Raw genomic sequence first — 72,089 nt, 5'->3', positions numbered from 1 at the left:
ATTCTACAAAAAAATATTTATTTTATACAGTGACAGTAATGACGATATCAATCTTATGTTTCAGTTTTTTTTATACATGTTTTATCGAACAATTAAGATGTATTATTACTGTATTTTTGTTGTAAACTTTTTTAAATCATTTTTATGTTGCTGGGATTCAACTCGTCGATGCACTTAGTAGCTGCAAGACTATTTGTGATCTAAGCTTTCATATTATATCTAAATTAAACTTCAACTGTAAATGGGGTCTAGATTTTTAACCGCCCATGCGCTCTGTAGCTGTAGGACATATAATCTAGATTCTAATTGTAAACGACTATTCATTTTTTTGTGCTGTGTAAATAGGGGCTAGATTTCTAAATATCCGTGCGCTATATAGCTGCAAGACGTATTGTAATCTAGCTTTTATATAATAATTCAAATTTAATCTTAATGGAAACGGGTAACTAGAATCCCACCGCCTATGCGCCCTGTAGCTGCAAGGCGTGTTGGGATGGTTATTGTACAGCGCCCTTGAGTTAATTTTCACAAAAATGGCGCTTTATAAATTATCCTAAATAAATAAATTAGAGAAATACCCAATTGTTTAATGTAATACAAGTTATTGCACTGTGAATTTCAAATGTATATTTCCTTGTTAAAAATATCGTAAACTTTTACGTGTATTTCATCACATAGTCAGGTTTTTAAAATTTTTATTTAAAATATTTTTTTGTAAATACAAATACATTTTGTATTGGCACGCGGTACTTTTTCAATTATTTTTTTTAAAGGAATGACCCGCTAAGTTTCTACTTAAGAGGCTTGTCAGCAAGTGGGAAACAGGGTATGGAAGGAAGTTATGGAAAATACAACTCAATACCCAGACCAATTGAGAAAAAATACTTCTCGAATTTTTTCTAGCAACTGGCGGGAATCAAACCCGCAACCCCAGTTTCACAGTTAGCTGTCTAACTATATGCGCCACGGCGCCTGTAAAACACTTTTAAAAAATTAATCAGATTTTCAGTGTGCAAGTAGTAATTACAAAAAGGTTCTAAGTACTACACATTGTAATTTATAGATAGTAGAAAGGAAAATGTGATTTGAAACAGAGAACAGTAAATACGCATTAGAAAGCACAAAGTGTTTTGTATTTAAATCATACCTAATCCGGCATTGTTAATAAAGTTCATACGTTATTACTTTATTATGCCTATTTCAAATTCTATAACCTTTCATTGCTAATGGAATTGGTGGTATTTAAATTCATCTCAATCTTCGTCACAAAGGATTAGCCATGAAACCAATCATACAATTCAATACCCCGCGCTCAAATCCACCGTAAATCTTTTTAACGCGAATCACACAGACGTACTGAAAATACGAATCAAACTTGAACTAGAAATTCTACCTTTATAATAGTGGCAGATCTCCTGGACAATCACGGTCGTGGTTGACTATTTCTACCCTGAAGCACCGTCCACCCAAAAAAACCTGTTGACGCGTCCGATTTGGGAACGTTTCCGTCACCTCCCCATTCGTGCCTCCGCTTGCTGTTGCAGGATTATGTTTCCTTTATTTGGGTTCCTTTGTTGATTCTTTTTTTGTATAAGTCCAACTCCAAGTCCTTCTGAAGGTCATAAAATAATCCTCGCACCTTGTGCAACTGTTACAGAAGGAGGCTGGATTACGGTAGGTTTGGTAATGGACACTTTGTACAAAGCCAACACCATAAATCTTTTTTGTTGTTTCGAAACTACATTTACTAGCGATCCGTTCTTTCAAGCTACTTAATTAGTCTTAGGATCAATTCGATTCGAGGACACCTGACACCCCCGTATGGAAGTTCGGTTGTTAGTGAATTATTAGATGGTTCTGGAAGGGGAATCGTTTTTCGATCGGCGATCCATAATCGTCAATCCAAATAGTTTCCAAACGTGTGTTCCGAACATGCTTCCGATTAGCTCACAAAACGTGACCGGAAATCGTCATAACGTGTCGGCGCACCGAACCAATCTACGCGATGTGTAAAATGCACACCATTATACCATTTTCAAATTCAAATTTCAAACGTCCGTGACCGATACAATGAACGAATGGTGTCAACTCTTCGGATTATACAGCCGTTTCCGATCGGTAATATTTCTGTAAACTTTTTACACGTCGCGTCGGTCTTGTGTAAGGATCTCCATAAACGCGGTCCTCTTACGAATCTGCCCATTATAGCATTGTGCTCACCTTTATCATGTATCGTATTAACACATAAACTTCGTTTTATTTTGGATCAATACCATATAAACCAATTCCTGACAATAAGAAACCAATATACCCTTAATTTTGATATTTTTAAATGTAATAGTTAGACATTATAATTAGATAAACACGCACGCTGTTATTACTTTTTAAAGTTATGCTTCAAATGCTTTTATAAAAGCCTGGTGCGATATTTCGTGGGTAAAAATATATTTGAATCCGTTAGCCCGAAGTAAAATCATATTCACAATTCATGGGAAAAATAAATATAAACACTGTTAAAAATGCCATAAAATGATGCGGCGAAACTTTAGCCGGAAGCTGAATCAACCATATTCCTTAGAAATGGTGATTATAGCTCGGGAAGTATAATAGTACACATTATTGTAGTGAAAGGGCAGTTAGAAGGGGCCCGCTATTTAGCTTTATAAATTCATCAAGTCAAAGAGGAAGTTCCTGCTTAATATGAGAATATTGTGGTAATCTTTATTTCCTGCTCAACGCATTTAAATATATTTTTGTAACAAGTAACAATACATAAATGAAGGTTTTTACTGAATCATAACCGATGTAATTAATTTATTAGTTATCTGTAAAAATAAAAATAACTTTATATCGGATAATATTTAAATTAAACTCACTGAATAACGGCTCAAAGTTAAGTACATATCTCAAATATTTATATTACCCGTACGAATTTTTGTTTTATTTTGACAAGTAAAAAAATACGGAGAATGAAAACATTGTGTCATACACAGAAAAAATCTAAAGTGTTTGAAAATGTAGTTAGAAATAAAAATTATTGCGGAAAGAAAACGTAATATTTTGCCTACTTGAAAGTGATTCAGCTTAAGAATTTCACAAGCCCTTCTGACTTTTGACTAACATTACAATGAGACAGTCAACATTAAATCGAGTTAAATAGAATCCGTGTCACCTGACTTGCATGCGTAATTAATGAAATATAACACAAATGGCTGTTTTGGGCAAATATTTTGTCTTCGGCTTTTGTCATACCACGGAGCGGATGTTCCCAATAAAATAATAAGCCTTAGAGCATTAGTCTTGTCGTCCAACAGTCGATCAATCACGGGTCGTGTTATACAATCTGGGGATGCTTTAGTAGTGTATTCGTATTTAGTATTGAGTCTATATTCTACCTATTCCTAATGCCTATCCCACACTCCGGCCCAGTGCTGGCCAGATCTGTGCGGAGATAACGCGTTTGGGTTGTTTCCAGGCCGGAAGATGGCCGTGTAGAGATAAAATAATGGATATTGGACACAATTCCGATGATACGTAATCAATTATCATTTTTTACTTACTAAGATCTTTTCTTTATTTCTGTGTAGAAAAACAAACAGCACATTATCATTTTCTCGGTACAATGGGCTGATTGTCTTAGATTTCTGGAATGAACTGCGTTGTTTCAGCATCGTTATAAATATATTTTTTCTTCTTCTTCTTATCTTTCCTCGGCCCGATGGAGGTTGGAAATTATCTCAAAACCGGTAGACATATCAAAGTCGGTAAGTGGTTTTATACAAATATTTAATAACATTTAGTAAAATGTTTCGCCTCAAAGTTAATGCTTTAAATACGAATAATAAATACAAAAGACTTGATTATCAACGGCGAGGTATAAAACAGATTCAAATCATTGCTGTATTGATTTGCAGACAGATGTATCTTAGGATTATTTGTACTACGTATTAATTATTTAGTAATACGTATTGGAATCGGGTTGTGGTCCCGTGGCTATTGTTGCGGACTTACGGATCAGAGGTCCGAGGTTCGAATCCCACTCTCCCCAACTTGATTCCCATTTTCTAATAGTGAGTTATTTACAACTTGTTGAAAAATGACCCCAAATCTAAGTATTTTAGTAAATAAGAGAAAGGCAAATATTTACTTAAAAAAAAAAATGCAAATAAATACATACAGGGTGTTCAAACCCTGTCACATCCGAAACCACGATGATCAGTATGGGCAAGAAGACATATTAGCATATTTAAAACAATATTTATAACACAGAATTTTTAAAAAAATAAAATGGTTGCTTACTTCTGTAGGGAAAAAGCGAGGGGGGCGTGGCCATGTGGTTGACGGTGTATCAGACTCCCATCTCCATGCTTCTACCTTGCAGAAGTGAGCAACCATTTGCTTTTTTTGATATTTTATTTTTGTAAATTTTATTCGTTTTAAAATTTATTTTAATGTGCCAATATGTCTTTTTGGTCATACTGATCATCGTGGTTTCGGATTTGACAGGGTATAATGAACACCCTGTATATGCATTTTATATTTCCAGGAGTTACATAAACGCATGCCGCCATTTGTGTAGTTTTAAAGGAAAAAATATAAATAATTTAATGTAAATATTAAAAATTAATAAATATTCCATAATATTATCTAGGTACGGGTACAAAGAAGAATGAACACACGTAGGGTCACCCTTTATTTAAAAATTTGTAGAAATGTGGAAAGTATTGTACAATTAAAAAATGGTATAAATGTGGCAAGTATTGTATTATATGTATATACTCGCACGTATTTACAAATGTTGAATATTATGCTGCTTTATTTTATTTAAGTGATTGGTTTGTACAATGATCCCTGTTTTTTTAAATTTATTTATTTATTTTATTAGGTAAACAAACAGTATGTACACATATATTGCCAATTTCTTTGTATATTAGTGTAAGAAACTCATGCACACACCAAAAAAATTGTTTACACTTATATTAAATATAATAAATGTAAAAGAAACGAAATGAAAAAATATGGTTATAATAATAATAATCAAGTTTAATATCTGCTTCTCTCAAAATTTCTATAATTTTTGACCTAAATTTACATACATTGTCACAAAAAAAAAATATCAGCCTCGGTAAATATATTGTTATATTGGTCGCATATTCTAGGTATTGTAGATTGTTTAAAATAGTTTGTTGACGCGTTTTCAGTGTAAAATAAAAGATTTTGTCTTGTCGGTCTAGATGGCACACGGAATGGAAGTCTTTCAAGTAGTTTTGGAGAATCAATTTTATTATTCATTAATTTGATTAAAAATAACTGGTCTAACATTATTCTTCGATTTTTTTTAGACCGGTAACCGGTTTCATCGCTCTCGCGACATCGTAAAACTGCCTGTGACTTGTGATGTCAGCGATGAAATCGCTTATTGGTCTAAAAACTTATGGTAGATTTTATAAAATTACGATGTAATTTTCTTTACATTCATTTGTTATAAATATAACACCTACCTGATTAGTTCGGGAATGTTACACCGTGTGAAAAAATACCACTTTGACTGTCCAATGACAGACCATAAGCCCTGTAAGACTAAACGTCTATGTTATCTTAGGTTACTTTTTCTCTGTTGAGATTTTTGTCTATATACCCAATAATTTCTTCTGATTTAAAAAGAAGTAATACCCTAGAGAAAATCCTGTATCGTACCCAGTGGGCCGACTGTGGGTTTACACGAATTGTAATTGTAGGCGTCAGTCTCTCGGACCATTTCTACAGGTGTCCATTCACCTCCTTTCTTGACGAATTTAGCTTATCACAAATGCGGCCGCGTGGGTTTACTAATACTGATATTCTCGTAATAATTACACAGAATGCAGCGAGATGAGTGCTAATCCGAGATGTTATAAATCCAACGTGGACGCATAGGAAGCGTAGGCCATCTTATCCGTTACGCAGAAGAAACACCGACGCTGACCGATCACCGATTACAATGGTCCTCCAACATTAATGCTCTACTCGTTTATTCCAAACGCGACCACTGTTCTTCAAGTCACGCGTGTGTTTCATTTAACTTATACCCACCGGAGATGGGTCCGATTAGACCTCGGCCAAGAAAATTATGGAATATATTCAAAGTAAATTCCATGCGTCATATTCCCAAGCCATCCATCATGAAAAATCGCGAAGGCTTTACCAAACGTCTTTCTATTCGGAATATATTTTGATGAATAAATAATACTGAAAAACCCACAAAAAATGATTGAAAGGCAACTTTTAAAACTGACCCACCATTGTCAAAAGAACGTATTTTTGAGCCAACGGGCCTTATAAACAAAATGGTTTTCACGAAAAAAAGGCAGACAAAACTATTGCTTTTTTTTCCATTTGACGAAAACGCAATGATTATTTTATTAAACTTTTTGTGGTGTAACTGACTATAAATTATATTTAAACATACTTAGCCGAACTAATTGTTTTAACATCAATTCTATTAGAATCATTAATTCCTCAAATTGCAATTATAGTCCAATTTGATTTAATTTGACTATTTATATTGATGTATTCATTTCCAAAATACAATATTTTGATATTTTGTACGTAAATTACTTTGGAAACATAAGTTAATATCATTTCTAGTAAAAAATGGTTGGTTTCACTATAGTTTATAATATGTAGTAGTGTGTTAGGAACTTTACCATCATCTACCAATCATTAGTCTTTTGTTTTTATGCTCTAATATCCAGAATGTGTAGATTAGTCATTTATCACACAACTCCGAATTCTTTGGGATGGATCTTCCGGGTTTTCGTAGATCTCTTCGCCGTTAACACAAAGTGAGATGAAGATGGGTTGGCATGGGTTAGCTCGAAGTCTTATATGTTGATCGTGTCTATGAATTATTGTATACCATTATTTTATTGCCCTTGTTGATCTTTGCCACATAGTTTTATGTTAGTTTTCTTCAGTTTCTTGTACATATATTTCTTCATATGACTGATGTAATTGACTTAGGCCGTATATACAATAAATAAAATAACACTAATCACTATCAGTATAATACTGATTATAATATAATCACCACGGGTATTCATTCGTCAATTCTTCGATATTAGCCACCTCCGTTTTAGCTTGTCGGACTGAACATCATCTGAAAATTATTTTGTTTTTCACTTAAAATAAAACAATAAAATATGTACGTTTTAAATCTTCCGTATTTTTTGTGTGGTCTTATTGATTTGACAATTTCATTCTTTAATTAATTTAATTTCTTTTATTTTTCTAGTTTTTCACTTTATAATTAAAATTAAAGTAAAAACACTAATTGACATAAAGACTTTACTTATAACCTCCATATGTATTAGATTTAGTATTTAGTAGACACTGTTAAAATTTTTAAAAAGGGATAATATTCATTACTAAATTGTACCTTGATAAGGAAGCTTGTATAGATTCGAAACCGGTCGGTAATTAAATCAATATTTAGTGGTTAAAAGCGAAGTGTTTTTATTTTAATTATAATTCAATTTTGTTTTACTTCTGTTTAGTCAATATTTTCTGCACAAATAATATTAAATTAATTGAAAATGACATTTCAAATCAATTCATTAACCCCCTAATAGAGAAACCATAAACATAATTTGCGTACTGAGTCTCTAGTATCTAAATAACGGATTATCGCTACATACCAGCTCGATAAATAATTGGTACATTTACGTCGTCAAATAATAATTATATTTAGAAAATTTATGAACTCTGTAATATTACGTAGAAATGTGCATGGGAGGGAGTCCCACGTCTATAGCGGGAGAAAACTTTAAAAATGTATCAGGGTATCGGTAATGTTGAAGAGATGCGTGGTGTTCTGCCTGTCACAGCCAGGTTAGTAGGCGGCCCGGGGGCCTTATGCCGGAGACGTTCGTCTTCAATACCGCATTCATTCTTGAATCTCGCTTTGAAAATCCGGCGTCCAGTGATTCTAGGTACTAGTCGTGAGTTTTGTATACGAGATTTGGACAGAAATATATACAGGAATTTTAGGTTTTAAACATAAAATGTTTCATAACCAGCTAATATTTTGCACATGTGTTCTAGATGTGGTACTTAATTATTACTCAAAACTCCCCACCCCTCCACCGCTTGCGTCTTGAGACAATATACAGGATGTCCGGTGGTATATTATATACTTAAAACCGTTATAACTTTTAAACACAAGCAGCTAGAATAATTTTGAGTATGGTGTTTTAATGACAAAATTACGTTTTTATTTATTACGAAAAACATTGGTTGAAAAAGCGGCGTCGTTTCGCTATCGAGGCGTAATTAAAATACGATTTTAGCTCACGACGGCGGCGTTACGCAAATTCTGTAAAAGTTACAATATTTGCGGGATAAGTTACCTGTTCACCTTAACCCTGTTCGCACCCCTTTTTACTAAATGGTTTAGGAGGTCGCGCTGTTGCTATCGGAACTATAGTATGGCCACGCTTTGTCCAACCCCATTCGCAAGTTGTTTGGAGCTCGAGCGTTGTTCGTTATTATTTTAAATAATTACGAGTACCATCAATAGACTGATAAAAAAACAGTTTTTGTGGACAACTGTTATTGGTTGTATTTTATGATTCTCGTTTGTACATGTAGATATATTTGCTGTATTACTGTTGATATCCCAAATAAATAAAATAAAATAACAAAATTCACAAAATTAAATAAAACCCTCAAAATGCATTATTGCTCATACTAAAAAAATCAATTAGAATGTTTGACTCGACACTTTAATTTAGATATGCATATAATATAATAAATAATAATAATTATGGATAACTTATATAGCGCCATTTTCGTAATATAACACCTCAAGGACGCTTTACAAAGTGATAATATAAAGATTTAAATTTAATTTAAACTTTTTAATTTAAGAAAAATAATGTACTTTGTCATCACATGCTAAGAATTTATTAAAACGATAACAAGTGGGTTTTAAGTTTCTTCCGAAACATCACTTCACTCTCACAGTTTCGGACCTCTGCTGGGAGAGCATTCCATGCCATATGTTATATAATATGCTACATAATAGTTAATGTTAAAGTGTCGGAGCAATAACTCTTAATTAGTTGCAATATATAATGCGTAAGCAGAGTGGACACACAAAAAAGGAAGAAGACGATTTTAAGCGAAATTTGTTGTAAAAAAATATACAGTAGATCGATACTTCACAGTAATTACTTGTGGAAGAATTTTCAAGTATACCGATTTTACAAAGCGTTCGAAATAACCACTCGATCATATTATAAATAGGCGATAGAGCTACAAAACGTCGCATCTTTCCAGCATAAGGCCCCGGAGTCACCAGATAATGGCCGGCAGTGGGTGGGTGCTTCTCAAACATGGGCGGCTGACGGCAGTTTTATCGTACGCACTATTGATAATGATGTACAAATTAAACTTCAATAATCAGACCGGATTCGGCCCAATTTGGTCTGATTGCCCAGAAAGGTTGTTTACTCATTAACCATGCTGTTCATCACTTGGGGCGATGATGTTATTGATTGATTTGGTGATTATTTATAATTTTCAGGTACGCTGGACTTCAGCAGACGACGTTGTGTAATAGCGTCTGAATTTACAGATCTAATATATTTTAACTACCGATTAATTTAGACCTACTGCTTCTTCCTACCTTATTTTACACCTATAAGTATTTTCGTCACGTTGATGACTGTAAATTAGAAATTTTCTCGAAATCTTTCGTTGTCTATCTGGTATTGTTCAATTTCTTGTTTATTTATGTAAACTCTCCTCATTGTTTTTAGATAAGTTTTCACGCTGCTGGCTTTTATAATTTATTCTCACTAACACCGCATGCCGCACATTTCTAATGTTATCAATTTGTTTTTGTTCATCAAATTTATATTTAAATTATGTCGAGTATAATCATTTAATTAAAAAAATATAAGCAACGCATTGAAATCATTTTTAATTTGATCAGTCACCAGTGCTTGTGCGGTATTCTGCGTCGTTAAAGAAAAATCAAATCTGACATTCCGCGGCCCAAACTACAAATCGCCCGGTCATATTTTGATTAATTTTAATGTCAAATTTTACAGGAATGTTTCATATCCTGGATTTAGCACTTAATATAGATTATTTTTTGACATTTTAAACAAAAGCCTGCTGTCAATTTCGTCAAATTTATTGAATGGGTAATTTTTTGAACCGCCATAGGTTCCCTGGTATAAAATATCAAACCCTCATTAGTCATTGATTTGTCAATTGCATATTGATATTATGTGCCGGACGATATAATTACATAATTATTTTATTTTACGTTCCAAGGCTAGCGAAAATAGCTCTGCGACTATTGAAATACAGTTATAAGTAAAAAAGGCTAATGCTATTTAAATACAGTTCCACTTTTAAAGATCAAATTTACATGTGAAGTTTCAAAATCACGATGGTTATATTGCGTAGTACTATTTGACAAAATTACTTGGGTCGAATTACCGAAGTGAACAATAAATCTTGAATCTTTCCGTCCTGTTTTCCACGCGGAATGCAGTCTGTGCCTATAATAATAATAATTTACCTAGAATAAATTAGCCTCACCGAGTAAAGTTATTGTACAAATTATTGAAGTTACATGTTCCGTAATAGCTGATACAGATTGTACCTACACAACAATTTCGCACAATGGTGTACTCGTGTGAAATGTGAACAAAACAGAACAGAACATTCTAGAAACAGTTAGGCTCAAATAATGATCATTACAACTCACAACGCAAGAGTACTGATGCAAATTCGTATTGTTCGAAGTTCCCACAGTTCTCTTATTATATGTGTTTTTTCTTGCGTCTTTTATTTATACATTCTGTGTGCCATTTTTGTTCGTTCCCAATAGTTAGTGTTTACGCTGTGCATTGTGGGAGGTTTACAATACAATTGAAATATTTAAAATTAATTTGAAAAAATGTGCGGAAAAACAATGTATGATAGGTGCCCTAATGTCGAAATTAGAGCAGAATGCAAGGCATTATCGACAAAATTAAGAAAGGTCTTTTGCGATGGTTCGGTCATGTGGAGCGAATGAATGATGAAAGAACGGCTAAAAAGATTTATGATGCGAATGTGTCTGGTTGTAGAAGTCGAGGAAGGCCGAGAAAGACATGGCATGATCAAGTACAACAGATTCTTGAAAGTGGTCATGTGAAAAGTCGGAATAATCGACGTGCGTGCATGAGAAGATGTATGAATGTGAAGGAAGCAAAGGAAGTGTGCCAGGACAGAGTGGTGTGGCGTTCTATCCTCTCTGCCTACCCCTCCGGGGAAATGGCGTGATGGTTAGTTAGTTGGTTGCCATTATTTTTTGTTTTGTCAAAAACTTTAAAATGTCAATTTCTCATTTTATTTATTAAATCGATAATTGTGAGTGAAGCATTAGTTTTTTAAATAAATTTAAGTATTCTGATTGAATAAAAAACTTTAATATTAGAGTAAAAGAACACTTAAGATGCTTAAATAAGAATATTGTTTCTGAATTCGCAAATCATCTGATAGAAAATAATCATAACTTCAATAAAGACACTGGATTAAAAGTACTTCATGTTGAAAATAAAATATTAAAATTAGACAACTTAGAAATCTTAGAAATTAAAAAAGCGATTCATAATAAGAAAACAATAATTAATAACCAAATAAACAATATTTCTTTTAGTCCTCTCTTGTCTTACTTCGAAAATAATGATACAAATTACCACCCGTGTAAGGAAAAAACGACTTGATTTTTCGGGTCCACGTGTAGTATTTAGTGAACGTGATAAAAAAAAAATATTTAAAAAAAGGAATCAATTCATTAGTTACGTAAACCTTGACGAATAAGCTTGTTTGCTTTGAAACCGGTCGGTGAAAAATAAAAACTAGTGGTTAAAAACTAAATTGTTTTATTTAGAATAAAAAAAAGATTGCTTTCATAGGTTTACAGTCGGTAAATTTTAGACGCGCTAGAATATATATTATGATTCTATTTACCCATGGGTATTTATAATGTAGCTTATAATTTACAAACTAAATAATAATAATTTCTCGTGTACACAAGAAATAAACATATTCCACGAATGTAACGTGTGGGCATTATTAAATACCGAGACAATAATTATTTTTAACGTCGGGTGAATGTATCCAAGTATCAACGTAAGTGTTAAAGAACACGCAACCCACTGCCTTTATATACAAGTGTTTATTTCGGTATTTTGTGAAGGTAACAGCTAACAGCGCGTACTTTTTATATCTTTGTAATAGCTATGACACGACGTACAGGTAACCTCTTGAACTGCGCCGATGCCTTCTGCAACCTGTTCTCAACATGGTTATTACGAGCATTCTAAAAATCCCCGTACATCTGTGTGGGTACTAAGCTTCAGTCTTAACTACGATCATAAATTATCGTGTTTATCGCGAAAATAAGTTAAGGATCAATGGCAATCATGCAACCGTGTTCGTCATTATGACGCGTTTATGGCTCGAGAGTTCAGCGTTCAGTCTTGGTAATTCAGTTTGCTCGTTATCCTCAAAAGCGTCATTCGGCCAGCCTGCAGCTTGTCCCATTAGCTTCGCTAATTGGCAATAGTATCGCGGACAATCGGGACAATGTCCCGGAAACTGCTCGTTTGTCCATCTTCATTGTCACTTTATTCCGAACGTTGACAGTTTCTGCTCTCGGTTGTAATTTGATTAGCTGTTTACAGCTGGCTGCGGACTGCGGTGATAACCGACGATCCGTTAGGGAAATATTTTTGCGCAGACTCCTGATAAGGTCGCCGATATGCATAACTGGAAATCCTGTTTTACATTTCTCGTTCTTGCAGCCGAGACCCAACTAGCTGTTCAATTAATTACCGCTGTCAGGTTCTACGGGATATTAACATACTACCTACTCCGCGACTGAAATTTGGAGCTTTCAAAATAAAATTCCTCGCCTCTCCATCGAGTGGATGTTTCTGTCGCCCAGCGCGGCGCCCGTCGGCCGACATTATTCATCGCGTTTCTGCATTCTCCTCGCACTTAATTATGTGCGTATTATGGTCAGATGTAAATGCACTCGCGTCCGGAGCACCGTCAGTTGGCCGATTTGAGTGATATATGTTCCCCGTCAATGCATTTAACGAGCATCGGAAATCGAAACCCGCGTCAAACGGGTAAAAATACCTCGAAATATTGCGGCTCAGACCGTCGCAGTCTTTGGCCGGACGTTTGTACGCAAAAATGTAAATGATGTCACGTGATGAACATAAAAATGGGAAGAGTTTAAGCAGAACTAATATTTCAACAATGTTTTGAGTATGTCGAAATGCTTGCAGACTGGCTGGATTTTCGTCCTGGGGAGTTAGTCATATTTAAATTTGTTGCAACAGAGAGAGAAAACATTATTGAGAAGGGGAATACGGGAGTCTAGGCATTTACAGGGCTTGTGACCTGTCATTGGCTTGTTTAAGTAGACACTGTGTAAAATTCACCATTCTGCCTATGTTTAAACATCCCCATTTCCTCAACTCTTCCATCTGTTGACTTTTGTGAAGTAAAAGAGCTGAAACCTTTATCATGTGGGTGAGATTCATCCGGCTGAACCAATTCACCTACTATGCACTTTTACTTACTTTTACTTCACAAAAGTCAACAAATGTAAGAGTCGAGGAAACGTGGTGAATGTTACACAGTGTGTAATCATTATCTTCATCGTTACATGTCCGCTTCCTAGTTGGAGCATAAGGTGTCCACAAAGATCCTCCAGCAATTTGTCGGCTGCCAGCTCCTGCGCAGCGTGTTCGCGTCCCGTAGTTCTGACGCGAACTGCCGACGAACAGTCCAGGACGTCGAGAACCTGATGCCTTGTAAAGTAGGCAAGCGTGGTTAAGGCTCTCGGAAGGCATTCGCAGCACACGGCCAAGCCAACCGTATCGCCTCCGCTTGATGACAGTTGTCACCGGAGTTTGCTGCATCCATTCTCTTATTACTTCATTTCTCACAAAGTCAAACCACCCTACTCCCGAGATTCTTCCGAGACACCTATTCTCAAAACTTAGAATTTTGCGGGTTTGGGCCCTAGTGAGGTGCCACGATTCGCATCCGTAGAGGAGAATATGTGTTATGCAGGCATTAAATAGGCGGCATTTGGTTTTCACTGAGTAAATATCCGATCTCCAGACAGCCTTTATACTGTTGAATGTGGCGCCTGCTATTCCTAGCCGCACTCCCAGTTCTATTTGAACGCTGCCATTTTCCGTAACATATACTCCCAAGTATTTGAAACTCTCGACCCCTTCGACGACTTGGTTTGATAGAGTCAGGGTACCAAAGCATGAAGTGTCGCATAGTACATGGGTTTTTGCAATATTGATTTTTAAACCCACGCATGCAGAGTACCCATTTAGGCTATCTACAGTGGTCTGAAGACCCCTGACTGAATCGTCAATTGTAACCGGATCATCGGCATACTCTAGGTCGCAGAGTTTTCGGGAGGAGATGGATATTCCTCGATCTATTGGTAAAGTGGCCACTTAAACCAGCCAAAGACAGGTCATAAGCCCTGTACATATTCCCTTTTTAAAAATGGTTTCCCTCTCTGTTGCAACAAATTGAAATATTCGGTTAGTTTATCGCGGTGATTCAACTAACCGCGATATTGTTTGACAGATACCCGAGCGTTAGAACCATACCTCCGCAATGTGGTTAGTGTCGTAAGTGGTAAAAATGAACTCATTATCTCGGGTATCTTTTCATACTGGCCCAGTGTATCCGGCTTTAGGATTTACAAATGTAAACCGGAACCACAAACATTAACATTGGCGTTTCCGGACTGGGGATAATAGACCCTTGCCCTAAATAAACGAGATGCACAATAAAGTTCAGTGTCTTTTTTTTCTTTTTTTATTTGTTAATAGAATATTAAACTAAGCCAATTTTTTTTATTTTTAAATATCGTATTATAAGAGCTATGATTTCTTAAAGTTTCATATTTCTGAAATAACTCCGCGTGTGACGTCAGGGGTTATTCTATGACAGTTCTTTTGATTGGTTCGTTCACGGTGACCAAACCGGATATCCTTCAAAGCTCTCATATCATTGGATGGTTCATATGAACCAGTGACCTCATTCAAAGTAGTGCGTTTTTATTCAAATATATTTAAAAAAATCGTACATTTTTAAGAAATTTTACAATACAATTTAATGCTCTATTTTTTACCGCGCGCAAGAAAACATTTCTTGTGTCCCATTTTCCGTAGGGCTGAAGTTCCTCATTGAATCGATCCATGTAAAAGGGGCACAAGTCCATAGACTCAAAGTTTGTGAAAAACGATAAAAACTGTCTCTTTAAAAAAATTTTTTTTTTTTTAGGAACGTGACGTAGTTTTAATTTAAAAAAAATATATTTAATGAGACTTGTACAATGTTTGTATTCTTTTTTTATACTGAATAATGTTCCCTCACTGGGATGTCCCGTGCCGAGAGAAACATTTTACAATAAGTGAAACATGCCTTAAATTATTTATTTAACTAAGTTAACATAATAATAAAATAAAAACGTAATTAATCTAATAAATCCAAATTTCATAAACAGTGCACAAATTTTACCCATTTGGCTTGATCCACTCATTGATCCGTGCCCAACCCCCCTCCACTATATAAATAAGTAATCATCATAATTCCCTTTCCGCAACTAATGGTGCATAGGGCACTGCATTGGTACACCAATCGCAGCGTATCTTGATCATTTTTGTTACATGAAGATGATCAGTCTTACGTTTCAGTCTATGAAATATTATGTAGCTGAATCACAAATAACTATCGACATGCCAATAAACGACGTGATAACAATTTCTCACCACGGTTGTTTATCGTATTCGCGATCACAATGGAACATCCGTGAACACCTTATATTAAATGTCAAAATATTTACGTTTCGCGATGTATAATCCTGCTGTGCAATCACATATTTGAATTTCACCGGTGTAAATATGGAAAATATTCCAAAACTGCTATTTTTAATTATGTATCATGCTCTCTATTGCATTTAGCCGGCGGTTGGCAAGCCAAATCTCAAGGAAAGCAGTCGCCATAGTAATTGTAATTTAATTTTCACTTTTTTGTATTAGATACTCCTTACTATTTTGCGAATGCAATGTATTGTTTTTTTTTTATAGTAAACGCCGAATTTTCGCCAATGAACTTTATTTATTTACGAGGAAAACAAAAAACAAACCGACACGAGGGTTGACTGAGATTACACACGCGTTGACTTAAGACTGCGATAACTTAAGCATGTTCATTATTGTTCATTGTGATCGCTCAAATGCTTAGCATGTTTTTAAGTACGTCGATAGCTACTTGTGATTGAGCTACTGGTGTGAAAACAACCCTTTAAATAAATATTCCATATCAACCATCTCGGGAATCGAACCCAAGACCTCTCCCTTGGTAGGCAAATGCGCTGACCATTACACCACGAGAACGGCAAGAACAGAGAACTTAAATTTTATTTAATTAAATTAAATTTCTAAAAGTAATACTGATATAAAAGTTTATTTAAAATATTATTTTGTTGGTAAGTTTTTTATCACAATATTTTTTATCCACGAACTAGTTCCCTTTTTTGTATTTTTACTATTTTTTTATTTAAATTTCTCATTGATAAACCCTTAGGTTACGGGTTACATACATTTAACAAAATATTTTTACTTTTAAAATTCACATTCTACTGTTAACAGTAATATTTTAAACATCTTTCGTAAAGGTTGTCTGAGTCTTTTGTTTAGTTTTGTCTTGTACTTACCGACATTTTTATGTCTACCGGTTTCGAGACGTACCCGTCTCTTTATCAGGTCATAAATTAAACCAATTAAAATAATATACTGATAATTTTACGTTGCTAGAATTTCATTCGTCTGTGCACTTTGTAGCTGCAAGACGATTAGTAATCTAACTTCAATAGATAAATGTTATCATCTATCAAATATCTCAATTTAGTGTTTGGTGTCTTGAATTCCAACCGTCTATGCGCTCAGTAGCTGCAAGACTTGTTGTAATCTAACTTTGTTTTTTATTTCGTTTTTTTAAATATTGCTAAAACTCTTAACATCAATGTCAATTTAAAAAAATGTAAATAGAGGCTAGATTTATTACTTTCCATACGCTCTGTAGCTGCAAGACGTGCTGTAATCTAGCTCCTATATATCATAATTGGAGACGAGGAACTAGAATCCTAATCGTCTATGCGCTCTGTAGTTGCAAGACTTGTTGTAATCTAACTTCTATTTTTATAAATTTGTTTATTATTTCTTTTTTAAATATCACTTAAACTCCAAACTTCATTGTTAAATAAAATAAAATAAAAAAATAACTAAAATCGCTGCAACAATTTTCTACAGAAGACTCTCGAATCTCACAACTTGAGTCTCATTTATCCCCAAAATGGACATATTTTGTTAAATAATTAACACGCTGATATTTTCTACCGCAATGTTAACAATGCTCACAATATTGAAAACTATTTTTAACGGACTTAGGGGTTGCGTTTGGAAGCGGCCGTTACTTCCTGGGCGGGTGTGTAGCGAGTGTGCACAACTTCCTTCCGCTTCCGGCACGAGCCACTAAAGGGGAACCCGGATGTTTGTAACCGTTAGAGATTCGTTCCACTGCCTGGTTTTAGACATCTCTGAAGTTAGGGCAGACTCCTGGAAGATTTATCTGCCCTTTATATGAAGTTTGATGAAATTAGAACACATTCCTGACAAATATTGCAAAACTACTTCTTCTTGCGGGGTCTTATCAGGTTCTCCCGACGCTGGTGATCACTAAAGCGAAAGCATCTCGGCCCTGCGCTACTCCGAGGCCAGGACAACTGCTTGTTGGATGTACTCGCCATAGTGATTCCTGGGAAAAGTTGACCAGAATGGTTTCCCGTTGCCTTCTCCGGTGGATTTTTCTGTCGGGGTTACCTTCCCTTAGCTGGTTGGTTCTGGTTTTGAGGCGCCAGAAACTCGCCTTTCGTCCTCTCGTTATCTGCTGCGATCACACCGTTATGAGTGTGATTCCATTTCCCGGGGTTCGCGACATGGACACTAACGAGTTGGACTAGTCAGTGGTGTTGCCGGTGGAATGCAACGGGGCTTTCGCAGCATTTAATGGAATCACACCCTCCATCAAGATGTGACTCCCTGCGACCCTACTGACGGTTCGAACCCCTACGCAAAACTACTTAATTAAATAAAACTGTCACCTGTAATGTATACTGCGTAAATATTGCGAGCAGCTTCGGCAGCTTTATTCACTGGATTGAACGCGAATAAAAGATGTGACAAAAATGCTTACTTTCGTCTACTTTACATTCCATTAGGCTTGTTGTATAAAATAATATATTTAGCGTAAAAGCAAACACAATAACTTGTAGTGCATACAATTTTCTTTCGAATGACGGATAAACCTTTAATTTTTTTTTTCACTTTTGGTGCTAATTTTTAATTTGTAAAAAAACGGATAAAATAAGGGTTGGAAGCCAATATGTCTCTTTTTTGGGTGATACCGTGTGTGTTGGATTTCAGGGTGCCCAAGTTTACACGCTCTGACAAATCTCCAATAGCGGAACATTTAATAGACACCGGACATTTCTTCGCCTTCGAACCGTAAAGTTTTCATAAATCCAGTGAATACAGTGCACGAATAATAAAAGAGGCAATTGAAATACGCAGACACCCAAAAAACATAAACAAAGACGACTGACGGGCTTAAATTAAACTCGACATGGTTCCCAGCACTACACACTACAAAAACTAATAGAAATGTGTCTACTGCCGACTGCGACACGGTACAAATTACTAGTAAATTAACACTTTTTTTTTATACAAAACACTCAGTTTACCCTGAAGATGGCTCCTGCAATGGTAGCCGAAACGTCGGAATAAATCTAACACACACGGTATTACCCGAAAAAGAAACACATTGACCGTGAAAATCTAACTAAGGGTTGGAAGACGTTAAAAAAGATGCAGCACAGCTTCTGCAAATTGGAAAATGACTGCTGAAGACAGGTGGAGTTGGAGGTAGAAGGAGAATTTGGGCTGTAGCGCCATAGAAGAAGAAGAAAAAAATGGGTACAACGTATGTTAACACCTAATACTTCATAATATTTATAGCATTTCATAGATACATATTTTTATTTCTTATTTTTTCGTGATAATATATGCTTGCTTGTTTATTAATTTAACTTAAATATGTCTTTCTTGCTTACCATAACACTTTATTTATTTATTTTATTTTTTATTTTATTTTATTATTTTTTCACGCCCATAAGGCTTTTACATACATGAAAGTTTACACAAAATATAAGTATATAAACAACATTAAATTTAAAAAATACAACATAAAGCAACAAAAGATAAAACAGTGTTAAGAAGTGAAGTTGGTATAAAAAAAGATATTGTTTGCTTTACAGAATTTATTTCATAAGCTTATATCTTTGCATTTTTTGTTTTTATGTTTACTGTTTTTTCTTGCATACCTTTGTTATTATTGTTTTTTTTTTTTTTTTTACTTTGTAAAACTTTTTATCATATTCTTTTTAACTAATTTCACATTTTTTTCTGTATATTCTATGTTTATTATTTAGTATGTTAGCATGTATTTCATTTTTACTTTTTGTAAATGGGCGTTAACGAAAAAAAAAAAAAAAAAAAATATCATAAAACCTCACTGTAATGCAGTATCCTAACTAGAATAAATAATGTAGGTACGGGTAAAATAATTATAATTGCAACTGTCATGACGTAATTCATTCCATTTAATTTTCTGATTGCCTCCGATGTTTCCTTATTGCGAGATGCATAAATTAAACCAATTTGATCTTATATGCCAGCATTGACATTGATCTTGATCGCAAAATCTAAAAGGATCTTAGACTGAAGTACAACATGTTCGGAAAATATCTTTCGTACTTTTTTCAGTTCTAAAACACGTGGTTTTAAAATTTACGAATACTGAACGCTATGATTTCTAAGGAAAGCGGTGCCATTATCTGGCGGCCGTAATATACCGTGATGCGGTGGGCGTAATAAGACGGCCGTCTTAACGATTTCTAGAGATGTAAACTTAATAAAAGGGATGTCGTTAGCAAGGGTGGTATTCTGAATCTTATCTACTTCCTAGAGAGTGATTAATTTGAGGATTTTAACATTTTGCTTCATATATGGCCACACTGATGATTGAACGTCAAATAAATATGAACGCGTGAAATCAAACAGGATGATTTCCATTTAGAACATTATTGCGACCCAAAACATTTAATTAGCTCGAATTAACCGAACCGTATTCGATTTTTAAACTGTTTTATCCTTAATTCAACGTTTAATTATCAATATGGCCATTGTATGAAGCAAAAATTAGTAGCATGTAAAAAATAAATATCTGCAAATTGACCACTCTCAAGGGGGTGGAGAAGATTCAGAATACCACCCCTGGCGGCCGTAACAGCTTATCTGTCAAAAATTTGCGCTATAATAAGCGCTTATGCATGAAAAAGCAATAATATAATATATGATAAACTTTTTTCTTGTAGCAAATAAACTTTTTTTATTATTTTTATTATTTGTTTTTTATTTACATTATAGTACATTTTTCATACTTCAAGTGTTGTCCCGATATTTCTCGACAAATTTTGTTTTAACTTGACCTTTTTTATGGTATTTCCTCTTCACATTATACAGGTGTTCTTTAAACCCTGTCACATCTGAAACCACGATGATCAGTATGAGCAAGAAGACATATTGGCACATTAAAATAAATTTTTAGAACTAATAAAATATTTAAAAAAACAAATGGTTGCTTAGTTCTGCAGGGGAGAAACGAGGAGGGGAAGGGGGGAGTCTGATATACCGTCAACCGCGTGGCGGCGCCCCCCTCACATCTCCCCTGCAGAAGTACGCAACCATTTGTTTTTTTAAATATTTTCTTTAAAAAAAAAAATGTTCGTTCCAAATATTTTTTTAAATATGCTAATATGTCTTCTTGCCCATACTGAACATCGTGGTTTCGGATATGACAGGGTTTAAAGAACACCCTGTATAAAGCTCTGTAATTTTTTTTTTTTTTTAGAAAATGGGGAATAAATTTAGGTAGAGTGTGGTTCGAACCTCGTTATAATTTTAGTATGTCCCTTCGCATCTAGGATACATATTCTTTCTGGCATGGCTGTATTATAAATATCTATTATGAGTGCAATAAATTATGGGCGAGTCGGATGCGACCAGAGATTGGAATATTATTAATAGTTGGTGCCCCCGCCGCCACCGCCCGCCCACCCGGTGCGAGAGTGGAGCGCCTTCCTCTTTCCGCTCGCCCTGCTCCTGTCCCTGTCTCCTTCTTGCTCCTCTAACTATATCCTGCTGACAAACCGGAAGCTGACATCCTCGCGGCGGGATTGCAGTTCCTTTTTTAAATTCCTATCATTATTAAATATAGACAACCATGTGCATGTTGGCGGCAATTCTTCATCGTGCTTTTTTTCAGGTTAGGTCAAATTCACTTAACCCTTTAATGCACGATATACTCGGTCTGTTTTAGAGCAGTTTTTTAAAAATTTAATTATTATTATTTTATATTTTTTTACATATTCATTACAGAAATTTACATTGAATTATTTATACAATAGATTAATTGAGTAGTAGAAGTGTACGTACATATTTTTTATTTTTGCTGGTGAGTCGTCTAAACTGCCTAAGTAAGGATAGCTTCCCCGTTCTAAGGCAGTAAATAATGTATTTTATTTTTTATTACAATTTCATTATTATTAACAATATTTTGAGTTTGTCCAAATTTTTGTAGACAAGGACTTGATTCAACTCCCTGGGGAGCTGATAACATTAACATATTACAACAGAGATGAAGAACATTTCAGAAAAGGTAATATAGAAGTCTAGGCATCTACAGGGCTTATGACCTGTCATTGGCTGATTAAGTGGACATTTTACACACTGTGTAACATTCGATTCGATTCGATCGAATTGAAGGAATATAGTTGTTCAAATATGGGCAGAATGGTGAATTTCTATAGCTGTAAATTAAGAACAGTTTTTTTATTGAAATCGCGCAGGGGTTAAACAACATTTATTATTCCGTTTCCGTGACTTATGCTGCATATGGCACTGGATTGCAGGGGCGAATCGTCCAAATAAGCGTATGTGCTAAGCTTAACATTATATTTGACGTTCTATAATAATGTATTATAGTAACTATGTTTGTGGGAAAATAAATACAATAATTATTATTTATTATAAATTACTGCCGCCGTTTATATCTTCATACAACAAAAAAAAACACTGTTGGGTGCGCCCTGTGCCCAGCCCGTTCTCAGTGACCGATGAAACTAGCCAATTACCTCAGCTTATTTCTCCATACAAAAAAGTGCGCAATATTTTACGACTTTAACCAGTCGCGTTTTTTCAGTACTAAAATAATCTTGCAGATTACAAATATTATTTGAAGATTCTCTATTTGGAAACTAGTATTTCGAACATTATTTCCGAAGGACTATTTTTCTTTGATAGGATACCGTTGATATATTATGTTTCACAAAGGACATGTGGCGTTCGAAGTAGTCGTTTTTGGCAGTATGCATTTTAGAAGGAAGTTGAATAAATAAATACATTATACGGGGAAGGAATGTAGTTTTTAGGTTAGGTGAGGTTAAGTGTAAATGTTTATATTTTATTTATAGGAAAAGTTCTAAGCTTGATTATTTAGTACTTTACAATTTTTTTCAAAGATAATGATTCATTTATAGGATTAACTCATATTACATAATCGGAGTTAACCTGTAAATTAATTTAAATAGATCGGTATATCTAAATTTATTACAACAGAGAGGGAAACATTTTTGAGAAGGGAATATGGAAGTCTAGGCATTTACAGGGCTTATGACCTGTCATTGGCTGGTTTAAGTGGCCACTTAACACTCTGTGTAACATTCGCCATTCTGCCTATGTTTGAACCATAATCCACATTTTTTCAACTCTTCCATCTGTCGACTTTTGTGAAGTAAAGGAGCCAAAACCTTTATTATGCGGGTGAAATTCATCCGGCTGAACCAAATCACCCACTAGGCAACGCCTGAAAACAATTTTCCATTTTTTATACTTCTTCTTTTACCTGGTAGTTAATTCTACAATGTTTGAGAATGTCCAAATGCTTGCAGATTGGCTGAATTTCCTCCCTAGGGAGTTATTCATATTTAAATTTATTGCAACAGCTCTCTGTTCCCTCTGGAAACATTTTTGAGAAGGGAATATGGAAGTCTAGGCATTTACAGCGCTTATAACCTGTCATTGGCTGGTTTAAGTGGTGAATGTTACACGGTGTGTAAAGTGGCCACTTAAACCAACCAATGATATGTTGATCTACTAACTACTACTGTTACTTTATGAACATTTTGTTAATTATCTCTGTTTAATAAGTCTTTTTTGTTTATTCTCACATGTAAAAATATTTTTTTAAAGTATATTGTTGAGTGTCCTCGGCACGGGTAACGCGAGTGAGGTCACATTATTTTATTATTAATCTTTGTTTATAATGGAAAAAAATAAATAAATAAGCCCTGTAAATGCCTAGACTTCCATATTCCCCTCTCAAAAATGTTTTTCCTCTCTGTTGTTTTCTTTTTATGTACCGTCCCAAATAAGGTTTTTTTATAACTCCTGGCAGTATATCTTGTTTATGTATTATATGTTTTACTAATAATAATGAAAATAAATACTAACTAACTAACCAACTAACCATCACGCCATTTCCCCGGAGGGGTAGGCAGAGAGGATAGAACGCCACACCACTCTGTCCTGGCACACTTCCTTTGCTTCCTTCACATTCATACATCTTCTCATGCACGCACGTCGATTATTCCGACTTTTCACATGACCACTTTCAAGAATTTGTTGTACTTGATCATGCCATGTCTTTCTCGGCCTTCCTCGACTTCTACAACCAGACACATTCGCATCATAAATCTTTTTAGCCGTTCTTTCATCATTCATTCGCTCCACATGACCGAACCATCGCAAAAGACCTTTCTTAATTTTGTCGATAACGCTTAACTCAGCCTTGCATTCTGCTCTAATTTCGACATTAGTATTCGACATAGTATTCGACATAGTATAGTAGTAAATAAATACTAATATTATGATATAAAATCTCAGTTTTCGTTTGTACAATTCCCATCTCCGATTCCATCCCCCATCATCAACCGCAATGAAGAATAATCCTCTTAAGTTTTGCGATCTGATACTAAAACACCATGTGCATAATCAGTGTACGTTTAGAATTTATGATGAAGCAATTTGTCACCCATCCGTGACTGTTTTGTCTCCTAATAATTGGTATCGAAATACTATACTGCGGTATGTGTCAGCCGCCACCCGATTGTTGACTCACGAATCCTAATAACCCTTAAAAAGGATGCTGTCTAATAACAGGTTCCTCACTTGGACCACCCTTAGACGACGGATATATCAAAGAAAATATCGACAAAGTTACTTCCTTCCTAAAAGGTTTCTCTTGTTTACAGTGATAGGTTTACGTGGTTAACACTCGCCTTACGATAACTTTTTTTCAATGATATGAGTAAACGCCCTTGTGATAATTGGCCATGATTGAGCGAAGTTATGCAGAAAGCAGCCATTCCACAATTTAGAAAAAAAAAATTGTTCTTATCACGTCCAGGAAGGCCAATTCTATGTTCTGCTTTAAACAGCCAGGCCGTTTTCAAACTAAAAACTAATGATCACCTTTTTAAAATTCCATGATTTCAAAATGTCATGAAAGCGAATGTCACTCGAATGAGTTTGTATAAGGTTCCATTCCTGGCTGTTTTCTGCGAAATGCATATTTTAGGTTGTGTTATTGGCCAGACTTCAAAAAAAAAAAAATACCAAAATTCCTTTAAAACATAATGAAATTATTTTTTAACTTATTATTAAAAATGAATTAAGTGGTTATTTACGATTATGTACACTAATATAAACATAAAATAATATGATCAATACATAATACCATAACACTCTTCAGAGTTTTACTAGGGCTGGCTGTTTTCTGCAAAATGCACATCTTAGGTTGTGTGGTCAGCCAGACTTTAAAAATCATTAAATCTTGTCATATACATAAGTAAATTCTTTTTTGTGTTACAAAAAAGACGAATGCATACATTATTCATCATTTTTAAAAGTAAAAAACATTCCAACTGTTGTGTAGATTCTATTACTCATATGTTTCACAAACGTGCTCTTATCTCAGTTTCACTTTTCTATGGCTGGCTGTTTTCTGCATAACTGCGATTAATTATCCTAACGACTTTTAGTTTAAAACACGATTTACGCATTTTGCTTTATCGAGTTCAGATTATCTACCGTTGGCATTAAAGTAACGTTTATAAAAAAATATTTAAAAAGGAATGTTCTCCGGCGTTTATCATTTTTCCCACCATCGTAATTCATTTTCTTTAAACAATTACAGTAGAGATGTTTGAAAAATTGAAGTCTACCGCAAAAAATTCTTTGGTTAGTGAATTATTTATACTTCTACAACCCATTTCAATTTAAGCCATTCAAAACAGAGCGACGAGCATCATACGAGTTCAGCTATGGAATGATTTCCAAATGGTGGTTCGTGTTATCTAAGAAAATTTATGTTTAAAAATGATAAACAGTTTAATGCGTATAATACGAGGGCGGATTAATAACTAAGCTACCTAGCGCTAGATGGCAACACAAACACAAAAATAGTTATTTTTTAAAAATTGCGATCTGTCAAACGGCAGCTGTTAAAACGTCACCCAAATTTATCGATTAGTTAATTTGTTGTAGCCGTTTGAAGTAAACAACTTTTGTGTTTCTTGAAAATTGAAAAAAGTGAATTTCGTGCAGTGATTAAACACTATTATTTGAAAGGGAAAACGGCGAAAGAGACAAAAGAAAAGCTCGACAAACATTACGGTGAGTCTGCTCCGTCAGATTACATGCTCAAATATTGGATTGCTGAATTTAAACGCGGCTGAACAAGGACTGTAACGATACCATCAACAGGAAGGCCAAAAGAGGTGGTTACTGAAGAAAATATCAAAGAAATCCTCGATATAGTTATGAATGATCGCCTAGTGAAGTTGCGTGAGATTTGTTGAAATGGTAAACATCTCATATGAACAAGTGTTCAACATTTTGCATGAACATTTGCACATGAAAAAGCTATCGGCAAGATGGGTGCCGCGTTTGCTCAGTGTCGAACAAAAACGAGTTCGAGAGACCACTTCACAGCAGTGTTTGGACATGATAAAGCGTAATCCTGTTGATTTTTGGCGTCGATTAATAACTGTTGATGAAACGTGGGTGCACCACTATACACCTGAAACCAAAAATCAATCGAAATAATGGGTGGAAGCTGGTGGAAGTGCTCCGAAGAAGGCAAAGGCAGTGAAATCGGCTGGCAAGGTTATGGCCACTGTATTTTGGGATCCACTCGAAATATTGCTCATTGATTATCTTGAAAAAGGATCCACAATCACAGGAAAGTGTTATCAACAACTTGGAAACACATGTACTTAACGATTTTCTTTTGAATATTTTCAAAGCGTGATATCTGCACATTGTACATGGAATTCCATATTTGTGATGCATATTCCAGGTTCCTTCGCACCAATGTACAGTAAAGGATTTTTAGTGTCTTTGCCATGGTGAACGACGTAGAGGTACGCATAATAAAGCCAAGCGCATGCGATGACATTAAGGACAAGCATTTACTCGTATTTATAAAATTCATCTCGAAACAAGTAAGTTTTTCGGTATAATCTTTTTAGGATGCGTAGAAAATCTATGTAATTTTTTTTCTGATCAGCGAAATAGAATATGAAAATGGGGTGCTGTGGCGAAATTTAATTGGAAACCGCCGAGCTGGCGGATGTTTGTGTGAGTATTACGTCAGACGCCAGTCTATTTTCCCTTTTTCATTTCCACTTGTCACTTCTCTCGCTGCTTTCACGATAGTCTTTCAATATTATAATGACTCTCCCACATAATGTGACCTGCCGAGCCGGATACTCCTCCGTTCCCCGGCCTATGTACTCCATACCCACCCCGCGGCTCCCCGCACATCCGCCCACTTCAAGGAGACGAGATCCCGTCCCAGTTTTTAGTTCCGCATAACTTGTATCGCGAGTAGTGTTGATTATGCAAATGGCAGTCAAACCATAACTCACAATGCACTTTTAAATGAAATTTTATTTAACTCTTGTGTGGCTGTGATGTCACACTAGTCGACGTAGGACACAAAACTTGATATATTATGAATTCGTATTTTTTGTAATCTATGGACATTATTTTCACACCCGATTTGGAAAGCAAAATTTGTATAGCCATACTAAATGTTAATATGAAAAATATTTATCCTTGAAGAATAAATGTCCGCTAATTCAGCTACACATCTATACAGATACCTTATACAAGAGAGAGTACGAAGATATAAGTCATAACGAGGAAGACAGAGACGCTGTTCTGCGGCGGGTGTTGGCTAAAACAGATTCACTCTTCAGTCGGTTGGTGAAAGTGATGGGACGCACGCGCGTTAGTGATTTTTAATTTATTTTGCCATAGCAGAGATAAATTATATTTTTATTCGCATAAATTATGGAAAAGCAATTATTAAAATGTATGTCTTCATGTTTTTTTTTTAAATGTCTGAACTTAAGAATATTCCGTCATTTACTAGTGGTAAGACGATGTTACATCACCGCGCGCAAAGGGATTATTTACCACAGTCTTTTAAGAGTTAAAGTAACCATAAATATGTTTAAATATTACGAATTTCCTTGTAATATTCATATATTTGATAAATTATTGACAGACTGTCGAATCTGACAATTTTGTATTTCATATAAAACAATTTACTTTTACCTATGCATTAAGGAACTCAGCCTTACGGGAAATTGTATACAAAAAGTGTTTTTCTTACGCTCGGTAAAAATTAGAGCATTAAATTATACGACGTCACTAGTTCATATGAATCAACTAATGATAAGAGAGTTGTGAAAGATTTCCGGTTTGATTTCCGATCACGTACTAATCGGCAGAATTTACCGAGGAGAAGCGGAAGAGAACTTGAGACGTCACTTGAGGAGTAATTTCAGAAACACAAAATTTTTAAAAATCATAGCGCTAATAATTCGAAGTCCGAAATTTCAAAATGGCAACTGCATATAACATTCGTTTACGTATCGTCGTTGCGCCTGCAATATCTGTGGCCGTATTCTGTAACTAATTCGTTTCGTAAATTCATTCGTATCGTATGAGAGGGAACGAGATTTTGATTGCGTTAGCGTGAGATGGATATAATATGACGAACGAGCGACTTACGAAACGAAATGGAGACAGCATAAGCCTACTGTTAAGGGTAATTTTTTAATCGATATAATTGAAACCACGTACTTTTTGATGACAGATTGTTTTTTTACATATTTTTTTTATTGATAACAAAAAGGATACGTATTTAATTTATTTTGTTGAAACAAAATCTTAATGAGAAATAAAAAAACTTTTGAAAAAGAAAAAACAGTTGTCTATTTCCATGGCGGCTATAAGGAGATAGTGGGTTTTGGAAATAGATTACTGTAAAAGTAGTTTTTTGAAAATACTTTTTTCTTACTACTGTCGACATGCGACAGTAGTAAGAAAAAAGGACGATAAAATATCACCAGTGAGAATGCTATTTGATATATCTCAAAAAAGTTTTTTTGGTGGATCAAAAATTTTTTGCGGCTGTCAAATTCTTATTCTTATTCTCGTAAATTTTTATTTTCAGAATTTTTTCTGAACTTTCGATTTCTTGAATCTTCTATGTTGGGTCAACCGAATTTTAACAGCACTTTTGTATGTGAAATTTATTCACAGCAACGCCACTGTTTCCATTCAGTTGCTGTCTAATACATTTTATTTGCTATTTATTCAAACATTAATTGAATTAATATCCCTGTAGGCTTTTTGTTTATGATAATGAAAAAATAAATAAGAACTCATTCATTTTTTCAGACTGCCCAGAGGTCAGCTCGGTCCTGGCCCGCTCCAGGCAGCAGCAGGGGGAGGGGAGTGATACTATGTGGCTGCTGGATCAGCCCAAGCTCTCTAACCAAGGTGACTATATCTTACATAATATGTACATACATTTCAATTCTTACAACTTACAGACCAGAATCTCTGACCTGCCATGATTTTTTAAAATAAAGTTTTTTTTTTCATTATTTTATTTCAGAATGTGAAAAACTGCTCTGCTTTCGCTACTACAGTGGTCATCCGATCAAATGCCTTCTTCAATCGGCTAAGTTTAGTCTCGGTGACTTGTTGCGTCACCCCAAAGTTGGACTTGCCAGGCTAGACTCGTCTCCCCTGAAAAGGTCCAATGATCGAAGCTCCACGGAATCTATGGATAACTTGTGCTTTGAAGATTGTATTGACATCAATGATCTTAGTAAAAATGTTGACAGATGCTCAATTAGTGAAATTATTAATGAAAGTGATAAGTGTAAAAGCAGCGGCGGTTCAGAGAATGCTAAAAGTGAATTTAGTGATAGTAAAGAATGTCCCCAATCTGTGATAAATGAACAAGTTAATGAATCGACAGATAAATCACCAAATATAGAATCTGTAGAGCAACAATCCGGTTCTTCGGGAGTGAAAAAAAAGTGTCTTCCGCTCTCTAACATAGACGGTCAAATTTTAAACGGTGCCAAGAAAAAAGTCAAAATGAACGGGGGGCTAATTTCTCCTGGTTCTGTGTATTACAAAATATGGTCTCCAAAAAACCCGTGTAAGATAATGAAATTTGTTTATGATAATGAAAATATAGTTAATTTAGCTAATATGGAAGATTCTGCTCCTCCACTACCTCCCCGTGTTGTGCACCGTCCCCTGGAGCGCTCCCACGCCATTTCCCCTCCACAGGTGTTCAGACACCAGAAGCCAAAGAAAATGAGCAAACCAGAGGATACCTTTAATTTTGAACTAATTGATATAGATGAACAATTTTTCACCAACCAAAATGAAAATAATGCGAGTAATAATGCATTGTCGATAGCTGACTTCATACCTGGAGAATTTTTCATGAAAAATAATAGCAACGCTATACCGCATTCATCTAGTTTAGACCCATTCTCACATTCAATAGAACTGGCTGCTCCTCTTGCCACTCCTGAGACGGAAGGTAGTTTGGGTGAATCCACTTCAACACATCTTTCGCACAAACTGCTTTCGAATAAACGCTCTTTGGACATGCCACTTGACCTAAACTCGCCAATAAAGTCAAAATCAATCTTAACCAAAAATATTGGGGCAGATAATTATATAACTACAGTGTTTACTAAAAAAGAAGATAACCCTAATTCTTCCAAATGTGAGACCCCGAAACATGAGGTAATGAATTCTGGTAACATAGATGAAGCTAAGAATGTTACACCTAATCATATTCAATCTCAAGAAAAAGCTCAAACAAACTTTTTGGAAAGTTTAAGTCATCAGTCAGAGTTTGAAGATGAAAATAAAAATCAAGTGGAAATCAAACAAATATCTGCTATAAAAAGTCATAAGCCTTTGTCCAGACAAACATCCAATACATCTTGCAAAACTTCTAATACAACAGGAAATCTCGCAAATGATTCTGTCTGCCTAGGAGAACTAGCCAAAGATGCTCCTTCCACATCCTCCGGTGGAGGTGTAGAAAATACGATAGTTAATGGAACCACATTTGAATGTCTGCTTGATCAACCGCATAGCTCTTCATATTCTCCTATGAATTATGCGGATGCTGTAAGTAATGGGCTTTCCTACAGTGTTAATTCATCACCTATACCATCACATTCTTCATTATCCAGAACTCCTTCTAATGGCCTACCCAAACCTGGAATATCAGGTGATGGTACACCTAAGCATAATTTACTCAGCAGAAGTAATCTGAATGATGCCACTCATAAGGCAGAAGGGAGCCCCGTAATGCGACCTCATCCCAAAGCTTTAGCCAGAGTCGCTGGTCACACTTTGCAATGTCCTCCTACACCTACACATCATGCACGCCGCAATAGACCTATTCCACCACCAGATATAATGAGACCTCCGGGTCTTAAAGCAAATCAACCGGAGTTTGTAGCCTCTCCGGAGATAAAACATGCAGATATCAGACCTCTCGACACAACCTTCAATGAACTGAGGCCAGTGACAGATTTGAGAATACCGGACTGTATGACTGAGCTTAGAACCTCAGAAATCAGGTCACCCAACATGGATTTTAGAACATTGGGAGATTTCGTTCTGGACAGGAGAGCTCCTGATGTCAGATCAAATGAGTTGTCCTCAGTGAGTGTGGACATGAGAGTGAGAGAATCTAGATCAAATAATTTAAGTAGAACCGAGTCAAATGAATCCTCTAGTAATAATTTACCATTACCCTTAAGACACCTAGCTAGCACTAGGCTACCCTCTATACCAGAGAGAATAAACAGACACATTCCCCTATCATCCGAAGCTGGAGCTACATCCCAAGGACGCAGCTATACAGAATGTGACGAACCATTACCTCCATGTGAGTATAGACAATCAACTATTTTATTTCATACTGCCTAGTATTTTTTTGTAAATCTTTTTAATTCATATTCTTTATTGTTGTCTTGTAATTAAATTTTAGCATGGGAAGCTCGTTTGGACAGCCATGGCCGCCTTTTCTACATTGACCATGTAAACAGAACGACTACTTGGTCTAGACCATCTCCTTCAGTAAGTGTCCTCCGACCACGGCAGTCTAGTAATGAATTGCAAAGAAGGCAGCTCGACCGACGGTAAATACATATTTGTTTTAGCTTAGTTTATAACTATTGGTAAAGTCAATTTACTACCTCATTATAGTCTTGTACATTTTCCTTTAAAAGCTAAAGATTTTCAAATTTTTTTTATGAACATCTCCCAAAATAAATTATATGGGTTTTGTTAAATATCTGGCAATTAGAAAATTGTAATAACAACTTGCTTGGTGATATAAAGTGACCAAAGATTTTTAGCCGAAACCAAAAACCGAGTTAGTTAAAATTCGCTTCAAAACACCCAAAATTAGGCATTTTTATTGTTAAATCTTATTGGTTCATTAAAATAAGTGTTATAAAAGGCAAAGTGTGGTAAAATGATGTACGATAGGCGCACAAAGGTCGAGATCCATGAACTATGTAAGGCTGAGACATGCATTATCGACAGAATCAAGAAATTGGTGCTGCGTTGGTTCAAAAATGTAGAGCGATAGAACAGCTAAAAGGATCTACGAGGAAGACCGAGAAAGACATGGGACGATTAAAACCATCAAATACTTGAAGATGGACATGTCAAGAGTAGGAATAATCGGCGTGCGTGCATGAGAAGATGTATGAATGTTGAGGAAACGAGGTCTGTATGCAAAGACAGAGTGATGTGGCATTCTATCCTCTCTGCCTACCCCTACGGAGAAACAGCGTGATTGTTTGTTTATAAAAGGAGTAAATTTATGTATTTTTAGCACTTTTTGGTTCATTGTTATGTTATTCATATAACTTATATGTAACAGTTCTTCAATGTACGCTATCGGAACTTTAACTTATTAATTATAAAGGAATTACAAAAATATAAATATGATAGATCTTAGAACTACTAACTATAGTCAACAAATCACAAAATCGGTCTAGTTTTTATTTTTTATGTTAGACAATGGCAATACAATAGCTTTTAATTAGAATGGACAACAGTAATAATTGTGATCACTTTCCACCAGAGTACAGCCGAGGGTAATCCGACACATCCTGACCACAGGTTTCTGAAAAATGTTTAAATGCAATTACTATTTATAAAATAGTAAATATTTTCTTTACATCTGAAATGAAACTCTCATTGCAACCGCATTAAACTTCCCCAAATAAATCTTATGGAGTCTTTTCAGCTGAAGAAAAATCTGTAGTTTTAACTTTAACACTCCTAGAGGTTAGATATTGCTATTGTAGAAGTTTATATGACAAAATTGAGATGTTTGGGAGACATTTTGAAAGTTCACAGTGTTTTGAAAAATCATGTTACATGAATACTTTGTTTTTTAAGTATTCATGTAACATGATTTGCCAACTGTGAAACCTGCGTCGCGGGTTCGATTCCCGCCAGTTGCAAAAAAAAAATCCAAGAAAGATTTTTTTCTCAATCGGTCTGGGTGTTGTGTATTTTTCATTACCTCCTTCCATATTCCCTGTATCCCACGTGCTGACAAGCCTCAAAATAGAGGCTTAGCGGGTTATTCCTTTAAAAAAAAAAATATTGTGTAATACTTATTTGTTTATTACATTTATTTCTTGTGCAAATCTTCCAAATCCAGCCAATAAATATCAGATAGTCACATCGAATAGTCTCTTGACAGTGGCAATTAGCAGTTCCCATGTTGATGTTCCAGTTACCAGAGCATTCGCAGAACGATAACCTCTCGTCAGTTTGAGTGTGGAGATGAGCCGACAACATCATCTCCCCCTCCGCCGCCACCCCCACCGCCCCCACCCGTCCAAGAAGCTCGACTGCCGCACCCTGCTGTGACGCTACTCTGTCGACCAGACTTCTACTCAATACTGCACATGGACCAGGTGAGAGGGAAAATTCTTATTCGTTATTTTCATTTTTCGTATTATATATTTTTTGTACTCACAACAGGAGACCGGTGAAAAATATATTTTTCGCTAATATGGCAAAACTGACCTCATTTTTTAGGTGTTCTTGTCAAATTTTATTGTTTTTAGTTTTCAAAATATCTGTTTTCATAATTTTTAAAAAAACAGTAGATGATAACAGTATGAACTCTTAAAAGTCTGAAAAAATCAATTTGGAGACGGTGCTGTAAATTTAAGTTGTATTAAGCAAAAGACGAGATATTTTGAAATTCAGCCTAGGAATATACTGTTTAATAATCTATTTTCCATAATTTATATAAATAATAATATAATTTAGGCCTGTTATAGCAAAATTTGACTTCATTATTTTAAAAATTAGATAGATATATCAAGTCTTGTATTCTATGTTGACTTACATGACGTCATTGCCACACAAGGGTTATAATCAGGTTGTGGTCCCGTGGCTAGTGTCTCGGACTCACGGACCAAAGGTCCGCGTTCGAATCCCACTCTACCCCAACTTGATTCCATTTTCTAATAGTGAGTTATTTACAACTCGTTGAAAATGGCCCTCAAAATGAAATATTTGGTAAATCATAAGAACGCAAATATTTCTTTTACTAAAAAAAAAAAATATGCATAAAACCAACCCACAAATTATTACTTTTTTAAATGCAAAGATTTACGGATTTTTTTTAAATCACTTGCCTTACCCATATTCAATTGGTTTATGTCACAAAAGCCGAATGAAACAGAATAAAAAATAAAAACTGACAATAATAATAATGATATATTATATACTCACCCTCACTAACATGTACCATAATATCACCGATACACTAAGACATGTACTTAGCATAAATATTATTGTCTTATAATAAAAGTTATCCTCAAAATGTAATTGCGACACATTTTACATATAATTTTCTACCAACATATTGAAACGATTGTATAAATTCCAAAATGTGTTTTGTTTTTATTACTCTGAGGTTAAGTTAGTCCATTTTATCAACATCTACACACATTTAATAAATCAGAATCTCTAATTAGGTTTTCTTTACTTTGGGACATCTATTGGCCAAAAGGAAAAGGTTTATGTCTCAGATGATTTGGTTTGTGTCTGTGATTTGTTTTTCCTTGAAAGCTTAGCAATGCCAGGATTGAACCCTTACGTTTATTTTTACCAAGACAATTTGATTTAAATATGATTTTAAACACGTATTCTTAAAGTTTATATTTGTTTCCTTTTCTTTTATTAAAAAAAAGTTCTTCTGATACTTTTCAAAACGTTAAATAAACCAAAAATATTTTAGCATTTTCAGCATGTGGCATTGCATTTGGTTTTTTTATTATTTGAATATTTAAATTATACCTTACTCTAGCTACTTAAGATTTACTCAGCTACAAAAATCAAACTGATTAGGCACTAATATTCTCAATCATAGCCAGTATAATGTCATTCTTTTATGGTTTAATGTCAATCATTTAAATTTTAATTGTAATATAAGATAATTCAATTTGTTGCTAACTGCTCTTTTGAAATGGCACTGCCAAGAAATACTTGGGTAAAATAAAAGAATGGCTATTCGATGAGGAGTTTATTTATTAACGGCCGCAGCCAATTTGTACAAAACGTATAACATAGTTAAAAGTATAGTAGAACATAGTAAAGCATAGATAATAGATATGGTTAAACATAAGGTGCCTTACGTGTGATTTAATTTTTCTTTTCAAAATTCTAAATAATATGGTTGATTCGCCGTATCTTTTACAAAACATTAGTTTCCGTTGTCCTCTTCGGTATACCAGATTAAATTCCCTTTTTTATATACCAACTTGTAAAAACAAGTATACCTCGAATTCATTAATTAGACATACCTGTAGAAATTATAATGGACTCAGTATTGACATTTTTAACTGCACGTTTCATTTATACAGAAAATTTTCTTCATGGGATCGATTATTTGGGATAGTTGCTGAATGTGCATCTTGAGTGGTTTATGCTATGTATATGTGTCGCATGTGATGTATATGTTTGTGTATGTTTTATATGTGCGTTCATGTGTGTGTGCGTGAATGGCTTGGAGTGTGCATTCAGTATTTTTATTTATTCTAATTAATTACCAACGATAACCTCTATGGAAAATGAAAATGTTAACAATTATTCTTTTCTCACTTGAATTTCTTATTTATTTATTTTTTTTTGTCACATTTAATGTTTATATCTTTTGCATAATTTATGAAAACTTAATTGGTCTTTTTATGTTAAAAAATTGTTGTTTTTAATAATAAAGGTTAGCACAAGAAATATAAAGACATAGTGTGTGATAAAACAGCTTTATGCTTATTAAGTTAGTTTATGTATGAATGAAAACAATATATGCCTATTATTTACATATTTCTTATTTTAATTTTGGTGTGTCTATTTTGTTTTTCTTATCGCTGATATGTGTATTAACAATTTTTTTTTTTCATAATCCCTATAGGTTAGCAGTGTTTAGTATTAGGTCGATGGCCCTTACGTATACTATCTAGTCTGCATTTTGCGAGGTTTACCGAAGAGCATAAGCTCAGTATTTTTTTAAAAATCTATTAGATACTGTAGAATTGCCAAACATTTGTCTATTGTATTTCAATAAACTAATTTTTAGCAATTCTACAGCATCCGATAGCTTCTTAGAAATATATTAAGCTCTCTTTTTATCTCCTGTAAACCTTGCGAAATTCAGATTCGATAATATATGTTGGGACTGACGAGATAATAGTGTAATTATATGTTTTTTGAAAAGTATCTTCACCGACAAGCCATATAAATTAGCTTCATGAGTCCTGTTACGGACAGTATTTCTGTAGTCTATTTTTGGGCAACTTTATTGTAAAACAATATGTTATCTTTAAATAAAAATTATGTATTAAATACTTTTTAAAAAACTTTTTTCAGGATGCGCTATCTCTCTACAACCGTAACAGCACCCTAAAACACATGATTTCCAAGATCAGGAGAGATGCTTCTTCCTTCGATCGCTACCAACACAACAGAGACCTGGTGACCCTTGTCAATGTGTTTGCTGACATTAACAGGGACTTACCAGACAACTGGGAAACTAAATTCGATCGAAATGGAAAGGTACCATCTCATACCTTTTACTTAATATATAAGAAAATGATTAGCCTGATATAATGTTGCAAACTGTAAAATACTAATTCAAACTATTCATGGAACGGCTTTAATCCTTTGAACTCTTCTTATTTATCACTAACAAAATTACTATTAGTTTTATGTGGATGCTTAAAACTGGTTACATTAGACCATTTAACCCCATCAATGATTCTGTGGTAAATATCACGCAATAAGTTTGTTTACTCTGAAGTTCTAGTAAAAATGCACCGACAATAATATTAATCAATTTGGAATGTCTACATTTCATATTTAACGTGAATATATGTCATCCAATATCAAAAGCCTTCGCAAGCAAAAAACCTATTAAAATAAATTGTACTCTCATTTTGTCTCCTAAATGAAAATATATTAACATCTTTTTCAGCATCGTTTTCAGCGACCATTATTTATCAACTAAAATATTAAAAGCATTTAATAGATTTATATAATGCAGTAAGTGAAAATATGTACAAAAATAGTATTTTTTTTACTTTTTCATTCCTCGCTTTCCCTCTACTTATTGAACTTTTTTTTTCATCAATGAAAAAATAAGGGTATTTTTGTTTTACTAAACTGCTTGTTATCGATAATTTATAAAGTAGCTATATCCTCTGATTTTTTTACTTCCAATAACATTATATTGAATAAAATATAAAAAATTATGTTAGTTTGGTTTATGTTTTTTCAAATTCATTTTTTTACCAATATTAAAGATGTTAGATTAAATTATTAGAAAAATATTTGATTTGGCCATCATTTGAGTCTTTTTGTTTTTTTCTTTAACTTTTCTCTTGTTAAAGCAATTTTTTATGGAATTCTATTTTTTTATTGGGGTTCTAAACATTTAATTTTTTCGCGTGGGTACTTATGTACACACTAATTTTTACTAACTAATTTTGTTAAATTATCTTAGAAGATACAAAAATATGATATAATTATTATATGTTAGCATACTCATGCATACGTATTTAAAAAGTTCTAAAAATTTTACCAGGTTTATAAATAAGTGATTAAGTAAAATTTTCTGTTGTATAAAATTTAGGGCCTTATAAAAAGTTCAATAGCTTTATTTAAATATTACAAAAAAATCATACAGTCAACAGCACTATTCTACATAATTTATAAAATAATTAAAGCAATACTAAAACGATTTTTAAAATACACATGTTATTATTATTTTTTAACCCATCTCTCTATACTGTCTCCTTTTGTTCAATCAAATGCTTATTGCTTCGGTGACGGTTGGCTTACTACAATATGGGTGTGTGGTGTTTTATCTGACAGCAATTCTTCATCGACCACAACCAGAAGCAAACCTCCTTCATGGACCCTCGTCTCCCGGCGCCTCCCGCTGCCTCTCCCTTTGCGTCTCCCGTACCCTCGGTGCGGAGACGGAATCATCAGCCGACTCGGTCGGAGAATAACGATCAGGTGTTTGTTTGATTGAAAATGTTTTTGTGTTGTATGTATTGGATAATTTTGATGTAAGATATCAATCCAACTTCTTAGTTAAGTTCTAATATTCTTTATTAACTGTCAACTTTCATTAAACGCCACTTTCACTCACACTATCATATAGAACATCGCTATTCTTGAAGATGTCTGCTTAGACCAAAGCATTAAATTATAAATAAGCACATATAATACATACATATATATCTGCTGAAATATTTGTCAACCTCGATAAACTCCCCAAAAGGTTGAATATATGATTTGGACATACTGAGAATATTAAAGATATGTAAAACTAATCCAAATGGTTTTATCGATACTTCGTATCTCTCTGTCAAGAAAATTTTTCCAAAAATTTTTATGAATGCTAGTAAATATGAGTATTTAACCACTTCCCGACTTTTTATGTCTACCGGTTTCGAGATGTACCCGTCTCTTCGCCAGGACACTTACTACACCAACATGCAAATACTAAAATACCCTTTACTTCTACCATCACCATAAAAAATAAAACATAAATTACACGCAGAGTTATATGGGGATGCAATCACTACCTTGTCCGAACAAACACTACAAATTAGGCAGCTTGTTTAAACATTTTAATAATATGTAACTTTTTTTTTACTGGTTGTTTTTTTTTATATACACTCAGCCCTCTAATTCAAAAGAGAATTTTAAAACATAGCACGTGGGCAGTAAATTCCACATTAAGGTTTTTTTTTATCAACATTCTGTACATTAAACATTAGTTTTGTGTAAATTATGCAAATGCGCCAGCACTAGATAACAGACCTTTTCACAATTAAATTATATAAAAAAGTGAACATAATATTGCAAATAATATTTTTATTATTAGCAGCGAAATTCAGACAAACGCAGGAGTACCCTGTGCATATTTAATTACCTTTATCTTTAGCAACAAACAAAGCAATAGTTGCCTCTGTCAATAACCATAAACAAAGCAATAGTTCGTCTGAGCACGAGAGAGACAGAGTATTTTCAAAATGCGTATGGCATGCGATGCCATACCTCCGCTTATTCGCAGATACTAACACAAGCGCAATGTTTTTGCGCCAGCTCTTGTTTATCTGGCAGTACGTAATGTAATGAGTTAAACAGCCCGTAAAGTAATGCAGACTACAATTTGTCAAATAAATAAATATTCATCCATGCTTTTGTCAATACTTGAAAACATTAGTTACATCACACTGAACACTTTCGTTTATCATCAATCCATTTGTTAGTGTTTCTTTTTTGCATGAATTTTTTATCAATACTTTATTTCAAGTTAAAGGAAATTTCATTTCCCCTTTGTAAATGTATAATTTGGTGAAATTGGGTCTTATGTAAGTTTATTGTACTTTATAATACATGTATTTATTAATATGTAATTCATTTCAAAACTTTATGTTTTAGCCTCTGTAATTTCCTGTTATGCTTTATTATTACATTTGAAGGATACAGGATATAAAGGATGAATGTAAAAATAGGAAGTTTTGAAATATAATATTTTTGCAAACTTCTTTGACATTAATATAAACTTATGAATATAAAGGAACCTGCTTTATGTAAATAGCCTACACTCTTTTATACAATCTAAAAATGTTTTCATCAATATCAAATTATCGCTTTCAGTATTTAATTGACATCCACTGTTTATTCCCTGCATGCATTTTTTTCTTCATGTTTAATTATCTTGGAAAGTAGAGCCTTTTTGTCAAATATTATTAAACATAAATGTAGATCATGTGAACTGCCGTCAGATGTCATTATTCGTTTAAAGCACATAAATTTTTTTTTTTTTTTTTAAAAAAAAGAAATATTTGCGTTCTTATGATTTACCCAAATATTTAATTTTGAGGGCCATTTTCAACGAGTTGTAAATAACTCACTATTAGAAAATGGAATCAAGTTGGGGTAGAGTGGGATTCGAGCCACAGACCTTTGGTCCGTGAGTCCGAGACACTAGCCACAGGACCACAACCCGATTATGAATGATGAAATGACATCCATCCTTTAATCCTGTACATATTTTTTTATTATTACGTATTTGGATACTGAATTTTCTAAATACTCGAGAAGTATGGTTGTTTTGCATTACATATTGGTTTCTTGTAATACTCTTAATTTGACTTAGATTTGTAGATAATGCTGGTTCTAAATTTGTAATTTTTTTTTACTTATTAAAACTAAAATAATAAATTACATGTTTAATTTTATTGCTTTGTTGGAAGAAATTTCCACCTGACAATCTCCTAAAATATTAGTTATTTTAAAATAAAATTTCTATTTCACATTTACCATATACTGCTCCCCAATTTCATATTGTTTTTAAAACCAATTATTAAAAATAACAAATGTAAGAACATAGTAGTAATCACATATTTATAAGAATGTTGAGTAAATAATATTTTAATTACTATATATAAATTCCTGCACAAAAACCGTTGTTCTAACATTTAGATAATGTATGATACTTTGCCCTTGCCTAGGGGTATGTCACAAAATTTACACGCATAGTAAGTTAAGCCTTTCATTTTGTGCACTTAACACGCCAGGGGTGCTATCCTGAACCACTCTTGTGTATTTTGTATGTAAATGCACGAGATAATACGGCCACGAGAGCAATTGGAATACTAGCCCTGACACTGGCTTTGTTGGTGATGGCTGAGCAAGAATTTGTGTGCACGTAAAAAAAAACAACAGCTTATCTTACTTTTGATAGAGGTGTTGGTTTAATTCATTTTTTCTAAAAACAATTATATCTAAAAACATGCATTACTCTGTTATATATGGAAATCGGCCCTGATACCATTCAGGTAAAATTCCTCCATGAGTTAAATAAGGATTTTATCGTTTAAGCTAAATGCCCTTTATTTTTTAAGAACCCTGGCGCTTCAGCCACACTCAAATCAGTTCAAAATGGCAGATTTCAAATGCCGACTAGCGTTTAAATCCTAGATTTCAACGCATGTGAGTGGTTATAGTGATTCATGTCTCGGGCATAGTAAAAATCTGATAGTATTTTCCATCATATATTATATTTTATATTTCGGATTGTGGTCCCGTGACTACTGTCTCGGACTCACGGATCTACGGTTCGTGGTTCGAATTCCACTCTATCCCAACATGATTCCTATTTTCTAATAGTGAGTTATTTACAATTCGTTAAAAATGGCCTTCAAAATAAAATATTAGGGTAAATTATAAGAGCGTAAATATTTCTTTTTTAATTGAAAAAAAAAATTTCAAACCATTCCTTCTGAATCTTATGTAAAATGAACTTCTGAGTCCGAATATGATCCTCGTTTTCCCCCATCACCCACCATTTTCAGTGGATTCCCTATACCCAACTTTGAGCCACAGCCTGGACCATCAAATGATACGTCCATCAATGATGAAGATTGTTCAGCCGATTCAGCTCATCGACAATCTCACTTCTATTATTCTTAACAGCAAAAATAATCCTTTTTACCCCTTCAAATCAAATTCATGGTCATAAAATTGTTATCGAAAAGTTACAAAAATGGGGGGGGGGGCTCCCCTGAAAACAGAGGTTGTGTTCAAATTCAGGAAGTCATTTTACACAAGAATCGGCGGGAATATTGAAAGACCAGTGTAATTTGTAGATTTGCAATGATGTACGCTGATTAATTATTTGATATTAATTACTGTTTTTCTTGTTTATTTATATAATTTTTTATTGTACATATTATATTTATGATTTGTATATTTAGTGATGTTTATCGAAGATTTGATGATGAATTATATTTACGCAAATCACTATATTTAATAACAGTGCATATTATTAACTGTATTGAAATCTGAGTGTTAGTAAATAGTATCTTTTGATGCATTTTGAAAATTGATGTCTTCAGTAGACTTATATCGATTCTTCCTTTCAGGCTCCAGTTCCTCCTCCTCGTCCTCCATTTTCATCTTCGGGAGCTGTGGCAGCCGCCATGCCAGAAATTCCAGTGGCTTACAATGACAAGGTAATATTTTTATCAATATTATCAATCTGTATAAACAAATATCTTCACTTATTGACAAATAACAAATGTACGCTTTTTAAATGAATATAAAAAATTTATAAGAACGATTGATTTTATAAAATCTTAAAAAGTTTGGAGAGCTACTGGAGCTACTACTGGCTCCCGGCGGAAGTTCTGTCAACTTTGCTATTCGCGTGTGTGACGCTTGAAATTGTCTCTTTCTCGTAACTTTAACTTAGTCATCCATACTAATATTATAAATGCGAAAGTGTGTGTGTCCGTTTGTTTGTGTTTCCTTCACATCGCAACTAATCAACTTGATTTTTTCCATAAGGATATCCGGAGAGCTGACAAATGTCACAAGCCACTAAATTATTCTTTTAAGTCGCAACGGAGCCATCGATTGACGTGATTTTTTGCAAAGGGATAGCCGGATAGCTTTCAAGTGTCATCAGATACTTTTTATCCCAAAACAATATCACTCCCTCGGAAAAATTCTTTATTTAAAATTAATTATTATTAAAACAGAGCAACGATGCTACGTATAGACTAATGGATTGTCGTTTTTTTATTTTATTAGTGAAAGTTGGAGGACCGTAAATCGGTACAAGTTTCTTTTCAACCTAATAAAATAAATCATTTCATCAGGAAAATTCTTATTGTTAATCGACGAGACAAATTAATAAACTAATTTCTCTCAAATACCATACAAGCGAAGCCGCTGGTGAAACGTTTAGAAGTCACAAATGTTTAGAAGTCATTTTGACAAAAACTGTTTAAATGTCACTTTTTACCTCTGGCTCTTGCCTTACCTTAGCTGTTGATGCCATGACCGTAATTCCTCTAACGTGTTGCAGGTTGTCGCCTTCCTGCGTCAGGCCAACATCATGGACATTTTGAAGGAGAGGCACTCCGGGGTGGCGGGGAGCGCCGTACTGCGGGACAAGGTCACGGCTATCCGCACTGAGGGGGCTCCGGCTCTCGAGCGCTTCCAGCATGATGTGCAGCTGACCATACTGCTAAGGTAGGAAACTACTGTTATTATTGTATGCAATTTGATTTTTTTATTTTATAAGGTAATTCAACAAAGATACATACAATTGGTCGGTACTCGTGGATACAATGTCACATGCATAAATATATGTATATATATATCTTAAATTATAGAATTACATTTGTTGTTTTTCTTTATACAAGTGTTCATTCAGAAAAAAGAGTATTACTAGTACGTCCTGATAAACCGCTTTTCAAGCAATTTGCCATCGGGTGCTCAAATAGCGATAATATTTTAAGTTCTGTATTTTACATAAACAGATATAGAAAACTTATGCAAAAGTGAAAAGTGCAAGGTATACTAATCCAATGATAAACTAAATTAGTAAGTCTTCATTAATAAAATATAAAAGTTCATTTTAAGACATTTTTGATAGACCAGTGTAGAAAATAGTGGATGCTTTTATTGTTTTAAATCACCATCAGAAATGATGCTGGGTCAAAATATAAATTGATCAAGAGAGGGAAAATATTTTTTTTTGAAATACATATTTATTTTTTTGGTTGGATTCTAACTATCATTTTTACATGTACAGTGCGCGCGAACGTTTGAAAAACCTATGGAAATGTGTTAGTTCTTGTCTGTGAATCAAGTAAGCATACAATTTTCGGTTGTGTTAGTAGGTACTCTAGAACTTTAAAAAAAAAAGACGTTCTGCCACGCGAACTAATTTATGCAATGTCTCTTAGCAGCCTCCTGCAAAAGAAAGTCAATCAGTTTAAAAGTTCCTACCGCCACCTATTGAGTTCATGTGGAGTATTTTTAAAAGCATTCACAGATGGTGCTGTTACTGTTCTGTATAAGTGGTTTCTGAACTTTTTTCCCCGTGACATCATAAGCTGATTTTTGTTTTCCACAGTCCCCCCTCCCTGATAGTATAATATAATATTTCCAAACGTGTTTATAATATGTTAAATGTGTTCTTCAAGCCGGCCATGGTACTTGGTTTTTTCTTTTAATGCTAACTGTTTTTAAAAAAATATTCATATCTTTACTGAAAATGCACAAAATCTGTGTTAGATTTTATATTATATTCTGAACACTCATAATTTTAAAGACTCAATGTAAATAGAATTCCAAACTTTTAAACAATTCAATAAATAAATTCAAATAAATTTTATTACGAACCTTTTTAAAAAAAAATAATTCGAATGTAAATCAACATAAATCAACTCGAATAAACATAAAATAGAGTAATAATCCAGCATAAATAAACATTATAAATTAAATTATTTTTAATGAAATCCATAACAAGAAATAAGTTTAGTGTCCTTGTCATGAGAAAATATTAATTCTTTTTTTAGTGTTGGATGTGACAAATAACCTGTCAAGGTACTGAAAAAATTATTTCAAAAAGCATGTCATTTATTAGTCTAAAAACAGATAAGGTTTTTGCTTTTTATCTGTTTTATTAGAAAATAATAATCTCATTTGAATAATATGTACTAATATTCATTCTATATACCTAACCAGTTATTTTTAACTAATGCAATTAATGCTGTCCAATTCGCGAAACACGTTATTTGTTACTTTATCTATCTATCTAAAATTCCTTCTCTTGAATCATTATGGATTTATAAAACCTTATAAAATTCTTTACATAACAGCTTTACTGACTTAATGGATACAAAAATAGATATAGAAATATTAAGTCTATGGCATAAGATCTTTGGATTTAATTTTAGGCCAGAAATGTCATTAAGTATTTTTTGTATTTTTAAGATAAGCAATGAAAATACACAGTTTATCAAAAGTTATATTTTCTTGTGCATCATGTTTTAAAAATAATTTTGGTGTAATGTAGAGAATTGTATTTTAAAATATCTGACTTCAAACTGGTGTAGAGGTGATTAAAATAGTGTTTGTTAATATCATAGTATTTATTGAAGTATCTTAAGAACTAATATATAAGCATTTAAATTACATCATCATTAAATTACATTTTTAAATTTTTTTTAAATGTAATCTTGTTTAATATTTTAAAATTTATAAATTACATAATTGTGGTACTAATAATTAATCAAATAATCGTGTTTTTTCCTAAATATTTTTTTTTATGGATGCAAATAATATTATTTATTCCCCGTTTTTACAAAAAACATATTATTAAATAAACGTAATAAAAATATCCACATAATAAAATTAACCAAAACAATTTTTCGAGTTTCTGTTTATTTAAATTTGCATTCAAGTACTAATTAAAATGTTTTTAGTAAATTGATAACTGTGAATAATTTTGCCTCATGGCAGTTTTCTACGCGGGGAATTTCGCACATTATGTCACTCATACCAATCATTAATTTGCGATTTTAAATTTGAATAAAATCATGCTAAAATCATAAAAAAAACATTTTTTAAGTGTATTTATATTTATAGAAAGAAGTGTTTGCTTTAGTGAAGAATATTAATTTAATAAAGCAACTTGACTATGTAGATTTACCTACTTTTAGTTGTTTTTACAAACCCCATAATTGTTTTTTTTTTTAAAGAAATATTAGCTTTCTTATAATTTACCCAAATATTTCAATTTTGGTGACCATTTTCAACGAGTCGTAAATAACATGCTTTTAGAAAACGGAAATCAGGGTAGGGTAGAGTGGTGTTCGAACCTCGGACCTCTGATCCGTGAGTCCGCAAAACTAGCCACGGGACCACAACCTGATTCAAATTCAACCCGGTTTATTTGTTTTGTTTATAATGATATATTTTTATTGTTAAATTGTGTTTGTTGAAAAAATATTTATCGTAGTATCGTTTATCGTTATAGCCATTTTGTTCTTTGAAAAAAATAATTTCTTTGATTATTAAAAAATATATACGAGTATTTAAAAATAACATTTTTATATGTTTTTATATAATATGTAATATATTTTCTTTACTAACTTTGTATACTTTGTGGAAATCTGCTATTGGTTATGAGTTTTACACTACATCTGTTTGTTTAATTTAAATATGTATGTAGAACTGTTGGTTTCCCAAATAAAAAAAATTAAAAAATATTTAAACGTGGAAAAATTTAGAGTAGATTTTTAAAAAAGTTTTTTTTATTTCGAACTTATTTGTAATGTCCTTTATGTGTCCGTCGTTTGTCAAATACAACTTGTATTTTTTTCATTTTAGCTCGGTCGCATTTTTCGCAATACGTTATTTATTATAGTTGCCCATAAACCAATGCCAGCAGCCAATCCTTTTAGAAATAAAGAAAATGGAGTTCCTATGTTACCGTATGTTGGAAAAAAATTACTCACAAACAAAAAACATTTGAATAATAATATTTTAATCAAATCTTTTGTTTGTCAGATCCTGTTTCTTGTGTTTAAATAATAAATTGCAATCAATGGAGGAATTGTTTATATATTACATGCAATTAACTATGGTTGCTAAATTAATGACAAGCAAATTAGACGGTGGCTATAGTTGACCCAGTGGAGATATGGTAGGCATTGTGTTAAGTTTATATTCAGTTTGACCTGTTTGCATACTTCCCATAACCCAGTCCCAGCAGACCTTTGCTGTGTTCTACCAAGCGTGATTTTCTGATAAAAAAATATAAATAAAAGGACGTATTCTACGAAAATGCACTCGGATCGTTTCTGCATTCTTGAGCACACCGCAAATATTCATTCCAATGGTTTTTATTTTAGGTTTTTGTAAATAATATGTTAAAGAATTTGACTGCAGAGTTTTAAAATGAAAATATTAATGTCTAGGAGGATTTATTATATTGATTCGTCTAAGTGATCATTGGTCGTTTTATAGACATTAAATTATTAATCAACATCAATTTTTCCTCGAGGATTACTACGTACAGCCGATATTATTTTTAACTATATTTCATATCTAGTCTGTTATTATTGTTTGGATATCGTAAATCTTTAAGTACTTACTTATTTTTACAAAATAACTCCAAATGATTGTATATTACCATTGATAAAAAACGTCGGATATAAACAATGCTAATTAAAAAATATGCTTTGCGCACGGACATATTCACATTTTCAATCAATGAATATCAAAACAATGTCCTGTTATGTTTGTTTTACTTTTAACATGTATCCTTGATAACAACTAAGTCAGAGAAACATAATGAATTTGATCAGGGTTCTCAACAAATCCATTAAAATTCCTATTTGGTTACGCCAGAACCCATTAACAAATAATTGAGCATAATAAAATATTTGCCCCGCGATCTTCAAAATGGGCCATATTTTTTCATGTCGTCTTCGGCAACAGTTTGTCAGTTCGTTGTCACTTTTCATTAAATATCCAGAATTTATTTTGTTGAGTTTTATCTTTCCGAAGCGGCATTCTTTGTTTTCTGTATCCACAAATTCAAAACTATTTTATTTGATCAAAATATTAACATCCATTATTACTGATTATCACAATTTTACCTGTTTTTGCGTATTGAATTTAAGAAGGTATTCGGTTGAACCTACCGACCCACCTGTGTTAAATATCGAAATGACAAACGATACCGCTAAACAAAATTTTAACTGCCTTACGACGTAATGGATTTTTTAATATATTTTTTTCGCGCGATGTTGTAAGATCTTGTTCGAATGCTTCTGTAATTACCTTTACTTTTCTAGTTTACGGACATTAATGGTATTCTGTTTATATTTGCGGACACGTTTCGTTGTTTGCAGTTCCCACATATTTGACTTTAAGCGAACACCTCATTGTCCCCATCGACCTTTAATACACTTAATTTTTTAACGTTTCTTCTATCCTATTAGCAATTTCATTATTTGCTTTTTCTTATTCCATTGCTTTGAGCAAATCTAACTGGAAACTGAATGTATTTTACTACCTGCGGAGTTTACGGATTTTATTGCTTGTCATGATTTTATCAAATGTTTTTGCTCGCATCCAATATGCAATGAAAATCGCCAAAAAAATAGCCACGCGATATTTTCTCGATTTATTTTATCATTCTTTCAACACGATCCCGTTACGTGAACGAGACGTGAGATTGCATCCGAAAGGTATTCAAATAAGCAAAAATCTATGAATTACCTTTTAAGGTTTTTGCAATGGAACAATGACCCGTTATGCCGTGAGAATTGGTTATATCCAAACGATTTTAACAATACTCTGAGATTGAGCTGACGTTGCGAATTTTTCACTGCTTTTTGAAATGAGATATTTTGCAAATTGCATTTAAAGGGCAAAAATAATCATCAAGTCTTGTCACAATCGTGGTATTGCGAATTATTTTATTCGCTAACGCACACATGCTATAGTGATCATTAGAAGTCCTGTTTTGGAGCTTAAACTATCAAGTTAATTTTTAGTGACGTATAATTTGTTCGAATCCCTGACATACAATTAATGTGTACCAACTGTAATTGATATAGAGTACATAATAAATACCCAACAAAATGCAAGTGTAATAATTTCATAATCTCTTATTGCGCAATACGCGTGTAGGCATATATTTGTATTTTACTAATGCCCTTTCTTACAAAGATGTGTTCTTTAGATCATTGCGCCAACCTTTACAAATTGATCATTTTTTAAATGTTTGGTTCTGTGTTTATCCTTCATTTGTCGAGGTTTTGAGTCCCTAAATCTAATCCAATCATTCGGTTTGCACCCACCAGGGTCGCCACTCGCCATCTTGTCGGACGTATCCAAATGAGTTCGTTGATTAGCTGTTATATGATCTGCGTGATCGTTCTGTCACGTCCGAAAGTAATTGGTGCCGTGGAACACCTGACTCTCGCGAGGAGACTGTCCACTGACCACTGCCCACTGCCCATTCCACCTTCGGTACTCCATTGACGAAGATAATCGCTTTCGGGACAACTGGTGCGGAACGGACCCGTACAGAAGCCAGCCTTTGTTTAGTTTATTACTCTGTAAGCTATGTCAAACGGTACAAGGTCGACATACTTTTTAAAAATCAATTTGTGATTGATATTTTTTAAGGCTTTCTGTGCCGCGTGTGGATGAAGAACTGTCTCTCCACTTTTTTCTGAGAAGTAATAAACGTCTGTCTCATTTTTTGCACTTTTATTTGTATTATTTCTGGTTTCGTAAGACGTTACTAGGCATGGGAGTTTAATGTCTAGTAGGTTATAAATAATTTCCTAGAAATTAAATCCTTCGATGTAGAATTTTTGTAAAACATCAGCTACTTCTTGTTTTTTGCGGCACGTTGCGCAAGTATTCTTTGAAAAATTAAAATTATTAAAACGATTTCTTGAAAAAACATTAATATTTGTAGTGCCTCCCTAAATGTCTTTAATTCGTAGAGGCTTTTTATTCGATACAAAGGATCATCGAATGTCGAATAATTACATTGAGAATCTCTCGAACCTTCACATATCGTTGCATTCTAGAATGGCCGGGCATGCTATCGTGAAATTAGAGCCCATTCCACAATATGTGTAAAAACACGCGATTCAAGTATTTACCCAAAATACTTATGCGCCCCTTTCATGGTTTCCTTTGATAAACCATTTTTAAAATCACGTGGTTTTCATTCATCCGGTACCCATAAAAGTTTGATGCTTTTTTTGATATCCCCAATTGATACAAAATTAATCCGAAGTATTTTGAAATATCTGAACAAATTTTTGTATCGAATTTTGTCAAGAGCTCCTAACGTCAAAATTGTAACTGTTTATTAATTGTGAATGCTGAGGATTTAAAACATGTGATCGATTTAACTCTTTAAAAAACTGCTAGAAATCCCTCTGCAAACGGTGCTGTAACATCGTGTTACATTTTTTTTTATTTTTTTAAAACCTTTATTTTAGCATAAATAAACAATACATTCAGTAGAAAAATGAAACACTTAAGGTTGAACTTGCCAAAAAAGAGTCTAGCTCTTGTGTTTGGCAAGTTTACAAAATAACATAAAAATAAAACATAAAATGCAAAACAAAATAATAAAATAAATAAAAAATTAAACAATTTTAAAAATTGAGAAAATATAACGCTGAAAAAAATAAATAAATATAAATATAAAAAAAATATATTAAATAAAAACACAAAATTTGTAAACACGGGCACATATCAAACATACATCTCTTTTTTTAAAATACAGTTAATGTTAATGTCAAGATGTCAAGAGTTATGTCAAGAAGCTTTTCTTTAATTTATCCTTAAATTTTTCGTAATTTATTTCTTGATGTAGATTTTGAGGTAAATTATTGAAAAGCTTCCGTCCTATGTAAGTATAATGATGTTTGGCCGTGGTAGTTTTGATTCTCGGTAGAGCGAGGCATCCTGTTCTCAACCATCTCATTCATTAAGTACAAACAATATATTAATGGATAGAAATGCAACTAACCCGGAAACTATGGTCATCCTATAATTCCTATAATCCAAGCTACCTACACTTAGTTGAAATTTGTAACAATATACTTGTATTTAAAATCCATTATTTTTCTTTCATCTATTCACAAAGTCTAAATCAGTTCATTTTGTAAAAAAATCATGTATATATTACTAAACTAAACTCGTAAAATGTCTTCCTCGGCACGGGGTTTCCCAGTGAGGAATACATTGATATTTCAATTATATTATGTATTCTTGTGAAGTATTAAATAAATACAATTAAGCAAAATACGAGATATTTTGAAATACAGGTATTTTAAAACAAAAATTTGGCACGTTTATTCTCTTTAATAATCTATTTTCTATAATTTACAAAAATGATCATACAATATCGGCCTTTTGTAGCAAATACGACTCCATTATTTATTTTAAATATAAGACGTATATAGTCTTGTATTCTATACGTGATATCATAGTGCTCTTGATTCTCTACCAAATTATGTTCCATTTGGTGGATTTGGATAGGTAAGAGGGAGAAAACTCAGTACGTCACACATAAAGTTATAATATATTATGTAGTAGCCTTTTGATAGGGGTAGCAAATATTACTTCCTACGTTTTATAATCAACAAATTCCCACAATTTAGTACTTTTTATTACGTTTTTTAGTATTTTTTTAGTAAAGAATCAATTATGGTATCCGTTCGGCCACGTTTATTGTTTTTTGTTCGTATCTCTAACGAACACGTAAAATTAATTTGAACCGTCAGAAACATTTGGATTTCGTCGTTTTTTGCGCTGTGTGCCCATTACACATTCTGGATCGCTTCTAATCGGCAATTCACATCAAGATGCTCCATATTGCACAATGCACTTAGTCACAATGTTGCACATGTGATGACAAAGATATTCCGATGTGCATGAGGATACTCATTTTCTGAGTTAATTACGTACGTACTGTTTGCGCCAGAGATTTTAAAACTAGATAACAAATCAAATTTAATCGTTTTTTTTACAATTATTTCTGTGTCTGAAACATTCAATGCTGTTTATTTAACATTAAATTTGATTAGCAATATTTTGAGACAGTTTAAAATCGGATGATTTAAACCAAATAAAAAAATAGAAACCAAAGATGGATTATGGTCCTATCGGAACAGCTAGTGGATGATTTAATTTATAATATAGTGGGTTACCCACTAAATACTGAAAAAAATGAGTGATTCCAGAGTCCGTATTCGAATGGGAAGTTTCAATCTGTACCTTCAAAAGCAATGGACATGATCATAAATCCAGTTTATGATCATGTCCATTGATTTTAAAGAAATGTAAGTCTTATAATGAAAAAACCTGAAATATACTAAGTTTGGTACTAGATCTTTACAATACATAGGTTTCAAGGAATTTAATAAATTGCCACAAAAATTTAAAGTACCTATTTCAAAATATAGAAACAGGACGTGCGAATTGAAGAATTATTTTTTCCAGAAGTACTTTGAATAAATAATGTTAGTTTATAGAGAATGCGCATCTTGAACATATACCTTTTAATATTTCACCGTTTTTGCTTGTATATGTAATTTTTAATACTATTTAAATGTTATTTGTGTTTTTTTCTTTATATATACTTATTTTGGCTTGTATACATAATTTCAATTTTTTCAACGTTTTTGATAAAAAAATTAACCTGTATTGGGTGTGCGCATATTTTGTTAATTAAAAAAAATGATTTTATTTTGTACTAGTTCAGTATGTATATATACATCCATGTAATTTTTAAACTTTTTCAATTTTCTTTCCCAGATTGCATAGTGTAAACATTATTTTGAATTTATTTCCATGCCTAGTATTCTGTTTATTTTGTTATTTTCAAGTATTTTTCATACCCTTTTTAATTTGTAGTATATCATAATTTTAATTTTTCTGCTTTTGTTAAATAATATTATAGTTTAAAATTTAAAAACGTCTCTAAAAAAATTATTATCTGTATGTCCCTAAATGAGTTTTTTTTTAAAAAACTCCTTGGGAATATTGTATATAATTATGTATAATATGTTTTCAATATAATAATACTGAAAATACAAATTAATGCTATAAATTATTAGAAATCACGTAGAGAAAATAGATTATTTAGGCTTTTGTTAAACATTTGACGTTTGGATTTGCATCCGTCTGCCTCTGAGGTACAGAAATTTACTCTCAATTTTATCTACAAAGTAAAGTTAAGTTTTCTGCATAAAAAATATAACATGTTTACATTTTTTTTTCTAAACATGTTTAATTACAGGTTACCAACGAAGATACTTTGAATTTTCGTACAAATATACACATTTTCGTACATAAATATCGATGTTAGTTTATACCGTCTCGATATTTACCGATTAGGATAGGAGACAGGTAATAAGGAAATGAAATATTTTGTAAAAAAATAAATTAAAAATAACAGTTGCCTTCTTGAAGAAAGTTATCAAAATTTTGTGTTACTTTTACTTTCCGCGGTGGTAATCTTTCTTTTCTCGGCCCTTAAGAGTAAGTCAGACATCTAGATTTTTCTAATCGCGCCGAGGACACGTAATTGCGGCTTTATTCCTAAAACACAAATGAACTCTGCCCTTTTTAAATGTAGTATATACATATAATTCTATGATTTTAAATTGTCATTTTAAACACTGTCTCAATAAGAAAGTAAAAATCAATTAGGAAGAATTACTGATGTTTGACACGGTATAGAATTTTTCTCATGACAGCGGCATGTGAACATTTTATACGGAAACAGTGTTAGCGTAAAAATGACTTTATTAAATCTGTTATCGAGTAAGCTGTAATTATTTTGTAGGTACACGATGGTCCTTAAATCTTGGAAAACATCATATGTGTACACCACGAAGATTAAAAAAAATGGATATAAAATATGTTTTCTTACACACGATAAAAATTAGAGCATTTAGTTGTACCACGAAGTTTCTCGAAAATGTATGGAAAAAATAATAAAAATGGACGACTTTCAAATGTCACTGGATCATGTTAACAATGACAATTAAATTATGGTGTTATGTGTTGTGATCTTAGAATAAAAACCTAATAGATTCCCCCATACGGAGAAAAACCATTCTATGATTGTTGACTTCGAAGTTAGCTACATATTACAGCAAAACAATGGGCCGAAACCGTCCATTACACGTTTGTTCTTAAACTAAAAACCAAACTTAAACCAAAAATTTGGAACGCTTTTGTTCTATGCTTCTCTAGAGAATTATTACTCCGAGGTTGTGATAGATTTCCGGTTTCCGGGTAGCCATTTTTTCAAGGTTTAGTGTATTTTGACAGCTACGGGTTTCTACTTTTAAATGGCAGCACAACTCACCGACGATAAGTCGTATCGTCACGGGCAAAGTAATTTCAAAATTACAAAACTTTAAAAAATCCAAGCGATGATAATACGATACATAAAAATAAATGAATCCAATTTTTGGCTTAGCTCGATGGTCCATTAATATTTTTTTTTTAAAATAAAACCAACCAACTTCCTCATTTACTAGACTATTTCGCAGTCTAATAATTCCATTCCGAATGTACGAAATATTAACATGTTCGTGGATTGAACAACACGGGGCGATGGTTTGCGGATACCTTGTTCAATAAAGCGTGAACATTACGGTGTAATATTATTTGATTTCCTGCCCGGTGATTTTATAACGTAAAATGCAACCTAACCTAACCTCGATAATGCTAGACATAATTCATAATTACACACGTGTGCTCTTGGTGCCAAATACGCCATCTTATTTTTTATTTTATTTTTTGTTTATTTGTTTAGTTTTCCGTACATTTATTTACATAGAATTTTAATTACAAAAATACACTTTCAAAATACATCCCAAAATTAAGCTATAACATAATTTGTAAAAAATTCCCACAAAGACTTCAGCGTCTGAGCGTGGGCCATCCCTTTTTTAATGATTTAAAAGTTTACAGCATATAAATATGGTATAACATAACCACGAAGAAAGAAAAAAGAAAAAAACAAACAAACAAGATTAACATATGCATATGGAACAAAAGAAACAAAATTATCTCAAACAAATTTCGGAGACGTCTTACAGCCCCGCCAGACTATGCTCCTTGCGCTGCTCATCACCATGCTCCTCGCGCTGCCACCCTCTCGCCCGATTTTGCCCTCTCTGACCACACACTGCTCTACTCGCGCAATTAATCGCGACGCTCCACGCTTGTCATTTGTCTTTGCTATATAATGGATAATGAAACTGTGGCAGCGTGCGCGCTATGCATTTTTAGTATAGCTAATTAGATCAATGTCATACAAAGAAATATACATCATTCAAAAATGACGCGTGCGTCTTGTGTGACCGCTCGATGCGACTGTGGCCTGTCACTCTCACTCATATTGCCGGTCCTTTGACTCGCGCTCAAAAAACCGACAAAATAGGGAGCGGTGGACACGACGAGAAGCATGACGTGCGGCTTGACGAGTAATGTTGCCACACTCCGTCTTTGCCTCCTTTCCTCGCTACTTCCTATGCCATTCGTCGAGTGTGTGGCAGACCCATTATGGTCGGGTAGTGGTCCCGTGGCTAGTGTTGCGGACTCGAATCTTTCGAACCCCACTCTACCCCAACTTGATTTCCATTTCCCAATAGTGAGTTATTTACAACTCGTGGAAAACGGTTATCAAAATTTAAATATTTGCGTAAATTATAAGAACGCTTTTTGAAAAAAAAAAAAAAAATGGTGCGATGTCGTTTGCAAAATACGGTAAATACGCGCTAGGCATGACTTGGCGTTTGGGCGTCATGTCAAGTGTCATCATTTTAGAGGGCTCAGGGCATATCTATGTGTACTATTATGTCAATGATCTTTGGTTTGTCTTCCCAAGAGGATCGTCGGAACACTGAATGCGCCGCTCGCCTCGAGTAACCATAACTTTTTTCACCGAAATGTGATGCGAAGTATTCAAGTCAGCCCCGCGAATTCATTCATGCCCCGGTATTCGCGCCGCCCGCCGCCGCCGGCCATCGGTAATAATTATTTCGGATAGCCCCCCCTGTTTTTTGCCCCACTTAGATTCCTAATGCCTTCTCTCTTTTGTTTCGCCAGTTTAGCGGATGTTGCCGGTCGGGGGTTTTAATTAGCCTCATTTAACAACCCTTCCAGAACGCGGGGCTAATTTATTAACTCTGCAGGTATCCATACAAAGTGAATTGAGCGACTGGGACCGAGGCGAACCAGAGGTCGGTCAGAGCGCACCTATCATTTTCTAATGCTCGGACTGTTTATGAAATCTCTAATTTGTTTTATTAGTGGCGAAGCGTGAGCCGGTTATTAACATTTTACAATGTCACAGCGCTAATGGATTAATCAGGAAATGAAGTGAATCGATGGACCTTTTTGAAGATTTTCTTATTCCCCTGGAAAACTGCAGCACAACTCCACACTGTTGGTATCTTCGTTTTCTTTTACATAGTTAATTTATTTTTGTTTGGTTTGCGATGCGTTTTGTACCGAAATCGATTACCGATTAAGAACTACTTTTGTCGACGTCAAAGCGGACAGGTGACAAATAATAATTCATATTGCATTGTTTTTCGAAACATATAGGTGCGAAAGGGAAAGGATTGCATTTGGCGAAAAAAAAGAGATAGATGTAGGAATTTATTTACGCTTTGTCACATTATTAAAACGGCCTAAACGATTAGAATATAGAATAATTTATTGATTGATTTGGTGTTTATTTTGTAGAACTCCATATTTAAACTTATAATTAGAAATCAAACACTGATTTGAGTCTACTGAACACTTTATTTTATTTTTACAAATATAAACATATAAAAATAAAAACTTCGTGACAATTGTTTCGCCTTATTAGGGCATTTTCAAACGTATGTGAATATTATTTACATTGAATGTCCTTATATAGTTATATAATTCAAGGTACTTAAGTAGAAAATAAAAATAAGCCTTTAAACTATAGCATGTACATTAATCATAATTGAGGGAAAAACCAATGGTTCAGGGTGAGGCGAAGTGTTTAATAGGTAATGGGGAATTTAGGTATTTATATTTGAATTTCGGGGAAAATATAACACAGTAAGTATTTATTGACATACAAGTATGTATTGTGAGATAATTAATGAAGCTTTATAGTTTTGTAAATTTAGATAATTGTTGCCGAAAAAATATGAATAATATTATAACAGGTTGCTGTTCATTTTAATTTTAAAACATGATTGAAATATTATGAGGAAATTTATATAAACATAAATGTATTATTATACAATATTTCTATTTTTAAGAATTTCTTATCCAAATATATAAATGCAATTGTAACATGATTCATCTATTAATTACGCGTCATATAAGCGTGTAAAAATAAAATAAAGTGTTCAGTAGACTCAAATCAGTGTTTGATTTCTAATTATAAGTATCGAATAATTAAGAATTAATTCATAGTACCTACCACGATTATAAATATTTTATTGTTTATGTTTTTAAATTGTTTTACAAATGTGTTCGAATTGGTTGAATCGGTAAGGTCCTACGCTTCAAGCGCCATTTTAAACAATCTTTAAAATCAATATTTTACGTCCACCCTGCCAGGAATCTAATCCAGGACCTCAAAAATGGTAGGCGAATGCGCAAACCACTGCACAACGAGGCAGACTTATCTCCACCCGATTTCCTCATTGAGAATTTTCACCTGCGAGCAGCTATCGAGTCGAAAACACTCGTCCAGGGTTCTGGTTCTATTTCACGCACAGAACTGTATTCTTCATCCGCCTGGACACAGATAACTCGATTAGTTGATAAAGACATAATGTATTAATAATCTTAAAATGTAAATTCGTGCGCGATATTCTCCTTTGTTGCGTCTGACCATTTTAATGTCTTCATTAATTGCTATTTTCTACAATACCTTCGTTTTCATCCTTAAGTTGAGGGTTTTTTTGTGCTCAAAAAGCAGATTACCTGGAAATGTTGGACGTTAAGTATTTCTGTGCCACTCGGAATGCTGCATGGCTGTACGGATCCCGAATGCATTTGGCCAAATGCAGAATCCATGAATGAAATATCTCCAAACAATAGAGTGTTGTACTGCGCATACTAATTGTATGAAGATATTCGCATTTGTCATAAATTCTCGTGAGCTATACAAAAACCATGTTTAGTTTATCTTGCTAATATTTCATTTATGTCCTTCGACTTTGTTCGACTTTGAAGGAAAAAGTTAGCCGATATTTTAATATTTTTAATTAACAAAGTATCTTTTTTTGTTCATTTTTATTTATGTTTGTATTGACCAACAATCGGACATATAGGACTCCTGTTGTGTTGCAAAAAATTTAAATGTGCAAAAAATATATAAACAAAAGAAAATAAATAAACCCTGCCTATTCACCTTAAATCAAATTCTTACCAGTCTAGGAATGGAAATCAAATAACACAAAAAAACAGTTCCTTACATTATTTCTCGATAACCCTTGACCTATGCAAGTTAATGTTGGAAAATATATTATAATTTGTTTTTCAAAAGGTTTCCGAGATTTGTCCATTTTTGTTTTAATTATGTTCAACGAAATGTATTTTTATCTGATAATCTTTAATTGTATCTATCCTAGAATGAGTTTGCTAACTCATGGGAATACAGCTATGTTTTGTACATTTTTGTATTTTGAAATAAAAAAAATAATAAAAATTTGCTATTCAAAAAAGTTTTCTATCTCTGTTGAAATATATGTCGAACGTTTTTATTTTGTTCAATTTAAGTATTTCAATGTTCAAACTGTAGATATATTATACTGTTAGGAGCTAATAATTCGTCTGTGTTAATGTCTCGTACTCTGTGATGGATAACTTGAAGATTGGAAGTTTAAAAATGGTTTGAAGTTTGAACATAGCAATTAGAGCGATTTTATTCTGCCAATCCTTCAGCGTCTACTAATTAATTAGAGTCTCAGCTGCATAACACGATTGTGATCTAATGTTTTTAGACACCTTGAAAACATTATTTGAAAACATCGATCGCGAATTATTTAACGGGAAATTTCAATTCATTATTTAGTTATATAATTCAAATAATATTACTAGCCTAAAACAGACGGTTGTTTAAATTATTTTTTATCACAGAAATAAATTTGTGACAGTGACATATCATATACCTTTTGAATTGTTTTTTTTTAATTTAAAAAAAAAAAATTTAACAGGCTAGGAGGAATCACAGTGGTGAAATACATCACAGAACACCCAGGCTTGATGAAACTCACATTAATTTTTCTCGAAAGAAATCGAACCCGGAACCTTCCGTGTGTGAGTCAAGCGTCTTGACCATTCCCTTGTACATTCCCTCATACAAAAGTAAATACAGATACAAAAATTTGATAAATATTTTTAGGCGTTCTCCAGTACTAATATAATTCAGCTTAATGAAGCTTTAATCAATAAAGCTTACGGCTTTTTTACATGACGGTCAACAGTGAAAGCATTCCCTCCACATACCCGAAAATCGTTTTAAAGACCGAGAGTATGCGTACCTTTTTTGTCAATAAACAAGTTGTTTTTTAAATGTTGATTTTGAATAAACCGCTATTTTTTATTGAATTTAACTCTAGTGCTTTCATTGCCCCTTTCATTGTCAATTTGGCAAATTGTATGGAAAGCTTATGTCAGATATTAAACAATTACTAAAATAGACCAGATCTTGTATTGAGGTAGTAGTTATTATTAATATTTTTGTTTTAGCTTTAATTTTCTTTAATTGTATTTTATTTCAATTGTACCTGTATGAATTACATGTAAATATGTTTGCCATTGTTGAATGGACTGAATAAGTCCGTAAAGAAATTAATAAATAAAAAAACATTGTCATTATTCCTCATACCCGCCCATACAAAATTCAACAGATGGAAAAATTTAATAAATATCTTTGTTTTAACTTGGGCAAAATGGTTAGTTTTACACAGTGTTGTAAAGATATCTCTTAAAGCAACCGATGAAAGTTCAAAGGCACTGAAACTGTTTAGATTACATATTTATATATTTTAATGTTATACGCGTTCTTATGATTTACTAAATATTTTCTTTTTTGAGTTCATTTTCTTGTTGTCGTAAATAACCGTGTTGGAAAATGGGAAAACAAGTTGTGATTACCATAATTCACCTCTTTGTGATCCCTTTCGACTTCTCTGTCATTTGACTTATTAACTCTTGTGTGTCTGTGATGTCACACTAGGCGACATACAACACAAGACTTGATATATCTTTCTTATTTTTTTAATTGATGAATTCGTATTTTTTGTAATCTTCAAATGGACATTTTTACACCCGATTTGAAAAGTAAAATTTGTATAACTATGCCAAATGTTAATACAAAAAATATTTTTCCTTGCTACGCGAATAATGAATGTCCGCTAATTCAGCAACACATCTATACAGATACCTTATACAAGAGAGAGGACGAATATAAAAGTCATAACAAGGAAGACAGAGACGCTGTTCTGCGGCGGGTGTTGTCGAAAACAGATTCAGTCTTCAAACGGTTTATGACAGTGATGGGGGATGCACGCGCGTAACGTGAGCAGCGTAATTGTGATTTTTTTTTTGCTTTAACAGGGCAAAATTATATGTTTATTCGCTTAAATTATGGAAAAGAAATTATTAAACAGTATGTCTCAATGTAGTTTTGTTTTTTCAAACGTCTGAACTTTAGAATATTCGTCTTTTACTAGTGGTAACACGATGTTACATCACCGCGCGCAAAGGGATTATTTACCACAGTCTTCAAAGAGTTAATAATATCTTTAGAACTTTACCCTTTTATAATAATTTGTTAAATTTTCAATATTCCTACATAAATACTTGGTCTAATGTCAAATCCATTTATTGTTTTTCCACAACCCACCTCCATTATCTATTTGTTTACAACGTTTTTATTCATCAATCGTAATTTTAACATCTAGAAATGACAAGAAAACTAACAAGTTTCATCGTAAAGGAAGGAAGTAACCATTATTTCTAATAAAAGGAATTAACCACTATTTCTAATATGAGAAATTAACCACTATTTCTAATAAAAGTCGGATTTATTATATGTATTTTTATCTGTATACTAACTTTCTCCATTGCATTGCCTTTTATCTTTAAATCGGGAATCAATATTAATTTATGCGGCCCGTATAACAAATTGTAATAACTTTCTTTTTTGTTTTCCCGCATCTGTTTCGTGTTCTAGTGTAGTATTTTCGCTTTGTTATTAACATAATTAATTGATTGTTGTCATCAGCAACATTTCGGTCAACCCTGATAAATAATTTTGGCAAACGCAAGGTAAATAAGACCTTAGAGGAACATATTTATTTGGATCACATGATATTAATACGTGTATCGCCAGACTAATTTGTTTTCCACTGAACATAATCCTCCGTTTAATTGCTCTAACATTGAACTGTGCAAATTTGATACAAGGTACTAATTTTATTTATTTATTATGATTTTTTTCGCTTTTACAATAAATGTTATATATCCAAAGACACTATCACATAAACGAAAAAATCCCACATAGCATTTCCTGTGTGTGGGTTTACATAAAAAAAACAATATTATTAGAGGCTACTAGAAGAATAAGATAGATTTAAAAAATTGATGAAAAAGTCCTGATTTGAAAAAGTGACATAAATGTTTGTTACATAATGTATTAAAATATTTATTTATTTCAAATTAATCTATTAACACACATTAGTTGGATTTGTACTAACCCTTCAATGCCCATTTTTTCTAATTCTAACCAGAAATCTTTTTTTATGTATGTTTTGTATGCAAATACTGGGAAAAATAATGAAAAAAAAGTTTATTTTTTTCTGTTTTAATTTCATATTTTAGTTTATGTGGACAATATTCTACATCGGGCATTAAAAAGTTAAAATAGACAAGAATGTAAGTGAAACAAGAAATAACGATTCTTATGAACATCTTAATATATCATAATGAAAGTTGCGGAAACAATTATAATTTCAAATCTTGAGAAAAAAAAAAAGTGTGTAATAATACTTTTGACAGAATACGTATCCAATTTCCCATGCCACTGAACTTCCTCATTCGCTGTAATAATAACTAATGAATATTATTGTGTTATTTAGTCACATCTTTTATGAAATTTATTTATGCTTCATTAAGTAAGTTAGAACTAATATAAACTTTTGGTAACATTACTTTTTTTATCAAAATTTATCAAGGACACATTAAAATTAATTGATTTCACTGTGTGTTTATTGTTACAAAAAAAGTATATTTTTTTAGCATTTGATCACTCTTGTAGCACTTACTTTCCAATTATATATTTCCATGCGTGATTATACCTACTGATTTTATGATTAAACATTAAAATAAAGTTATGGTTAAATAAAACCCATCAAAAACTGAACAACTGTGGCTGGCTTCAGCCAGACGACAGAATTTGATCCAGGATACGGCTCTACCCAATGTAGGTAGTACCGTTTTACCCACCGTTAAACTACTGGGAGTTTTACTCAATTCTGACCTATCTCTTGACGCTCAAATTAGTAGAACGATAAGTTCATGCTTCTACCAGCTGAGACAAATTAAATGCATACGCAAAAATTTGCCGGTTGATGCCGCCCGTCAATTAATAAATGCGTTTGTAGTGTCTAGAGTCGATTATTGTAATGGTATCTATGCAGGTCTACCAATGAACAAAATGACTCGCCTACAATCTGTATTGAATGCCGCAGCGAGACTTATTTTCGGAATCTCTAAGTTCAGTCATATCACTCCACTACTTCGGGAGCTACACTGGCTACGTTTTCCACAGAGGATCGAATACAAACTCTGTTGGCTTATGTATAAGTCACTGCACAACTCGGCTCCGGAATATCTAAGGGAACTATGCATTCCAGATGAACTAGCTGACAGGCGTCTCACGCTTAGATCAGCTACGTCTACGGCGAGAGGAAAAGTTATTATACCTCTACGCAAACAGCGCACTAAATTTGGTGAACGCGCATTTGCGGTCGCAGGCCCTATGGCATGGAATGCTCTCCCAGCAGAGGTGCGAGGCTGTGAAAGTGAAGTGATGTTTCGGAAAAAACTTAAAACCCACTTGTTCTCTAAATCATTTGAATAAATCCGTAGCACGTGACAGCAAAATAAATTATTTTGATTAAATTATTATTAAATTATTACGAAAATGGCGCTATATAAGTTATCCACAATAAATTACCTTTAGTTAGCATAATTTCCTATGTAATATCTGTCGATGTTACTCAGAAGTCTTCCCCTACATGAAAAGTTGGTAGGAAAATACCCTAAATCAGTTTTGATCGTGAGGCAGCTTACAATACACTTTTGTTTGTCCATCTAGGGGAGAGTGCCCATGAATGGGACATTTTTGATTAAATCACTCCAACTTTTCTTCGTGTTTTTTCTTTGTTCAATCTTTAAGTAACAAGTATGCAATACATTGTTTTCAAATAATTTAAATATTATTACGTACAAAATCTATTTGAAAAGGGCTAAATACTTCCCTTGAATGGGACATATATTGAATAATATTTAGGCACATGTGTAAGTACGTAATTAATTTAAGCATTTGCTATAAAGAGATAAAAATAAAAACTTAACTAAGCAATCCAAAGCGTGTAATGCGTCTCCATATTCCAATATATTTTATACACATGTAAATAACAATCGTTATAACTAGTCATGACATAACTAGAAAAAATAATAGAAGAAAAAAATTAAAGTGATTCGAAAGTATTTTTGACAAAAAAAAGTCCAAAGAACCTAAAATTCTAAGATTTTCATGGGCCCGAAGCCTACATATTTTGAATTCAAGCCATTGCATAACACTATATCAATTTGTATTTATTATCCATTACATATGTATGGGACACTTGTTATTATATATATATATTTTTTATTAATTAAATTGTGCATACATTTATTAGGGACAGAGACACAGTTTACAGCGACACAATCTAGAACGACCCATGCCTGTGAACTTGGCCCGGCTCGCTAGAAAATCCGTGTAAAGTCAGGGCTTTAGATAGCATTCTTTCTTCGTGCTTTAATGTATTTTTTTTTCATTAAACCTTAATCAATACCTAGTGGTTTATATAGCACTCCATTTAAAAGTAGATGCAGTGTATTTATGTCATCACTGTCATACGTATTATTATATAACTTTTGATTCCATTTTCGACATGTATTATAAATTTTTATTATTTTTATTTTTCTATTATTATTTTGTATATTTTGTATATTGTTTTGATTATTTTGCATATTTTTTTGATTACCTGTATATTGTTTTAATATGTAAATAAATATTTTTGATTTTTGTTTATATATCGAAGAGTCCCGACTTAACACGGAATTTTCTAACAAGTCGGGACATAAAAAAACATCTAATTGTGGCTATGTAAAATTGTGTATTTTGTGCATTAAATAAAAAATAAATTTCAATAGTTTGTAACGTGATCACAGCACGTGTCCCATCCAAAGAAATGCTTGATTTTTATAAAAATACATAAACTAATACGGTTGTATTTGAGTAATTTTTTTACAACTTAATTTTAAATATCTTTAGAGAATCAACTTTAAATATTGTATATATTGATCGGTTTACCTGGTACAACTTAAACGCACAAATTAAAACAATTTACCCAGCAAAAAAACGTTTTTTTACTTGAACACTTGAAATACATTTAGCTTGCTCTACTGTCGGCAAAGAATTGCGGTTTATAGGTTAATCATTTTTTTATTTTGGTGCTGATGTAGCATTTTTCAAAAATATTTTTTACGTATGCTAGGGTATGATTTTCCCATTCAAGGTCTGTCCCATTTATAGGCACTCTCCCCTACCTAATAAAACAATTAAAAAACTTACACCCCTACACGCCCTGTATTGGTTGGTATAAAAAGGTTAGAAAACTAATATGTGCATCGATGTCTTCCAAAAAACGAGCATTTGGCATATTCGCTCGACTTTATATTCCTAATTTAAGGAAATTCAACATTTCAGATTGTGCAATTAAATGCAGCAAACGATAGAATTATTCCAATTGCCATGGTATTCAGTGGTACAAAAACTATTGGAACGCTTTGACCACCGATAGGGGTTAAGGCGTGATGGTGCTAATGGACTTAATTTCTACGAAAAATTACTTCACGGTGGCCTTTTGACTATCTGCTTTAAGACAATTTGAATGCAGGCTGAATATTTTTTTTATTTTACCAACCACAGGATTCTCCAATAACGACAAATACTTCTAAAATCGCGTATTGTCACCAATTACATTATGTCGGTTACTACGAAACCAACTCGTCGAAAAGATATGAAAAATGGTCTAGATAAATTAGAATAGATATATCCGAGTATGTAATGAGAAGGTGAAGACAATATTTTCCATGCAGAATTTCTTATTGGCTCCGTTTACTATTGATTTCGCTGTACACATCCAAACATGAATCTTATAACAGGTTCAGTTCGCAGCTTTTACGTAATGTTTTCACGTAAAAACTAACCAAAATTCGCACTGCCGATGATTTTGCGGTTTAGTTCATATTATACGTGGAAACTTGGTCCGTTTTCGCCATAAATTGTATTCAATTACGTGGTCCTATTCCTTTCTAATTAATTTCTTCATGTTATTACGACAAATAAATACGTACAGTGCTGACATTTGGAAGTCGTGTGAATTGCATAACTGTTTTCTGTCCATATGTTAATTTCAATGCTCTGATTGCTACGTTCCCTTTTCCGCGTTTCTTGCGTTGTATGGGAGTACGTACTATTTGTATTAATCTTATTTCTGCATGTCCGCTGCCCCGCAAACGATCTGCGCTAAATTTGATTCGTTCTCAATGCTCCTTTTCATGGAGATGGGCAGAGACATATGCGTTCTAGTTAGTATTGCAAGTCATGCACGCAAAACGCATCGTCTGTCATTTGTTTCCATATTTCTATGCGTTAGAATCGTTACAAACATAATCCATGTATCATCCCGAGGGTTCAACGACCTAGTATTATTCATAATGCTCAACCCCGAGCAAAAATGATTTTAACTTCAATTATCTTTGGTGAAAATAAAAATAGTAGGTTCCTCCTGGAAATTTTAACAAAAAAATGATTTTAGATTTACTATATGTATTTTATTTTTAACGATATATTCATTTTACGACTCTTTTTAACCAAATAATGCAAACACCTTTTTACTGCAAGTGGTTTAAAAAAACTAGCCAATTCGGTATATTTTATTTCTCGCAGTCGATTATGACAGTTTTTCATATTCTGTTTTATTAATCTTGCGCGTCCAGTGTCCAGTCTACAAGTATTCTGAAGACATCCTTAAAAAGGAAACGTAGTTATTCTTCTATAACTAACATCCTGTGCTACATGTTGTATCATCCGCTGAGGATACGTATTAGTAAACACGTCACATCCCTAACACCTGCATAATAAACCAGCTATGGAGTTATTTGATTCAATTCTCAATCGTTTTTCTCCAAATGCCACGAATGGAGCACGTCTAAATTGGAACCAAAAACGACTTACATTTTCTCTTACATCTGTACTTTGAAATAAGTAGATTATATGTACATTCTATGTTGTTTAAATATCCAAAAATACAAATATTATATTTGAAATACCACTACCTAATACTACTTCCATCACATCATTTCCCCGTAGGCATAGAGGATGGACCGCCACACACGTATATCCTGACATACATTCCTAGCTTTTTCCATATTCCTACTTCTTGTCATACATGCCCTTCGGTTGTGTCTGTTTTTGACATGACCAGATTTGAGATTTTGGTTTATCTGATCATGCCACGTCTTTCTTAGTCGTCTTACCATTACATATACGTTTTACCATTCTTTCGTCGTTCATTCGTTCTACATGACCAAACCATCTACGAGTATATGACACTTTCTTAATCTTGTCAATTACACCTGCCTCAGGTTTGCACTCTCGCCTGATTTCATTATTCGTAAACCTGTCATACAATGTTCTTCCATCTCCGACTAATAAATTCCGTAAATCGAACTATTCCAATAGACGCAGCCAAAACTCTTGCTTATGTCGTTTCGCGTCTAGATTACTGCAATGGAATATACGCAAATCTCCCATAATATCAAACTGATAAACTTCAGTCTGTATTCAATACGGCTGTAAGACTTATTACTGGAGTAAAAAAAATTCTCACATCTCACAACGTCTTCGAGATTTGATCTGGTTTGCCCAGATATAATAAAATATAAACTTTGTTGGGCAGTATTCAAATCCCTCATGAATTGGTTCCAAGATACCTAGCGGACCTCTGTATTAGGGAAAATACATGTCAAAGAAAACCTACTTTTAGGTCAGCATTTAATTCACACAGTGGAAAACTTGTCGAACTTCGGCGCTGCCCAAACTAGGCTCGGAAATTGTGCTTTTGCCGTTTTAATTGCTTTCTAATTTGCACTTACGAATCATCGACAGTCCCAGTCCATTCAGATCTCATCTGAAGTCTCACTTCATCCATTTATCATACCCTCAATTTCAAAATCAGGAAGTATAATAAGGAGTTTTAGCTTAGAACGTAAGTTTATCAATGTTCCAATACGCCGGTTGCGAAATAACAATGTCCTGTTCCTCGATCAGCACAGCACAAACTATGGCGTGCATGCACCAATGTCCTGATTGTGTCGTATTGTAAACCCGAGACAAGATCTGGACTTTTTTGGTGTAAGTCTTTATAGATTTAAAAAATCACTAAGATAGACCGGATCTTGTCTTGAGGTAGTAATTTTTTTGTTTTTTGTCCTAGCTTTAATTTTATTTAGTTGTATTTTTTTAATGCCTGCATTTATTATAAGAAATTGTATTTACCATCGTTAGAATGGACTGCATAAGTCCGTCAAATAAATAAATAAGTATAGAATTGTAAAGCCCCATTATAGAGATTTTTCACCGAAATGCCCCATGTAAATCAGCCAAATAATATTATTATCGAAAGACCTATGAACCTACTATTAATATTGCGGCCTAGCGGTAAAGAAGGGACTGACAGTACCTACAACACTGTTGCTTGAGTGGAAGTTTTACACAAGGAAAAAAAACAGAAATATAACCTCCAGTGCGGAAAAATGCTGACACGATTATAATAATGAAATGAGAATGCCTCGAGAACTAGTAGATGGCAAATACCAAGCACCCTTTTGATGGTGAGTTGTCCAAGCTATTAAAAACATAAGTATTTATGTTGTTGGCACATAAATTCCTGCCTTGACCTACCTTTATCAATTAACCGGGCTCTAAACGAATCAAAATATACACTTTATAAGTGTTCATAATATTATGAGTTCGGCGGTCGATCTAATTTCTGTCATATTGTGCAACCAGCCCAGCGTAGCACCGACGACCACATGCCCCGCGGATGACTTTGGCTAGTCGAGTGTGACGCACGCGATGATTCAGCTAGCAACATTGTTTTTATTTACCAACCAAACTTATTTACTAACCATTGCGATTCTATAAAAGTTGTATATTCGATTACCTAATAGTATTGGGTTTCGTTTCTAGCCCCCTGATATTTGTATAAACAGCATTACCATTTATTATTTTCCTAACATATTACAACAGAGATAAATAACATTTTGTGAAATGAATATAAAAAACCAAGTATTTACCTGTCATTGGCTGGCTTAAATGTTCACTTTACACACTGTGTAACATTAACCATTCGGCTGATATTTAAATATCCCCATTTACTCAACTCTTCTACCCGTTTTTTTACACAGTAAAGTGGCCGCTCAAACCAACCAACCTTGTAAATGTCTAGACTTTCACATTCCTTTCTCAATAATGTTCTCCATCTCTGTTGTAAAATGTGAGCTTTCAAAACTCCGTAGATAGTAAAATCCAGTCCTTGTCTACAATAATTTGGACGAACTCTAAATATTGTTGATGGATTATTTTGACGTTTTTTATTTACAAAACTTCATGAGGTTTAACAAACAATAGATTTCGGATACGTTTCCGCCGGACCAATATTTTTTTTATTATAATAATGTTTTTTTTTACGTATTATTACCATGTGCTTACTGGAGTCCCGATACTCCCGATGCTTTAGAAAACCGTGAAATATCTAGTCATACAACTCAAGAAAACTAAAAACCCGCAAACTGGTAGGTAACTCACATTTCGCTAAGTTAAAAAATTAAATAATTGTTGCGTTTTAGTCAAAATGTTACATTAATAAAGTAATATAAAAGAACACATTATGCCCATTTTGAGAAAAACGCAACAATTATTTTACTGTGTTATCTTTTTTTTGTGCATCTGTGCAACTAAAGTTAAACATAATATTTATATGCACCAAATAAATACCCAGAATGTAAAAAATGCTGGTTCGACTGAAGATAGGCACCTTGGCGCAGTTGGTTAAACGGCCAACTATGAAACTGGGGTCGCGGATTCGATTATATATATATATATATATATATATAGTTAGATAATTTATATAGCGCCATTTTTGTGAAAATCACCTTAAGGGCGCTGTACAATAAATAAATATCCCAGCACGTCTTGCAGCTACAGAGCGCATGGACGGTTGGGATTCTAGTTCCTCGTTTTCAATTAAGATCAATTAAAAACTATAACAAATAGGAGCTAGATTACAGGACTTCTTGCAGCTACAGAGCGCAGACAGTTAGAAATTTACACATTTTTAAAATTGACAAATAAATTTAGTGTATTAATGATATTTAAAAAAAAAATATGAATAGTAAAAAGGAGTAAGATTAAAACACGTCTTGCAGCTACTAAGCGCATAGACGATTGGAATTCCAGACCCCATTTACAAAATTTAGGTTATTTAAAGTTGATATATAAAAGCTAGATAACCAATCATCTTGCAGCTACAAAGAGCATGAACGAGTGGAATTCTACCAAAGTTAAAATGATATCAATAAATTTACAAAAAATAGAGCATATTAGTAAATTTGTCAAGTGTTCATGCCAAGAAGTAAGCAATAAAAAACTAAATAAATAAAGCACTGTTTCAACTCCATGGTTAACAAAGGGAGATAGATGTCCGAAGAGAAGCTTTTGTACACAGTAGGTAGATACCGTCGCCATGTGGCCCACTGGCTGCTTGATAATTTCTGGAAACGCACGTGTGTAGTTACTGGATGATTATGCCTATTGTTCCAACGACTTGGTGTCTATTTTGGTCGATTCCCGCCTTTCTCGATTTTTTCTTTGGTCTGGGTGTTGTGGTATATTACTCATAACTCCCTTCTTTATCTCTTATTTCCTACCTGCTGACAGGTCTCTAAAATAGAGTTTTTCCTTTACAAAAGATTATTTTTTTCATTAACCTTAGGATCATGATTTTGATAAAACTATCAATAAAATTTCTTGATTAAATTTCACTTTTTTTTTTAATTTGACCAACGAGCGCTTTCACCTACTTAGGAATATTCACAAATTTAAACGTAATCAAGTAATTTTGTTGATATTTTTTATCAAAATCATTTACCGTGGAGTTTTATAAAAAAATATCAACAACAAAAAAAAATGGATTGAAAAATTCAGTTGCATTAAACCTCGCATGTCTCCAAATGATGTGATATTTTTTTAAATATTCAAACAAAGAAATCAGCTTTTGGCGTATTGAAATTGTTTTCATTGTTCCACCACTGTTAAAAAAAAACTAAGCCTTATTTGTAAATGAGAAGCTTTCTCATTGCCGTGGGGGCTATTTTAAATGGTCTAGAGCCGAGATTGCAAACATTATCTTTATCGGTACATAACGAGACGGTAAAAAGTAAAATCTTTAAGTATGTATGTAAATTTGTATATTTTTATGAAAATTAAAATATCTTCGTCGGTAACCTGTAATTGAACGTGTTTTTAAAAAAAGTGTGCATATTCTATTTTTCATACAGATTGATTTTACTTTGTAGATAAAATTGATGATAAATAATGTTAACATTGTAAAACGGGCCAAGTTATTATTTGCTCACGCGGATATGTGTTTGTAGATAGGTACTCTATTTTCGCGCGCGGCTAAAATTTTAAATTGCCGTTCTGCCGTTTATCTATGGTTCTAATTCAAATCGGGGCGCGACCCTATTCTGTCACAGCACTCGATCCAAGCCAGCGCCAACGGATCGATCGACAGTTAATAAATAAACACTGAACAATAATAATGGTTTGTTTATTTATTTTCTAACCGCGCTAGGCACTGCAACTGGCAACACTTCCGCCACATTATTTTGCAATGTCGAAATTTCGGTTTGCATTATCATTTGCTAACATGCAACGGGGAACAATAATTTTACAGCAAAACTTCGCCGTGGGGCTTACATTACTTTGTAAATACTATTAACTGTTTAGACGGAAAGAAAGCATCATGCCGTTGCCCCGTAGGGGTAGGCAGAGAGGATAGAACGCCATATCACTCTGTCTTTGTACACATTCCTCGCTTCCTCTACATTCATACATCTTCTCATGCACGTACGCCGATTATTTCTACTCTTGACATGTCCATCTTCAAGTATTTGATGGACTCGATCGTGCCATGTCTTTCTCGGTCTACCTCGTTTTCTGCATCCATCAACATTCGCATCGTAGATTCTCTTAGCCGTTCTTTCGCTGTTCATTCGCTTGGCATGTCCAAACCATCGCAGCACCCTTTTCTTGATTCTGTCGATAATGCAAGTCTCAGCCTTACACAGTTCACGGATCTCGACATTAGTGCAGCTATCATACATCGTTTTACCACACATTCGCCCGAGGGATCGCATTTCGTCAGCATTTAACCTACTTTCATAATTATTTTTCCGATTCCATACTTCGCTCCCATACATAAGAGTTGGCACTAGAACTCCATTTTGAACTGCTTGTTTTTCCTTCTGCGATAAACATTTGTTCGTCAAAGTAGATTTCAGTGCACCGTTTACCCTGTTCCCGACACTCGCCCTCGTTTCAATTTCTTTCTCAGTCTTTTCATCCCTAATAAACATACTTCCCAGATACACAAATTCTTCTACCTGATGCAGAATATCTCCGTTCACACTGATGTCACATTTAGTTATATTTTCATCCCTTTCAAAAACCATCACTTTCGATTTATTAACATTCATTAGCAAATCGCTTTTCTTGCATACATCGTAGACTTTTGTTACCAAGAATCGCAGTTCTCAAATAAATCAAACTTTAATTTAATGCAACGACATATTTATTATCTTATATGCACGCTGCTGTGCATTTCAGAATTAATCACTCATTAAAATAGTCAACCGCTTTACTGAAGTAAGCTGTTTTTTCACTTACGTAAGAATGGAGTCCGAGTTGTTGATGCTATTATTTTTTATTCATAGTTAACATTCTTAGATTTGGTATTTTTTTAT

General features: G+C 33.4%; 1 protein-coding gene across 1 annotated transcript; it reads left to right on the top strand.

The window, feature by feature from the left end:
- The first annotated feature begins 26,437 nt into the window (after positions 1–26,437).
- LOC148281235 (uncharacterized) lies at positions 26,438–43,341 on the top strand. Its single transcript, XM_088227023.1, has 9 exons — positions 26,438–26,498; positions 29,088–29,189; positions 29,308–31,626; positions 31,729–31,879; positions 33,499–33,682; positions 36,648–36,833; positions 38,151–38,297; positions 42,224–42,313; positions 43,171–43,341. Exons 1-9 carry the CDS (start codon positions 26,438–26,440, stop codon positions 43,339–43,341), a joined length of 3,411 nt encoding a protein of 1,136 aa, XP_088083149.1.
- Positions 43,342–72,089: the final 28,748 nt, after the last annotated feature.

The sequence above is a fragment of the Micrasema longulum genome, unplaced genomic scaffold (genome assembly GCF_059751315.1).
Source record: "Micrasema longulum isolate JH-2025_06_02 unplaced genomic scaffold, ASM5975131v1 h1tg000485l, whole genome shotgun sequence".
NCBI lineage: Eukaryota > Metazoa > Arthropoda > Insecta > Trichoptera > Brachycentridae > Micrasema > Micrasema longulum.
This window is presented reverse-complemented; position numbering and strand designations above follow the sequence as displayed.

Excerpts from the sequence above, each read along its gene's own strand:
- LOC148281235 (XM_088227023.1), top strand. The coding sequence starts at position 26,438 with ATGGGTGGAAGCTGGTGGAAGTGCTCCGAAGAAGGCAAAGGCAGTGAA. Across the intron at positions 33,683-36,647 it reads CAATACTGCACATGGACCAG|GATGCGCTATCTCTCTACAA; the intron begins GTGAGAGGGAAA and ends AACTTTTTTCAG. Across the intron at positions 36,834-38,150 it reads AATTCGATCGAAATGGAAAG|CAATTCTTCATCGACCACAA; the intron begins GTACCATCTCAT and ends TTTATCTGACAG.